This window comes from Megalobrama amblycephala, linkage group LG11, assembly GCF_018812025.1.
Source record: "Megalobrama amblycephala isolate DHTTF-2021 linkage group LG11, ASM1881202v1, whole genome shotgun sequence".
Taxonomy (NCBI): domain Eukaryota; kingdom Metazoa; phylum Chordata; class Actinopteri; order Cypriniformes; family Xenocyprididae; genus Megalobrama; species Megalobrama amblycephala.
In genome coordinates, this window is record NC_063054.1 from 10043383 (window position 1) to 10115471 (window position 72089).

At 36.8% G+C, this 72089-nt stretch overlaps 1 long non-coding RNA gene across 1 annotated transcript; it reads left to right on the top strand.

Annotated features, from left to right (window-relative positions):
* The first annotated feature begins 2309 nt into the window (after positions 1 to 2309).
* On the top strand, positions 2310 to 41682 carry LOC125279106. The gene is made up of 5 exons (XR_007187315.1): positions 2310 to 2687; positions 35774 to 35849; positions 36236 to 36747; positions 37974 to 38072; positions 41112 to 41682. It is a non-coding gene; the product is annotated as an uncharacterized LOC125279106 (long non-coding RNA).
* Positions 41683 to 72089: the final 30407 nt, after the last annotated feature.

Here is a 72089-nt window from a genome sequence, read left to right on the forward strand (position 1 = left end):
CTGGATATTACTGCCAATGGCATAACAATGACGTTAGTTCTCCTCCAATAAATGTAAACTGTGTTCAATTAGTTGCAGTTGTTGTGCGTTCATGTCTCCCATGGTTCTGCGCAGGAGGCTCATGCTCTATGAGGAGTGCAGGCTTTGAAGCTTCTCTGCAAAAGCGGGTTTTCCTGCTCTGTCTGATCTGTTTGGGTCTGGGGTTTATCTGATCATCAGATGGACACAGCATGCTGAAAGACGGTCACAGATACCTGAGGACTGAAACTGTAGAAACCTCTTTGCTGAAGTCCTTCTGTGTTTGATTAAAGCCAGAAAAGTGGAAGCAGGCAGAAATTATAGATCAAAATGGAAGAGAATGTTTTAAATGTCAGTCTGTTTGTCACACAAAGGTTATTTGCCTTCAGAGAACTTGGAATATAGTGCATGAATTGTATGGGCCACTCCATGTTCTTTTTGAAGCTTTGACAGTTCTTATTCACTTTCAACCATCTGAGGGTGGAGTCATCCATCCTGCCAGTGCTGAGAAAAGCCAGACACAGGTTGCCACAAATATAGTGATCAGAAAAGTCTTCAAAAAATGATTTGCTACTTTATACCTTAGAAAAGGGCTAGCCAACCCTGCTCCTGAAGTTCGATCGTTCTGCAGAGCTCCAACCCTAATCGAACACACCCTAAGAGTTAATCAAGGGTTGTGTCTGAAATCTTAGGCAGCTAACTTGTTGCCTTGCTGCAGGCAGCATTTACGCACAAAGGTACCTCTGGGACTCCTGAGGCTTAGTTTATAACCGAAGGCCGGAACACACCAAGCCGACGCCGACGAACTGGTGGCGACGAAAGCAGACTGCGGGGTTGGCTCACGTCAGCAGCGTCTGGGTCCAAAGTTGCCCTGACACACCAAACCGTCGCTCGACAGCCGACGGCCAAGTAGCACGTCAGTTCTGCGTCTGCGCGAGATGAAATGCCTTTCCGAACCAGCAGGTGACAGTATCTGAACAGCCAATCAGAATGATCAGATGGCCCGAAAGGCCGACGAGCTCCGACGCGATTCAACATGTCGAATCGGCCGAAAAAGGGCGACGAGGACCAACTTCAGCTGACGGTGTGGAACACACTGAGAAAACGTAGTCGGCCGACGAACAAAAACTGCCCGACGGGTGACCGTCGGCTTGGTGTGTTCCTGCCTTCAGGGGCCATTTACAACACCGTTTTCAACAAAAAATGTAAAACTTTTTAATGCGTTTTGGCCGTTCATTTACACAACAACAGCATTTTGGGGGCCTGAAAATGCAAACTTTTGAAAACGAGTTTCAAAATGCAAGATTAGAAAAAAACTACCTCACGAATTTGTGAAAAGAGGCGTCATGAACATGCGTATTATGTGTTCAGTCTATAGTGTTTCTTTACAAAGTGGCATCGCCATCTACTGGCCTGGCAGCAGAATACAGCATTTTTAGTCGTTTTTTGCGGATCAGTGTGAATCGTCTTGATATCGGCGTCAACGGTGCCTTTAAATTGAGACGTCCTTTGACGGAGCTTGATGATGTGGCAGCCGTGATATTCAGCCTTACTAGGACGCAGTCTTCGGATTGAGAAGCACCTATGCTGCCTTTAAAAACTGATTAAATGAAGGTATCTTAGTAGACAAGATGTGTCACGAGCATTGCATTTGGTGTTATGTTGCCTTCCAACCTCCACATCCTGCCTGCGGAGGCAGCATTTTTAAACTTTTGGATGCAGCCAAGTTGTTTCAGGTTAGTTGAAAATTATAGGCAAGTATGTTGAAGCAGGCTGACTTTATATCCATAACTGTGACTTTATATCTCCAAATTGCAACTTTATTTTTAATAATTGTGACTTTATTGGTCATAGTAGCAACTTTATTCTTTATTCGTAATTTCAATATTATAGCTCATAAATACATTTTTCACAACTGCAACTTTATATTTTATAATTGCTTTATTTCTACTTTTTTTTTTTACAGTATTTTATTTCTCTTAATTATGAATTTATATCTAAAATTGCTACTTTATTTTTCACAATTTTGATTTTATTTCTCATCATGTTATTTTTTTTCAAAACTGCGACTGTTTCATACTTGCTACCTTTTCTCATAATTGTGAAATTTTCATAATTGTAACTTTATTTTTCATAATTTAATTATTGTAGCTCACAATTGTCTGTATATGTAAAATATGGTGACATTATTTTTTTATAATTGTGACTTTTTTCACAATTTTAATTTTATTTTTTCTTAATTGCGACTTAATATCTCAAAATTGCATTTTTTTTTTTTTTTTGGGGGTCATAACTACATCTTTATTTTCCATAATTTTCACTATATTCCTCCCAGTTGCAACTTTATCATGATTGAGTTGTGGTTTTGTGCTATACAATGTAACTTGATATGTCACAGTGTGGTTCTTACCATACAATGCGACAGTTTTAACGTTTATTTCACAATAAACATACTGTAACTAAAAATAAATAAATAAAATAAAAACTTTCTTTGGGAGGTGAACTATCCCTTTAAATCTTCTAAGCTCTGAAAGAGCAACCTGTTAGCACTAACATTTTCCTTTAGGCCTAACTCTAGTCCCAAACTAAGCCTAAAGTCTGGGTCGAAGATGGGAATGTCTTTATCAAGGATGTTAGTCCAGGAGCAAACGCTACATGGCAAAATCAAGGTAGGCATCAGGATTTTATACTATGAAACATTCTAAGCTCAACAAGACAACAACAATTCTGGATGTTGCTAATGCTAACAGTCAGTAAATCCGTATGGAGGGCTCCTCGGCAAATGTAAGATGTAATGATACTCATTGCCAACTTGAAATAAGCTAATGTCTCATTACTGGACAGTTTATTATAGCTGTAAACTACTTTGAACCATTAGTAAAAATGAAGTCAAACACATATGGTTTGTTTTAGCCAGGAGCTTTAAAAAAATCATTTTTTAAATATTCAGCTTCAGCTGCTTTGTTTGTTGCAAAATGTCAGTCAGGAGATGTTGCTTCCTTGTGAGGAATGAAATGGCCTTTATCCAGCTGGTCAGAGTCCTCATTCATGCTGCATTAGTGATAATTGTGTGGAGGTCCAAATCCATCTCTGTACTGTCTGTTACTCTCAGGGACAGAACATGTCCCACTTTCCAGTAATGAGATGAAGCATGTTTGGAATCTGTGAGTAATGATGGTGTAAGGATGAGTCTTTGCTTAATGTGCACAACCTAACATACTACTCACTGGTGGACACCTGTGTCCTGTCTCCTGTCTCATGTAGTCAGAATTGGACAGAAATGATCTGGAACACATCAACGGCAGACGATTAGGGAGGTTTTCTCTTCCCTTCTCGGTCTTTTGCGTTTTCCCCAAAACAACATATTTTATTGTCAACCGAGACAAATGGTCTGCCTATATCTAGCTGTCACTAGTAAAATTACATCGAGGTGAAGTCATACATTTTGTGTGCCAGATATCTAAACTATAAATTATTATGTTCTTGTTATGTGGGGTGCAAACATCTAAGACCTCTATTTGGCATTTTTCTAATTTAACTTTTTTTTAAACATTTTTTTATTACAGATTAAAGTTTTGGATATGAACCAATTTGTACCTTGTATAGGAGCAAATCTGCAAAAATAATAAATAAATGAGTAAATGTGAATGATTGATAAAATAAATAATTATGTGTACTTCATAAAAAAAAAAAAAAATGCATAAATAATCCAATGGGGTAACTGTTTTACATTTCCATAAAAAATATAGTTATTTAGTCATAAATTTAATTTATTAATTTACTACATGTCTTTATAAAACTTTTTATTGATTTGTATTCTTATTGATATTTCCTTCTACCATTTAAATGAACAAATTAGTAAACTAATAAATACATTTATGAATACATTTTTAAGTACAGTTTCCCTATTAGATCATGTATTTGTTTGTGTATTTATCACTTTCTCTTGGATCATTTATTTATTTATGAATTTATTACTTTCTTGTGTTCCATCCATCCATCCATCCATCCACTTTATTTAAATTACATGTCATTTAAATGTACTTTTAAAAATATTTATTTAATTGCATTTAATTTAATTGTAATTATTTAAATTATTTATTTAGTGAATATATTATTAATGTCAGATTTTCATTGAGGGCTTTTGGACTCCACAGCATGAGCATGTTAGAAAGAGACATATGAGTACATATACTTGTGATTACATTGGTGAGTAACTGTCTTTCGATGGAAACTGTCGTCTATGCTAACGCAGAGATTTTCCACACAGCAGAGTTAGTAAGTGATATGAACACATGTTGATGGTATTACTAGGTCAGATGGCATCAGGGGAGCTGGACTCCTCCACACTGTCACTCACATTCACACTCTTCCCTCCTTCCTCATCTGCTGTTATTCTCTGTCACTCCCTGTTTGCTCTGAGACCTGCAGCATTGCTCTTCTGGCCTCTCTTGCACATTATCTCTTGTAAACTCACTCCCCTGATTTATATGTCAGTCACCTTTTTCATCATCATGCTGTCTTTCACTGTAAAAAAATGAACAACAAATCAAGGCAGAATTGAGATTTGAGTTAGCACTTTGTTTAGCCAATTTAAATTTCATTGTTCATTAAAAAATATCAAACTATTTTGTTCAGCCAATAACAAATCCCAGCATGCACTGCTTCGGCAAGAACGAATGAGGTTCATTCTCGTGTTATGCAGCACATTTGATCTTCCGCAAGAACCAATGAGGTTCATTTTCATGTGTTATGGAGCACATTTGATCTTCCGCAGGGACCAATGAGGTTCATTCTCGTGTGTTACGCAGCATGTTTGAGTTTCGGCAAGAACCAATGAGGGTCATTCTCGTGTTACGCAGCACATTTGATCTTCCGCAAGAACCAATGAGGTTCATTCTCGTGTTATGCAGCACGTTTGAGTTTCGGCAAGAACCAATGAGGGTCATTCTCGTGTTACGCAGCACATTTGATCTTCCGCAAGAACCAATGAGGTTCATTCTCGTGTTATGCAGCACGTTTGATCTTCCGCAAGAACCAATGAGGTTCATTCTCGTGTTACGCAGCACATTTGATCTTCCGCAAGAACCAATGAGGTTCATTCTCGTGTTATGCAGCACGTTTGATCTTCCGCAAGAACCAATGAGGTTCATTCTCGTGTTACGCAGCACATTTGATCTTCAGCAAGAACCAATGAGGTTCATTCTCGTGTTATGCAGCACGTTTGATCTTCCGCAGGAACCAATGAGGTTCATTCTCGTGTTACGCAGCACGTTTGATCTTCACAAGAACCAATGAGGTTCATTCTCGTGTGTTACGCAGCACGTTTGATCTTCAGCAAGAACCAATGAGGTTCATTCTCGTGTTACGCAGCACATTTGATCTTCTGCAAGAACCAATGAGGTTCATTCTCGTGTGATACGCAGCACATTTGATCTTCCGCAAGAACCAATGAGGTTCATTTTCATGTGTTATGGAGCACATTTGATCTTCCGCAGGGACCAATGAGGTTCATTCTCGTGTGTTACGCAGCATGTTTGAGTTTCGGCAAGAACCAATGAGGTTCATTCTCGTGTTACGCAGCACATTTGATCTTCCGCAAGAACCAATGAGGTTCATTCTCGTGTTATGCAGCACGTTTGATCTTCCGCAGGAACCAATGAGGTTCATTCTCGTGTTACGCAGCACGTTTGATCTTCACAAGAACCAATGAGGTTCATTCTCGTGTTACGCAGCACATTTGATCTTCCGCAAGAACCAATGAGGTTCATTCTCGTGTTACGCAGCACATTTGATCTTCCGCAAGAACCAATGAGGTTCATTCTCGTGTTACGCAGCACGTTTGATCTTCAGCAAGAACCAATGAGGTTCATTCTCGTGTTACGCAGCACATTTGATCTTCCGCAAAAACCAATGAGGTTCATTCTCGTGTTACGCAGCACATTTGATCTTCCGCAAGAACCAATGAGGTTCATTCTCGTGTTACGCAGCACATTTGATCTTCCGCAAGAACCAATGAGGTTCATTCTCGTGTTACGCAGCACGTTTGATCTTCCGCAAAAACCAATGAGGTTCATTCTCGTGTTACGCAGCACGTTTGATCTTCACAAGAACCAATGAGGTTCATTCTCGTGTGATACGCAGCACGTTTGATCTTCAGCAAGAACCAATGAGGTTCATTCTCGTGTTACGCAGCACATTTGATCTTCCGCAAAAACCAATGAGGTTCATTCTCGTGTTACGCAGCACATTTGATCTTCCGCAAGAACCAATGAGGTTCATTCTCGTGTGTTACGCAGCACGTTTGATCTTCAGCAAGAACCAATGAGGTTCATTCTCGTGTTACGCAGCACATTTGATCTTCCGCAAAAACCAATGATGTTCATTCTCGTGTTACGCAGCACGTTTGATCTTCTGCAAGAACCAATGAGGTTCATTCTCGTGTTACGCAGCACGTTTGATCTTCTGCAAGAACCAATGAGGTTCATTCTCGTGTTACGCAGCACGTTTGATCTTCAGCAAGAACCAATGAGGTTCATTCTCGTGTTACGCAGCACATTTGATCTTCCGCAAAAACCAATGAGGTTCATTCTCGTGTTACGCAGCACATTTGATCTTCCGCAAGAACCAATGAGGTTCATTCTCGTGTGTTACGCAGCACGTTTGATCTTCAGCAAGAACCAATGAGGTTCATTCTCGTGTGTTACGCAGCACATTTGATCTTCCGCAAGAACCAATGAGGTTCATTCTCGTGTGTTACGCAGCACATTTGATCTTCCGCAAGAACCAATGAGGTTCATTCTCATGTTACGCAGCACGTTTGATCTTCACAAGAACCAATGAGGTTCATTCTCGTGTTACGCAGCACGTTTGAGCTTCACAAGAACCAATGAGGTTCATTCTCATGTTACGCAGCACATTTGATCTTCACAAGAACCAATGAGGTTCATTCTCATGTTACGCAGCACATTTGATCTTCACAAGAACCAATTAGGTTCATTCTCGTGTTACGCAGCACATCTGAGCTTCAGCAAGAGCCAGTGAGGTTTGTTCTCACGCGTCACGCAGGTTTGACTGAGTTTATGTTTATGTTCGCTGATCAAATTATTATGATGCTGCAAGAAAACGCTTTTATTCAGAAAGAAGCTTGCATGGAATATTTGGAAATGTACCACGTTAATGTATTTTAGATTTTCTATCTAATGTTAAGATGAAATGTTTAATATAATGTAAATTTTTTTGGATGATACTGAACTTTTTTGCCATGTAAATAGCCATGATGCTAACATGGCATAAAAACTTAATAAACAAACAAACAAATGTTTGCTAATCAATGCTTTGATGTAAATAAAAGCCTAAATTAAATCTGTTCATCATATGAAGCGATCATGTCTCTTTAGAAAATTTGGATTAAACTGCTTAATTCATATAGGTTCTTTTTACAATCTCTTTATGAACTTTTTAAAGCGTCAAAGTGTCAGTTGTGTAGCTGTCAATGGAGGGACAGAAATCACTCAGTTTCATTAAAAATGTCTTCATTTGTGTTCCGGAGGTGAATAAAACTCTTACAGGTTTGGAACGAGCTGAGTCCCGGACTAAAATGTATGTTTGAACTGTTTTAACTAAAAAGCAACTTGCACTGTAATATCTTAAAATATGTCAGTGCCTCTTAAGATGCACACCAGTATTTTTTTTTTTTTTATACCTTTATAAAAGCTACTTAAATGCCTTAATTGAACTAAGGCCTAATCCTGGTTTAATCTAAAGCCTGTCTGTGAAACCAGGCCCTTGAGTGCCGGTAATGTATGGTGTGTCATACATTCAGTAGAGCCTCTCCGCGTATAGACCATATTCATTAAACCCAGTGTTTATGTTTCTCTATGGATGTTGCCACACAGATTTATGACTGTTTAAACTCTGAATCGGTAATGTGCTGTGCACTTTTTTATCTGTAGGTAATTTCTTAGATGTAGCTAAAACCAGTGATTTACTATTAAACAAGCTTATTCTCCCACATTGGCATCAGATTTTGTTTCTCACTGTATCTGACCCCCCTTTCCTTCAGAAAATGAACAAGGAAATATTTAAGATATCAGGATTTTAGCATGTTAGGATTGTTCTGTCACTCACTGTGGTTGTGGCTAGTTAAGGGAAAAATGATTTGAGAGCTTTAACCACTCATCACTTTATCTTGTGATGTCTAGTTATGACACTGTCAGAACCGGTGCATGTTTTGTTTCATGTGTATCTCAGTTGCTTTACAACATTATCCAGCTGATGTAATGGTTTAGTGAGAAGCCATCAATCTGAAGTTTTACTGATGTTTATTCTCTATTTCTCTCTCTCAAGCTGGCCAAAGTTGATCTCATTGTTCTGGCTGGATTCAGACACGTATAAATCAAACACATGCCATTTTAAATGAAAAGAGCTGTAGAACAGCTAAATATTCTGTTGAAACATTTTCAGCAAGGAAGATTTGCTGGATACAATAGTTTTGATTCTGGTGTTAATTTCATTTAAATAAGACACTGGATGAAACTGATCAGTTACGGCAGATCCATTTCCAGGAACTGTAGTCCCACTTGACCAAAACCATCCCACCATTCCCGATGATTATTTAAAAGCTTGCGTGTGTGTTCCTTTGTAGTGCAGGTCCATTACAGAGTACTGCAAATGCTATTTTCTATGGCCACAAAGTCATGAAAATTGCTGAGTCATCTGGCGTTGTTCAATATTCACCACTGAAGTATGTCAGCCAGATGTGCACAAATGTGCAAGTCGAATCCCAATTCAATATTTATCCATCCTAAATACTGTGTAAGAGTGGTACATCTTAGAAATTGTGCATCACAAATAATAGAGGCACTAGAAAACAGCCATTCAAAAAGAAAAAATTATACTTTCTCAGCTGATATTTTTCATTTATATTTGTGTATGCATTTGAGATATTACTCTCAAGCCCTTGCACTACTGAGGATGAAGATTGTGACACTTTACTTTTCAAAATGGCAATAAGTGCAAGTCAGAACAGTTTTTAAATGTCTAAAAGTTTGTCAGTTAGCTTAGCTAAGTGCTAACATTCAGTATGTCATTAAAGGGGTCTGTCTTGTACTTCCCTATCAACAATATAATACATTTTTCAATTGTAGTCTTTTAAAAAGGCATCTGAAATAATAAACTAAGTGCAATGTAGTGTTGTCAAAGATATCGAGCGCTTCCAATACTCATTTTCCTCAGAATAGAGACACAATACCAGCTGCTCTTTCTCTCTCTCTCATCTCTCCAACAGTGAGTCGACACACAAACCCTCCTCCCCTCACTCACTCGTTTCATTTGCTCTGGATGAATATTGTTGGTGTTACAGGGCTGGAATTTCGCCATGGGATTGCGCGCATAATTTGACTAAATACTAAGTAATTTTTACTAATTACTAAGTACTAAATTGTTCTTTCAGTTCTTTTTCTCTGCTTATTGTGCTTAAACAGTCAAATACACACAATATAATGTCAAAATGCCAGTTTTGGCGAGTATTCACTTAAACACAGTCAGTTATGTTTTAAGTGAACATAAACGGTTGAGAAAGAAAACGCATGTGTAACAGTATAATGGATCCGTGCGTCAGGTCTTAAAGTGACAGCAGCCTAATATACCTGCTGCTGAGTTATGAGATAATATTAAAAATATCTATATGGCAGTTTTTCCCCATGGTATCAATGTCAAAATTGTGACCAGTGAGCAAAAAAGTTGATGTTAAAGGGTTAGTTCACCCAAAAATGAAAATTCTGTCATTTATTACTTACCCTCATGCCGTTCCACACCCGTAAAACCTTCATTCATTTTCGGAACACAAATTGAGATATTTTAGTTGAAATCCGATGGCTCTGCGAGGCCTCCATAGGGAGCAATGACATTTCCTCTTTCAAGATCCATAAAGGTAATAAAACATATTTAAATCGGTTCATGTGAGTATAGTGGTTCAATATTAATTTTATAAAGCGACGAGAATATTTTTGGTGCGCCAAAAAAACCCCCAAAATAACGACTTATTTAGTGATGGCCGATTTCAAAACACTGCTTCAGGAAGCTTTGGAGCGTTATGAATCGGTGTATCGAATCATGATTCGGATCGTGTGTCAAACTGCCAAAGGCTGAAATCATGTGACTTTGGCACTCCAAACTGCGGATTTGATACACTGATTCAATATTGAACCACTGTACTCACATGAACTGATTTAAATATGTTTTTAGTACATTAATGGATCTTGAGAGAGGAAATGTCATTGCTCCCTATGCAGGCCTCACGGAGCCTTCGGATTTCAACTAAAATATCTTAATTTGTGTTCTGAAGATTAACAAAGGTCTTACAGGTGTGGAACGGCATGAGGGTGAGTAATAAATGACAGAATTTTCATTTTTGGGTGAACTATCCCTTTAATTTGGATAATTTTATACACTGCCATCTGGAATACTTGATACTAATTGGTCATTTGCAGCATTCAGCGGCTGAATATTTCTAAAAAATTACCTTCTTTGTATTTCACTTCAGTTTTTTTTGTAATTATTATTATTATTTTTTATTAACTATTAGTTAATAATAACAACACTGTTTCCTATGGAAGCCCGTTTCCGCCACTAAAAAAAATAAAATAAAGTTATCAGTTATCGCAACTATTTTTTTTCTCAGAATTCTGACTTTTTTTCCTCACAATTGCAAGTTATAAAGTAACAATTCTGAGATATAAACTTGCAATTGCGTGATATAAACTTGAAAGTCAGAAAAAAAGTCAAAATTTGCGAGTTTTTATCTCAGAATTCTGACCTTTTTTCCGCAATTGTGAATATATCTTGCAGTTTTGACTTACTCGCCGGCACCATACGCAAGCAAAGTAAGAACTGCGAGAAATAAAGTTTCACACAATTGTGAGAATTGCAAAAAAAAAAAAAAAAAAAGTCAGAATTGCAAAAAAAAAAAGAAGTCAGAATTCAGACTTTACATCACGCAATTGCGAGTTTATATCACACAATTCTGAATGTATAACTTGTAATTGTAAGAAAAACTGTCCAAATTCTGAGGGAAAAAAAGTTGCAATTTTTTTATTTAGTGGCGGAAATGGGCTTCCATAGTTTCCAATTTGCTACGTCAGTTTAAAAAAAACAAAAAAACATTCACAATTCAATTCTGATTGCCTTAACGCTGGTGCTATTGTATTTGGATTTGAACTTTGTGATATTTTATTCAAAAGGAACTCACTCAATTGAACTGAAGGTTTCTCCCCAATTTGGTGGTAAATAATGCTATTAAATACCCTTAAAACTTATCAATAATGTTCAGTAGCTTCTCAAACATTAGTAGTTAGTTAATAGAAGTCAAACTCCTATGCCAGATTTCAGTTAAAATCATGTTTGTTGTATACTTGCTGAATATTTACTTGATATTGTGGTAGTGTCATCAGGTCTCTCTATGTGTTTGCATACTGAGTGAGTCATGGTGGATACTTTTCACAGTGAATTTCACGGCTGATTTCGGGGTGGCCCAGAACAAAACACATTTTCTGCTTACGAAATTTCCCAGCAGTCCCCCTGCTTCAGAGGCGAAAAGCCACCCTGCTTTGCCAAGCCCCATTCTCTTGTCTTCCCACACACAATCTCACACACAGTGGGCCTCGGATCTCTTTTAAATAAGCACAATTACCATTAAAAGAGGAAATGATATGACATGTCAGTTGATTCCTTTTTGAGATGCAGTTTGGTTAACAGAGATGGAGGATGTTCTCATGAACTCAGAAACTCTCTGTGGCTGCTCTCACTCTCGGGTTGGACTCAAAACCAAATTTTTAGATTTCATGAAGGCAGTTTATCATAAAGTATGATAATGATCGCAAAAGCTTAAGACCACACAAGTGGTCAGAATATCTGCTTGAGGGTTTAGAAGCATTGTAGCCTCTGATCTTGAAAGTACAAGAGCAGCATCATCTCCAGTAAATTCATTAAACTTACGTTGTAAACCTGACCTTAAGTGCATTTGTCAATGTTAGCAGCTGCACTCATCAGAGGCAGGGAAGTCATCCAAGGTTGACAAAATGTACAGTTCACTAGTAGATTAGCACCAAACCAGCATCAACCAGACTGGGTCAGTATTGAAATTCATTGCAGAAAAACGGCTCCCTGATAACCTGATCTGTTTCTTTTTGTGAGACTATTATGGACTGGGATGTTTCCCAGTTCTTGCATCACACACTGGGAGCTGTGGAGAAGAGATGCACATCTAGGACAGCTTTATGATGTTGTCTGCAGGGCCTCCTGTGTATCAGAGTGTGATTGGAAAGTCTGGTCTCATATGGACGTCATGTTTCTCCAGCTCGCGTCTACAAACATCTGCTTCTCATCTCATTGTCATCTTGCTCACGCAAACACAAGAGTCCAGTCCTTCTCCTAACCTCACTGCGCTCTTATCCAGCAGAATGTTTGTTCATCTCATTCCTCATGATTCATAAGACAGACATTCCCCATTAGCAGTGCTTGTATTAATCATAGTTTTTGACAGAAATGTCCTTTATGTTTGGACAGTATTCATTAAATCCAATAAAATGCAATATTTTAGTTGATCAAAATAACATTCCCCATGTCGTTTTTAGATTTAATGCAGATTTAAGTTGTAATGTCACGTTTATTTTGTGGATATAGCTCAAATTCTTTCAGTTCTTTCAGCACAGGCTGCTCAATCCCCAGCATGCTATGCTAAAAACATTGTTAGCGCATTGCTAATATCTTGCATTGTTGCATCATATTTTTGTCAAAAGGTTGTTGTAATCACCTAGAGATTTAAGTTTTGTTCCAAAACCGCATGGGTTTCTATCCTCCATAGAACACAAATTTGGACAGAAAACAGAATTTGGACGGGAGCTTCAAAAATGATGCATATGAACCAGCTTTGTGTGAAGGACGGAGCAAATTGTAATTTATTATTCACTATAGTCTTCCACTCCAGTTGTCTGTGATCACCGAGTTGAACCGAGAATCAGAACGGTTTGATTTATGAACTAATCATTCAGACTGAGTTTGTGAACCAATTCACTGAAAAGACCTGACGGATGCTCTTGAATCACTTCAGAAGATGTACATGTACATGCATTTATGATACTTTTATGATCTGTTTGCATTTTTACACTTGAAAACATCCAGTGTCCAGCACATTTTTCAGAATTTGTCCCTTTCTGTTTCATGCTGGGGAAAAATAAGCACTTTAATTAGTAATTTCATTGTCGCATTACTCCAGTTTCTCCCTCTAGCTTTCTTTCTCTTTTCTCTCTCATTTACTCACTCTGAGACCTACTGCACTTCTGCCAGACGCTGCACATGGCAGGCTTCGGAGTTTAGACACGGTTGTGGGATGCCAAAAGTCATGGGTCAGGGCGGAGGTCGAAAGTCCCCAGGTTACAGGGGGATATGGAGGATGAAAGACAGACAGTGCTTTACTGTCGTCTCCACGGCTGTCATATATCTATGTGCAAAAAGAATGCTCTCTCGCTCTTCATCTCTTCTTTTGTTTTTCTGCAAAGGAGCAAGTGGTGTCCATATGTTCGTCGGTAGCTCTGTGTTTGGAAATTGTAAGAAATGTGTTAACTTAATAGTGTATTTAGGTTCTGAATCATCTCAGAACGCCACCGTTCCCATTGAGATCCTACTTTACAAATGATATCATCTGTTTCTGATGATCTCAGTCTGATGTCACTTCCAACTTTAATTCTATGGAGTGTTGTGCAATGATGCATGATTTCACCGCCTGAGGGAACATGCAGTACATGTGCTTTGCCCTGCAGCCGTAGCAACATCTGCAGTTTCACATTTTTGTGGACATATGGCTCTAGGACACACGCTACTTCCAGATGTGAAAACTTCACTCTTAACTGTGTTGTTTACCAAAAATTGCGACACAATTCTTCTGTTATACAAGCTCTTCAGTAATTTCCGGACCGTTTTCGTGCTTAAAATGAATGCAGTCACTCCCATCAAACCTACTGAGCAATAAAGCTTCAAACAGTTTTCAAACCTTCGGTCACATGTGCTGTATTTCCATGTCTCGACTGGGCTCCACTGCATGTAAACAGTAAATCGAGCCTGGGTCCTGCCTAACTGAGGTTTATTGTGTATGGTATTGTTCTGATACCATACCCTGGCTTTAGGTGCGTCCCATTACTTGACAAGGACCCACAGTCACTTCATGTGCCTGGCACTCACTCAACCCTACTAAGGCTTTTGAGTTGGAGCCAATGGGGCAGTTATTGTCCTTCAGGACTGTCCTAAGAGGAGTGATTTAGTGTGAAGGTTTAGGAGATGGGTCACAGGGAGCATGAGGGAGATGTGCATCATGGGAGTTTGAAGGGTGGATAGAAAAGGTTGAGATTAGGGTTAGTATTTTAGGGTTGAAGTTCTGTATTGTAAATGTGTCATGGCAGAGAAGAAAGAGAAGATTTTTCTAGAAATATCTGAACCTCATTCCCATTCTCATTTGATCTCATTGGCGCCAAGCAAGGTTTGGCTTTGTTAGTTCTTGGATGGGGGGTGACATGGTGGCTCCCAGCTAGTGGCTCACAGCAAGAAGGTCCCAGTCCCTGGTTCGACTTTGGATTGAAGTTTCCTACACAATCCAAAGACTTCTTTAGTTTCAAACCCAAACTCGACCCAAACCTGAAGCTATTCATGAAACATTAACTCCCTGAGGTCTGAAAACGCGCCGGCGTGTTTTGCAGGGTTTTTTTTCACATTGCAGCAAAACAGACTTAAAATACTCCGTCATTTTTTGCCATAGAGACATAAGTAATATATCAATTGAAACTATAGAATATCTTCGTTTATTTGTATACACTCAGAGTAAAAACAAAATGTTGTGCTTTTTGCAAAATAAAGAAAACTAAAATAGTTCTCAGAAAATGAACTATAACTTAGTGAATACTAATCACAAAAAAATTAGACTTGTGTCTAAAGACACGTTGAAATGTCAGGTTTTAAATCATGTAAGTCATATCGAAAACAAAAATTGTGTGTTTATGTAATCTGTATGAAAAGAGAGCCATGTCAGAAGTCCGTGATTCAGCTCATTATCCGCTAATGCGGCCACGCCCACGGAGCGAGCGCTATTCAGAGGCAAATTCTGAGTCAATACAGGCATACATCATCTCAATCATGTATTTATTGTGTTGAAAAGTGTTTATCTGTATGTAAAAGCCTGTATGTTAGCGACCTCTGGAAGACATGCTGATATGTCCTCTTCTTCTTTAGAATAATTTGTGGACTAAAGGTGTACAGAGCGCCCTCCGACTGCAAGTATGAATTGAAAACACCAGCGCTCATAGTTATGACAATGAATATAGAATAAATATAACTCCTCTGTATAGAAAATTGACATAAACATATGAGAATCCATCAATATTTCTCCAAATGTGCATGCTTTTAAACTAAAAACCTATATTCAGACTCTTTGCATCACAGAAATACATTATATTTTAAAGAATACAATAGAATACCATTATTTTAAATTGAGCTGAGACATGATTACAGAGGTTTTTTTCACAGCCTATCTGACTGAAAGGCCTCATTATTATGCAGCACCATTAGAGGTTCTTTATGCGATTCTTTTGTCTTCTCAGGTGTAAATGACCCATTATTCATGATGATTCACGCCTCCACGCATACTGTGTTTCTTGACAAAAAGTGTCTTACAAAAACTAAATCAATATATTGTTTTATATGAACAAGTAGGCATTATAATTTTTACATAATTTTGAAGCAAAAACTCTAGTCTACAACCTCCAATACCCAGAAGTCTTGTAAACACAGATTTAATATATATTTTTGGCCTTATTTCAGTGACTTAATTTTTTTGTTTTTTCAATAACCACGCATAAACGTTATTCCTTCAAAAACACAAACATGTGCATACATGTTCCTCACATATTATGGTAGTCTAGTTTGTGCTGAATACAGTGTAATGACACCTTTGTCATTAATATGTTTATGAACAACTGAAAAAAGCACAAATGTCAGGGCATGTTAAAACTTCTCCAGGCCCCAAATAAGCCTCAGATTTCAGAGGGTTAAACAAAATTTGACCTGAACCCAAAGCTATTCATGAAACATTAATCCAAACCCGACCCGGAATCCATGAGTTTTTCAGGACTCATCAGGCTCGGGTTGGGTAGCAGACCTCTAGTGTGTCATCCCTGTGGAGGTCTGGCCATTCATCCAGAGTGTTTCCCTGCCTATGGCCCAAGACTCTGGAATAGACTCCAGCTTTCCTTGCTGTTCTATTCAGAGAAGCGGTTTGGAAAATGGATGGATGGATCTGAGCCTGTCCTACCCTTACAAAAATGTACATGATACAATGATGGTATCGGATGCTAAACTCATGATACATTGATACACAGTGGGCCTAAAATCCATTTGCACAATTTTAAGCTCTTGAGTCAAATTTGTCTTTACTGTCCAATGAAAGTAAAGGAGAGGAGGTATCATGTTCATGAATGCTGGAGAAAAGTACTTGACATTGCATTTGTTGTAACATTGTTATGTCAGAGATTAAGTTTTTGTAAATAAAGTGGTAAATTATTATTATTATTATTATTATTATTATTATTATTATTTTGCTCAAACAAAGTACTCACTTCGCTTCATAAAACTGAGGTTAAACCACTGTAGTCGCATGGATTACTTAAATGATGTCTTTACTTCCTTTCTGGGTCTTGAAAGTGGTAGTTGTGTAGGCTGTCAATGGAGGGACAGAAAGCTCTCAAATTTCATTAAAACAGTCTTCATTTGTGTTCTGAAGATGAACGGAAATCTTACGGGATTGGAATGACATGAGGGTAAGTAATTATTGACAATTTTTATATCGTTTGGATTTGTTCATTCTTGGATGTGGGGGGTTGGCATGATGGCTCAGTGGGTAGTACTAGTGTTCGCAGCAAGAAGGTCCCAGTCCCTGGTTTGACTTTGGATTGAAGTTTCCCACACAATCCAAATACATCTTTAGTTCCAAACCAGAATTCGACCCAAACCTGAAGCTATTCATGAATCATTAACCCGAATTTGACCCAGACCCAAAGCTATTTATGAAACATTAACCCAAACCCAACCCAAAATCCATGAGTTTTTCGGGACTCCTCTTGCTCTGGTTGGGTAGCAGACCCCTGATGTGTCATCCCTGTGGAGCATTGGCCATCCATCCAGAATGTTTCCCTGCCTATGGCCCGAGATTCTGGGATAGACTCCAGCTTTCCTTGCGATTCTATGCAGTTTGGAAAATGGATGGATGGATCTGAGCCTGTCCTACACTTACAAAAAGATACATGAAATGATGGTATCAATTGTTAAACTCGTACATTGATACACAGTTGGCCCTGAAACCCATTTGCACAACGCTGGGCACTTTAGTCAAATTTGTCTTTACTGTTTCCAGTGAAAGTATATGAGAGGAGGTGTCATGTTCACGAATGCCAGAGAAATGTACTTGACATTGTATTTGCTGAAACATTGTAATGTGTGTTGGAGTTTTTTTTTTTTTTTTTTTTTGCACAAACAAAGCACTCATGGCGCTTCATCAAATTGAGGTTAAACCACTGGAGTCACATGGATTACTTTAATGATGTCTTTACTTCCTTTCTGGGACTTTAAAGTGGTTGTTGTGTAGGCTGTCAGTGGAAGCACAGAAAGCTCGCAGATTTCATTAAATCAATCTTCATTTGTGTTCTGAAGATGAATGAAAGTCTTACGGTTTGGAACAAGATGAGGGTGAGTAGTTAACTGAAAGAATTTTTATTTCTGGGTGAACTAGCCCTTTTAAGTGTTACGTAAGTCTCAGTGAACCATATAGTGTCTAAAAACACAACATAAAATAACACAAAAACATGCCCAGAAATATCATAGTAATGCAATGGCAGTTATATTTATCTTCTTTTTCTGTAACTTGTTTGACATGAATATTGATGATTCTTCATTGCTGATGTTTCTATAAAGCATGTGAGATTATGTTCAGTTCCAGCTGGTAATGGATATGAGCAGGTTCCTAATGTTAGCGTGACTGTATGGGCTGCAGTTTCACATTCTGGAGTGCTTCTATAGACATGTTTCCAAAGCTTTGTCATTTGGATTTAGTCCAGATGTTCGACTACACTCTTGCACTGAGTGATGTTTTTCCACATTGAGTATGCTCACTGGACACCTCTACCTCCCATTGGGGCTGAAGTGGGGTAATTTTCTCCTTCAGCATGCGTGAAAGTCCCATCACTACTGTACCTCAAGCAGAGCTAAAGATAGAGCCAGCTTTAGTCCTGGAATCAGCAGTGTGTGTGTGTGTGTGTGTGTGTGCGTGCATTAGGGTATATAATGTGTCTTCCTGTCTGTGTATGCGAGGAAGAATGAATGACTTAGAATGAGAGACATACAGGCTTTGTGCTTGTTGATCAGAAACTCAAATGTCTGGTAAAGAGACGTTATTTTTCTTTTGCTCCCTGATAACTTTTCCCCAGGATAATAAGAGTTCAGTACATGGAAAAGACATACATTGAGTTTCAAACTCCATTGCTTTCTCTTTCTTATGTAAATCTCATTTGTTTAAAAGACATCCGGAAAACACGCGGATCTCAACATAACACCGACTGGTGTACGCCCCAATATTTGCATATGCCAGCCCATGTTCCCAAAATTATGAAAGGCATTAGACAAGGGCAGCCAGTAACGTCTGGATCTGCACAGGTGAATCAACAGACTAGGTAAGCAAGAACAACAGCGAAAATGGCAGATGGAGCAATAATAACTGACATGATCCATGATAGCATGATATTTTTAGTGATATTTGTAAATTGTCTATCTAAATGTTTCGTTAGCATGTTGCTAATGTACTGTTAAATGAAGTTAAAGTTACTTTTCTTACTATATTCACTGAGTCGTCTGTATAATTCATAAACACAACTTCATTCCTTATAAATCTCTCCAACAGTGTAGCATTAGCCGTTAGCCACGGAGCACAGCCTCAAACTCATAGAGAATCAAATATAAACATCAAAATAAATACTTTACTCACATAATTCAAAGCATGCATACAGCATGCATGACGAACATCTTGTAAAGATCCATTTGAGGATTATATTAGCTGTGTGAACTTTGTAAATGTGCTGTAATATAATCGAGAGCTCGTGTGGCAGGGAGCACGCGAATTAAATGGGCGGCGCGCTGAAAAAATCAGTGCATAGTTAATGATGCCCCAAAATAGGCAGTTAAAAAATTAATTTAAAAAAATCTATGGGGCATTTTGAGCTGAAACTTCACAGACACATTCAGGGGACACCTTAGACTTATATTACATCTTGTGAAAAAGCATTCTTGGGCACCTTTAATATTTTTCTAATTCAATACAGTCATTTCAAATGACTGTCAGCATAAAGATTGAGTGAAAAGTTTATTTTCAGGTTTAGATTTTGAATTTTAAATAAATATTTATAAAATGTGTTTGTATGTGTGTGTGTGTGTGTGTGTGTGTGTATTTTTAAACTTACAAAGAAGGCCTATAGTCAAACTTCCTGTATTCTAAATAACCATTGCTAACTCAGAAGCCTGTGGTTCTAGATCAGGGGTCATCAACTATATTTGTCCAAGGGCCAGAATTTTTCTCTGCAGACACTGTAAGGGCCAGATACTCGTAATATAAAATAAAATTCGAATTGTATCCTAATATGTTATTATTTGATATACTAATTCTAATTCCAAATTTATTTTATTTTTTACATATTACCTCTACTGCAGCAAGCCACCAGGGGGCGATAGCGATATTTTAGGCTTCATATTTGTGAGGCTGTCAAGCTGTCCATCACTGTCACGCAATTGTGCGCTAATCCCAGGCAAGGAAAATTTTGACATTTGTGAAAAAATGAGCACGTGAAACAATAAAAGATGTTCAATGAGAGCAACGCGTTTATCGTCATTCTTGACTGAAGGCAGGCTATGGCACAAGCTACTTTTCAGAAGGGTTTTTTTTTTTTTTTCGTTAGATTTAAAAATAAATAAATATGGAACGGACCCGAATATTCAAATATTCGTTCGGTGGGTTTGTTTTCGATTTGAAAATTTGACATTCGAATATTGTTTTTTTTTTTTTTTTTTTTTTTTTTTTTTGCACACCTGGGATCCCCCGCGAAACGATTCTCATTCCCCCTTGAATAAGGCCGGCGACACACTGGCTGCGTGAGCGTCTCAGCTGCGTGGCGTGTCCGTTTTTATTTCGGCTCCCATATTTAACAGGTTGGAGTTTGCACACTGAGACACGCGTCTCAGGCGCGCTCCAGCCACGCGGAAAACGCGTGCATGCTAGAAATAGAACCAACGCGTGTTCCAGCAACGGGAGTGTTCTCTGGCTAGAGCGCAGAACAGCGGAGTTTGTATGGACCGAAGTGCATATCTGAGCTTGTGTTTTGTTGCTTTGACATTGTGGAAAATAGAATAATAGAAACAAAATGTATTAGCATTTTTACCCGTTATTATCAATCTAAATTAATCTCGTTTTTAATTTAACTTAATTTCGTTTTTCTTTATTTAAATTTCGTTTTTTCTTTATTTAAATTTCGTTTTTGTTTATATAAATTTCGTTTTTTCTTTATTTAAATTTCGTTTTTCTTTATTTAAATCTACCCTTACTGTGCCAATTTGTTAGTCAGAAAAATATTAGACTACCTTAAAAGTATTGCTTAATTTAACAGACCTGTGTGTGTGCGTTTTATATCACTAGTGCAGTGTCCGTTCTCGGAGCATAAGCCCTGCCCGCATGAGGTGCGCCGCTTCCCGCTCGCGCTGTTCTGACTGTAGTTTACTAAAAGTTTATTAATTCTGAATGTGTCGCGTCTCGCGTGTCCATCTATATTGCACCAAATGCGACACTGCACTGCCTTGTGAAGTCGATTGGATGAACGGTTCTCGAAATAATAAAAATGCAAACGGACATACAGACACAGATTCCTGCCTTTATTAGAGAGAAAAATATGTTCAGCCCCTCTCTCCGAAGAGTCGATGTTCATTACTACCGAAGCTTCGAAGCTCAAAAAATGGTATTCGGACCAGCCCTAAACTTTTTCCTCTTACAAGGCTATTCCTGAATTCAGTATTATTCTGGGGGCCGGATGGAAATCTCTGGCGGGCCGGATTTGGCCCGCGGGCCGCCAGTTGACGTTGCATGTTCTAGATGGTTGTGTAAGGATTTTACATAGGTATTTCTTTATGTAATGTCACTTTTAACATCGACACAATTCTTGTTTGCCGTCTTCGCCGTAATTGCGGTTCAACCCCTCTGAATATCTGTTTTGCTTGAAAGACAAACCACTGTTTACAGTCAGAATACTTTAGCCTCCATAAACAATGATGTTGAAATGTTCAGTTGAACTTTAGTTGGTTGGTTTTAGTAATTCATGTGAGAGAGTGTGGCTAACATTCATGTGAAAATAAATTCTGTTGTTGTTGTTGTGTAAGTGTGTCTGTGTGTGTGAATATTGTGAGGTTGAATGTTCTCAAGGCCAAGTGGTTTTACAGCACACACAATTTTTTCTAAATGAGTCCATTTCCTTCAGCTCTTACTGAGACACTGTAACCTCCAACTACATAGATCTCCACCACATTACTTCTATTGGCTCTCGGGCTCTTAAACCACATCCACGCTGGAGCCAGAAGAATGTTAATTGCCTAGTCTGTCTTTTTTAAGAGTTAGTCTAACCTACAGTATAGTAGGTGTATTAGCCCCCCTCAGGTGAACCGTAATAAGCCAATTATAGATTTGAGGAAATTTTAGATAAAATATAAAACAGTGGTTCTCAACTGGGGGCCAGGGCTGTATGACGACTTAAAAGTTTTTAAATGTATAAATTATCATTCATCCGTCCCGTCATCCTAGTGCTTATCCTCTATAGGGTCGCAGGTATAAATTAATATTTATATACTGAAATAAACTCTGGCTTAAAGTTCTAAAAACACAAAATCAACATTTAAACTGCAATCATATTTCTTTACTTATATTTCTTTATATGGGTCATTGACGAATAAGGTTTTTAAAAGTGTATCATTGTTTTATTAAGTGTTAACAATGAGATTATGTGGTTTTTATAATCAATTAACACTGCTTTTGTCAAAGTTTGACACCAAAAAAGTCATTCGGTTTTGGTTTTACCAAATGAGGATATTTTCAAACAATGCTAACAGGCTGATATCTAGCTAGCTGGCAAAAAGACAATCAAACATTTTATATTTAGTACAAGTTTTTAAAATATTACAACATTTTTCATGTTTTATAGCGGTTGTACTGTTTCGGGACATGTGTATGAGCAAGTGAAAACATGAATTTTTCACATAGTTAAATTAGAATTAGTTACTTTGCTTCACGACCATGTGGTCCTGTGCAGTTGTCTGAATGATGTCACATCCTGTAACATATTGACCGTATGACTTGATCCAAAATGTTCCCTTTATGTTGGTTACTCCGAATGACATCAATGAAATCCATTTATCCAGACATTCTTTCTCATAACAAAGCAACAACTTCTACACATAATTTTAATACCATGTTGCACTATGTTGATGTGTCATGTGACACTTAATGCGTCGCCATGGAAACAGGAATGCGCGTATATACCTCGTCTCTATGACAGATTTCGAATGAAGTTTGAATAATGTATCATCAAAGTATGTTGAAAGAATATATTAGAACATAAAATAATATTGGCCTACAAGAAAACACTTTTTTTCATCCCATCCCTCAGTCTTTTAAATCCAACTCATTTTCAGGAACATAATAATATACATAAAAACACACCAACATAAAGTCCAGGCCTGGTCCTCTCTCATCCTTCACTGTCATCACTCCTCCTTTTAAGCTTCCGGAGTTCCTCCGTGGGACTCGAGACCGGTGTGGCGCACAGGTGACGCTCATTAGCACTCGCACAACCGGCCTGCTTGCCACAAATGAGCTTTACCTTTGGCTGACTCCATCCTGAATCTTTGTTAATCTTTGTTGTAATTTTTTGTGGTATTATAAGTATTTACAGTAGGTTGATTGTGAGGTTGGTGCTACTAGGGCATGTGACTTGCTTAGGGCCAGGTTTTAGTGATCTGTTGCCTTGTCAATGATCCTCTCTACTGCTACCATTTATGCATGTGAATGTCCACTTGAGTTTAAAGTGGATTTATAGAGGCTACTTTAATTCCCCCAGCTCATCAGTCAATAATATCCCTGCACATAATCATAAGAGCTCTTCAGAAGTCAACAGGGATCAGTGTCATTCAGTAGCTATTAAGGAAAATTGCTATGAAGAGGGAGTAGAGATTCTAAAAGGAATATATGGACTTGGTGATGGAGAGATATTAAAAATGTCAGTGGGTGAGAATTGGGAAAATGGAGAAGAAGAGGGAGAGCTGAGAGAGGGAATAGGTCTCAGGTTCAACCTCCTGTCTGTTTTAATTTGCTTCTCTGCTTAGTGCCTAGCAGGACCTAGTCGCTGGGTAAACCACAGCTCTGGCATTCTCCCATTCCTCCAGAATCCCTCTTCTGTCAATCTCCTGTCATTTGTTTTCTCATCGGGATATTAATGACAGGAACAAGATCTCAGAGTAAGTTTATACACATGCTGGTTTGCTTCATGTGGGCTATTTCTAAATAAACACGCTGTAATAAAAACTAGGGCTGTTAATCTGTGTTAATTTAGTATGATTAATATGCAGTGCTCAGCGTAAATGAGTACACCCCCTTTGAAAAGTAACATTTTAAACAATATCTCAATGAACACACAAAAAAACCAACTAAGTTTTATATAACATCTGTTTAACTTATAACATGAAAGTAAGGTTAATAATATAACTTAGAGAACAACCTTTTCAGTTTTACTCAAATTAGGGTGATGCAAAAATGAGTACACCCCACTGAAAGTCTCTGGAGCAAAGCTAAATTTTAGACTACAAATATCTAATTTAACAAGAATTCAACCACAGGTGAATCTAATTATTCATTACACAGGTGTCCAGCAGACAGTTGACTATAAAAGGGTGTTAAAACCCCTTCCCATTTCATGCTGTCAGCAATGGCACCACATGGAAGAGAAATGTCATAAGACCTGAGAAAGAAAATCATTTCTTTACACCAGAAAGGTGAAGGCTACAAGAAGAATACTGTAGCAAAAGTGGTACAAAAATTTTAAAAAGATGGAAATGCAACCATCTCACAGAGATGTCCAGGTCATCCACGGAAGTTAACATCTCGACAGGAGCGTCTTCTGATGAAGAAAATCGGCATGCAAGTTCACTGCATTTATCTAAACAAGTAGAAAGCCAAACTGGGGTGACTATTTCCCATGACACAATACAGCACACTGCAGAGGAATGGCATGCATGGGTGCCGTCCACGAAAGAAGCCTTTCCTAAAGTCCAGGCACAAAAAAGCCCGTCTAGAGTTTGCCAGGGCCCATGCTGACAAAGAACACCTATGGGGAATTCTGAAGAGACGAGTTGAGCATCACTCTCCATCCAGCATCCAGTCTCTAAAAGAGGTAATTCTTGAAGAATGGAAAAAGATAGATGTTACAAAATGCCAACTTGTTTAATCCATGCCTAGAAGACTTGGTGCTGTCATTAAAAATCATGGAGGCCATACAAAGAACTAGAAGAAGTAGTTTTTGTTGTGGGGTGTACTCATTTTTGCATCACCCTAATTTGAGTAAAACTGAAAAATGTGTAATCTAAGTTATATTATTAACCTTACTTTCATGTTCTTTGAGATATTGTTTAAAATGTTACTTTTCAAATATATATATATATATATATATATATATATATATATATATATATATAATATCCATGAATAATTAACTCAAGAAAAGGGCACAAGTTTCCATGTTTGTTTAGCTGCACTGTACTCATGCTATAATTGGGCAATTGAACAATTTAGCTGATTCAGGGTTTTAAAGGCACCATATTACAGTTTAACAAGTGTGAGCGATGTTTCTAGATCCTTAAAATGTTTCCTGCTGAGGTACATTCAAATTAAATGCCAGAACTGTAGCTCTGTAGCAAAATTGTGAGGAAAGTTAAATGAGTTTTCACCAGTTAACACTATAGTTACTTGAGCTGTATGTAGTATAGAAACCACCAGAGATCTGCATCTATAGACATGGCGAATGTTGTATTATTTTTACACAGTAGTGGTACTTTAATACAAGCTTGCATTTAAATAAGTGCAATAAAATAGCTTTCCTGTAAGAATCTGGCTTATTTCCCAGTAGTTTGTACAGATCACCATTCAGTATACTGAACTTTGTGACGGTGCTCGCACTAAAGGTGTGACCTTAACGCTGCATTGATATTTTCGTAGATAGAAACTTTTGTCCCCCACTTCAATATCCCCCTCATGTTTTTCACACTCTTACACATGCAAAGTAACTTTGGTTCGCTTCACTCCTGACTGGTGGCCCCTCAGTTTTCCAGGTGTTCGTGCGCTTTCGCATGTCACGTTAGTTGTTCACCACAGCTTTGTATTTGAGGTCACGTCTGAGAATGTAGCGTGTGTGAGAACAGCAAGCATTCGTGCCGACTGTGGTTGAGCAGTAGATTCCATTAGAGATGTGAAGACCACACTTGCTTTTATACAGTACCAAATACAGTTTGTATAAATGTCAGCTTTAGCCTTTGCGTCACTACATACTGGCCTGAAAGCGTGAAGCCTCACATCTGCACATTGCAGGTATACAGGTGTAAATGTTCCACTTGTGCCGCTGTGGTTTCTCATGAAATTTTATCATTTGAAAGTATGAATGTGAGCATGTACACGTTTGTTCAGATTGATGTAGGGGTTATTCTAAAATGCAATTTCATCATTATAAATGTGTAATTTCAAATATATTTAAAAATACATCATAAAAGTTTCAATACGCTATAAAACCCGACAATTTAGGGTAAATCAAACCATTTGAGGAAACTGATTGGCGTAAAACATTTAAGTTTTAAAACCAATAAGTATGAGTACTGTAAACTCATATACACTGAGTTAAATTCACTTATATTTTAGTGTTGGTTTAGTCAATGATTAGAGTAAACTCAAGTTAAAGATTTTAAGTTTCATTCAATTTGAATTCAGGTAACAAATCTAACTAAGTCTCAACAACTAAATGACATTTGAAGTACATTTTAGCTGATCTTAAATGCTTATCAGTATATTTGGCAGTACCATTTTTCAAACAGAATAGAAGTAATTATGAAATTACATATAAAGGTGTACTTAAAGGGTTAGTTTACCCAAAAAGGAAAATTCTGTCATTAATTGAATAAAATTCATGTCATTCCACACTTTATTCAACAATATCTAGTGATGGGCGATTTCAGAACACTGCTTCATGAAGCTTCGAAGCTTTATGAATATTTTGTTTCAAATCAGTGGTTCGGAGCGTGTATCAAACTGCCAAAGTCACGTAATTTCAGTAAACAAAGCTTCGTTACGTCATAAGTGTTTCGAAATTTCAATGGTTCACCACTGGGGGTGTGACTCTGGCAGTTTGATACGCGCTCCGAACCACTGATTCGAAACAAAAGCTTCGAAGCTTCATGAAGCAGTGTTTTGAAATCGTCCATCACTAGATATTGTTGAATGAAGTCGTTATTTTGTTTTTTTGGCACACAAAAAGTATTCTCATCGCTTCATAACATTAAGGTTGAACCACTGTAGTCACATGGACTGTTTAAAATATGTCTTTAGTAGCTTTCTGGGCATTGAAAGTGTTAATTGTCTTGCTGGCAATGCAGGCCTCACTGAGCATCAGATTTCATCAAAAATATCTTAATTTGTGTTCTGAAGATGAACTAGGGTCTTACAGGTGTGGAACAACATGAGGGTGAATAATTAATGACAGAATTTTCATTTTTGGGTGAACTAACCCTTTAAGTGAGTAAAAAAACACTCTATGCTCAGCTAATTGCTTTTAATAAAAATGTCAAATATGTCTTAATTTACTTGCAATTAACATGCAGTTAAGTGTTGGAAAACATTACATTTAGTTTGCTGTTAAGTATATTCTTTTAAAGTATATAATAAATGCCCTTTTTAATAGTATGCTAAAGTGTTTTAAAGTAAAGGTAAAGTGTCACAAGGGTATGTTAGCAGCATTTGGTTTTGGAACCCAGAGCTAATAGTGACACATTCCATTTTTGGACATGTGCCTTTTCGAATGAGCTCTAGTACCCTAAAATGCTGTCTAGATAAGCATATCACTAGGATTTGAGATCACAAGTTTGTTTTTTTCCCACCAGTACACATAATGCATTGCAATATGCTTATTACAAAAAATATATCAATTCAGATGCTGCCTATGTAGGCAGGAGGCGACTTTGAACAGAGCCTACTGTAGGTGTTGTCTCTCAGACATTAAAGGAAGAAGTGTACAGGCCTGAAACCCACATGGAAGACCATAGTCACTTTCGCTGTCGCTCAGTCACGCCTCTCACTTTCATCCTCTCTTTCATCCTCCTTTCGTTTCCATTCTCATTGTTATGCACATTACCTTACATTCTTTTTCCCCTGTTGTATGGTTTTCCTTCTGTACTCCTCTCACACTCCCTCTGACTGAGTGACCCTCCGATGGCCAGTAATTATAGTCTTCAGTGAAGGAAGTGGTTAAATGCTGCTTACACTGTTACCACAGTCGTAACTCACTGCAGTCTTCAGGCTTAATGGGGGGTCAAATTCAGCTAAATGTTGAGGACATTGAAAAGAGACACTTCTCTACTATAATACTTCTCTACTATATAGTATGTGAAAAACAGTACTCCAAAACAGTAGCATGTCCGAATACCGAATAGTACCTACTCACAGGCCCTGTTTACACCTGGTATTAAGATTTGTTTTGGTCGATCAGATCACAGGTAGATGAGGGAGACACATTGCTGTTTGCACGTGGTGTTTTAATCCATCTCTTTTATCCACTTTCAACCATTTCTGTCCTGATTTCTTAGAGGGGAGGGTTTTTTCAGACCTTTCGATGTAATGGACAAAATAAGCTTGCACAATTTACACATGAATGCGATCGGAGACGATGGAAAACCATACAGAGAGAAGCAGCTTTGGTTTCTGCTCTGACAGCCGCATGACAGACCAAACGCTATGAGGAATGGTGAGAGAACATTGTGCTTGGTACATTTTTCATCTTTAATCCAAACTTGGGTCTTCAAAAGTTTAAATCCCGTCTGGCTGTTTGAACACATTCCACTTGTGATCTGATCAACCAAAACACATCTTAATACACACCGAGCTTCTCTCTGAAATTTGGGGTCATGGCAAAGCTGAATTTTCAGCACCATTACTCCAATCTTCAGTGTCACATGATCCTTCAGAAATCATTCTAATATATGCTGATTTGCTGCTCAAAAAACATGTCTTATTATTAATGTTGAAAACAGCTGCTTAATATTTTTGTGAAAACCATGATACTTTTTTCAGGATTTTTTCAATGAATGAAAAGTTGCAAAGAACAACATATATATTTAATAGAAATCTTTTGTTACATTGTAAATGTCTTTACTGTCATTTCATGCACCTTGCAGGATAAAGTTATTACTTTCTTAAAGAAAAAAAAAATCAACTTTTGAATGGTAGAGGCTTTTTCGCTAGTGGCGTCAGAGTTTCGGGTCCCATGTAGAGCAAAACAAAAACAAAACGCATAAAAAAAGTAACCCTTAGGATGTACAGACACAGAGTTCCAGGAAAAAAAGGGAGGAGTTTAAATTGACTGGAAAGTGACCCAAGTCTCTGTGTGCCAGGGCTGCGGTGTGTCTGTGTGTTTGTGTTCACACCGCTGAACCCTGTAATTTGCAGAGGGAGACAGACTGCTGCGAGACAAGCTTACATTCAAAAACTGCACTCTCCGTGATGCTGCTCCTCACATTATGTTTGGACTTTCCCTCACTGCCAGAACACACATGCACACACACACACACACACACACACACACACACACACACACACACACACACACACACACACACACACACACACACACACACACACACACACACACACACACTTTAGACCTTTACATACAATATCAACAAGATTAAATAATACATAAAATTCATTGTGTAACTTCCTTTTTCTTAGCAGCAAACAAACAAACAAACATAAACAAACATAATGTTCATGGTTAAAACTCCCCTTTTAACACCCCTTCATCATCTACAATATTCAAAACCTAAAAGATGTGCACATTATATTTTACTGATATAATAATCTATTACAATATAATTCTAAGTGGAAAGCAACAGAAACTTGTCAAATAATTTCTTACAAAGGAAATACATAATTAATCTAGTAACTTGATCTACATGATCCAAACATGATTTTTGATACAGAAAAAGTAACTTTATAAATGTCCTTAATAAACAATTTTTAGAATGGCTCCTGCTTTAAAGCTATATTACACTCTAAAAAATGCTGGATTAAAAACAACCCAAGTTGGGTTGAAAATGGACAAACCCAGCAATTGGGTTGTTTTAACCCAGCGGTAGGGTTAAATGTTTGCCCAACCTGCTGGGTAGTTTTATTTAACTCAACTATTGTTTAAAAATTACTGTATTGCTTAATTAAAATTAACCTAAAGTATGTTGGAAATGAACATTTATTAATGTTCAATGAATAATTATTAAACAATAAACGTTTATTGAATTGCTTATTAATACATTTATATTAATAAACTATTAAACTATTAAATTTATATTAATAAAATATTAAAGCTTATTAATAAACATTCACCTTTTGTCTATTATTGTTGCCTCTAATTGCAACTGGTTTTTAATTTCCCAACTATTTTGGGTTCATTTTAAGCTAGCCATATAGCAATTTTTAAACAATAGTTGGTTTAAATAAAACTACCCAGCATGTTGGGCAAACATTTAACTCAACCGCTGGGTTAAAACGACCCAATCGCTGGGTTTGTCCATTTTCAACCCAACTTGGGTTGTTTTTAACCCAGCATTTTTTAGAGTGTAAGTATTTTATAGGATTAGTTCACTTCAGAATTAAAATTTCCTGATAATTTACTCACCCTTATGTCATCCAATATGTTTATGTCATTCTTTCTTCAGTTGAAAAGAAATTAAGGTTTTTGAGGAAAACAATCCAGGATTTTTCTCCATATAGTGGACTTCACTGGGGTTCAACAGGTTGAAGGTCCGAATATAAGTTTCAGTGCAGCTTCAAGAGCTCTACACGATCCCCGACGAGGAATAAGAGTCTTATCTAGCGAAACGATTGGTCATTTTCTAAAAAAAAAAATGTATATGTATTTCAACCACAAATGCTCATCTTGCACTCCTCTGCGATGTGCCATGCATTACGTAATCACATTGGAAAGGTCACACTTGACATAGGCGGAAGTACCGCGGTAAAGCAAAAAACTGCATCTCATTTTCTCCTCCAAGTTCAAAATTGTCCGACATTGTTGTTTTACCTACAGTACAGTTCAAAAGTTTGGAACCACTAAGATTTTTAATGTTTTTAAAAGAAGTTTCGTCTGCTCACCAAGGCTACATTTATTTAATTAAAAATACAGTAAAAACAGTAATATTGTGAAATATTATTACACTTTAAAATAACTGTTTTCTATTTGAATATATTTCACAAAGTAATTTATTCCTGTGATGGCAAAGCTGAATTTTCAGCATCGTTACTCCAGTCTTCAGTGTCACATGATCCTTCAGAAATCATTCTAATATGCTGATCTGCTGCTCAAGAAACATTTAATGTGTACAATTGTACAAAATATTTGTGTACAATATTTTTTTTCAGGATTATTTGATGAATAGAAAGTTCAAAAGAACAGTGTTTATCTGAAATCTAATCTTTTGTAACATTATAAATGTCTTTACTGCCACTTTTGATTGATTTAATGCATCCTTGCTGAATAAAAGTATTCATTTCTTTAATTTCTTTTCAAAAAAATAAAAATAAAAATTTTTACTGACCCCAAACTTTTGAACGGTAGTGTATAATGCTACAGAAGCTTTGTATTTCAGATAAATGCTGTTCTTTTGAACTTTCTATTCATCAAGGAATCCTGAAAAAAAAAAAGTACACAACTGTTTTTAACATTGAAAATAATCATAAATGTTTATTGAGCAGCAAATCAGCATATTAGAATGATTTCTGAAGGATCATGTGACACTGAAGACTGGAGTAACGATGCTGAAAATTCAGCTTTGCATCACAGGAATAAATTACTTTGTCAAATATATTTAAATAGTACACAGTTATTTTAAATTGTAATAATATTTCACAATATTACTGTTTTTTACTGTATTTTTAATTAAATAAATGTAGCCTTGGTGAGCAGACGAAACTTCTTTTAAAAACATTAAAAATCTTGGTTCCAAACTTTTGGACTGTACTGTATATTTGTAAAGTCCATTTGACTTAGTCTTTGCACGTTCGCTTTATAGACACTGGATCGGTGGTCACCGTGATTTTGCCAAGTAAGACATGTTCCTGAATATGTGAATAATGACACTGATGTAGAAGCACCTAACCCTGTTTGCAAGCCTAAACTTGACATGAATGGTAAACTTGTCCCTCAAATCTGATTGGTTGATTGGAATGTTGTTCCAGGATCAACAAAGATGTTGAACATGTCATACTTGGTGAAATCACATTCACCCTGGATCGGTACTTCCGGCTACGTCACGTGTGACATTTCCAATGTGATTACAGAATGCGTGGCGCATCACAGAGCAGTGCAAGATTTGTGGTTAAAAAATAGATTTTTTTTTTTGTTTGTTTTGGAAAATGAATCATTTCTCTAGATAAGACTCTTATTCCTCATCTGGGATCATGTAGAGCCCTTTGAAGCTGCACTGAAGCTGACATTTGGACCTTCAACCCTTTGAACCCCAGCGAAGTCCACTATATGGAGAAAAATCCTGGAATGTTCTCCTCAAAAACCTTAATTTCTTTTCAACTGAAGAAAGAAAGACATAAACATCATGGATGACATGGGGGTGAGTAAATTATCTTAATTCTGAAGTGAACTGATCCTTTAATGTATTACAGCTGTGGTTACAATTATTTGTACATACAGCAGAGAACTTATGAATATCTTTTATCATGCAGCTTTTATAATGTTTTGAAATAACATTAACAAAATGAACTTCAATTGCTTTTAAATACCTTGCTACTGTATCTCTTGGTATTTAAACTAGTTCACTATATAAGGAAGTGTTGGACTGTATAGAGTACATTAGCAATGCTAGCAACTTGATTAAAACTCCAGAAAATCTCCAGGTAGTTATTCGCTGTCTGAGCCTGTCATAAATCCTTGAGCAGGAGTAGCTAGATGCTGATTCCATCTGCTCTGTTGTGGCAGAGCTGAATGTTCATGAGTAATGTGAGATTTCTGATACCTGTCACTCGTCATCTACAGGAGTCACAGAATATTAAAGTTCTCTCTTTCATTTGTGTCTCTGTCCCAGCATCTTTCTGGATTTTGAGTGTTAGTGTAACCCCGAGTTCTCCCGTCTTGGATTTCCCTTTTAGTCGGCCATCCCGAGAATTTGAACTGAGTAAATGTGTGCTCTCTTTCCAGTGTGGGCGGGAAATATGCAGTGAGGCTGGTGTGATCCGACAGCCACTTCTGAGCCAGCTCGAGCAGTGCCGAGTTAGCAGTTTGAGGTTATTAAAATCAAGAATGGAGTAAATATCTGAGGACAGACTGTTTGAATGTAAACCTGTTTACTTGAATCTGAGCAGTTGTATAGCTATAGAGAAGACGTTCAAACTCTGCCACTGTGTCCAACTATATCAGATAACAGGTCTGTCCTCTTACTGGTCACCCCATCAGTTTACTGCTTATTTACATAAAGTTGAGCTCTTCACTCGAAAAATAAATGTTCCAAAATAGGGTTTTCACAGTGAGGGCGTTTAATGGGATTATAATGGTGCATGTATATACTTTACCTCATGTAAATGCAATACTTCGATCAAATGAATGCATTTAAGCTCTTAATCATAGTAACCATAATTGTATTAAATAGGTGGTGTAAACATAGTTGATGCCATAGAAGAACTTCAAGAGTGACTCTTGAAGGATCAGCACCACATCCTCTCGTACCACTGTTTGTTTGAAGAATTCATCTTCCAGAATCTGGCAGTAAGTCTTGGGGGTTCATTTTTAGTCCATCTCTGCAAAATGGACTTCAGGGTAGGAGATGGACTAAAAATGAACTCCCAAAACTTACTGCCAGATTCTAGAAGATGAATTCTTCAAACAGTGGTACAAGAGGATGTGGTGCTGGTCCTTCAAGAGTCACTCTCAATCTGTCTGTCTATAAAGCCTATAAAAAACATGTATTTTACAACACTCCAGCTTGTGATCCTTATTAAGTGGGGGTCATTTTTTAGGATTCTTTACCTAACCTAAATCTCTGAGATCCTGATACCTTGCACTTCTGGAGACTCCAGGTAGGTTGCAGTTCTGGAAATGGTGACGCTAGAGACTAATGGGTTTCTGATGGTTTCACACTTAATTATTTGCCTTAATTCTTAATTATTTTGCAGTTAAAGGGTTAGTTCACCCAAAAATTAAAATAATGTCATTAATTACTCACCCTCATGTCGTTCTACATCCGTAATACCTTCGTTCATCTTCAGAACACAAATTAAGTATTTTTGATTAAATCCGATGGCTCAGTGAGGCCTGCATTCACTGCAATGACACTTCCTCTCTCAAGATCCATAAAGGTTCTAAAAACATATTTAAAATAGTTCATGCGAGTTCAGTGGTTTTACCTTAATATTATAAAGCGACGAGAATACTTTTTGTGTGCCAAAATATCAACTTTTCAACAATATAGTGATGGGCGATTTCAAAACACTGCTTCGGAGCTTTACTAATCGAATTAGTGATTCGGCTCTCCTATCAAACAGCTAAACTGCTGAAATCACGTGACTTTGGCGCTCCGAGAAACTGATTCGATTCGCAAAGCTCAGAAGCAGTGTTTTGAAATAGGTCCATCACTATATTGTTGAAAAGTCGTTATTTTGTTTATTTTTGGCGCACGAAAAGTATTCTCGTTGCTTTATAATATTAAGGTAGAACCACTGTAGGAACTGTTTTAAATAAGTTTTTAGTACCTTTATGGATCTTGAGAGAGGAAGTGTCATTGCTGTGAATGCAGGCCTCACTGAGCCCTCGGATTTCAACAAAAATATCTTAATTTGTGTTCCGAAGATGAATGAAGGCCTTACGGGTGTAAAACGACATGAGGGCGAGTAATGACCCAAATGAGCATTTTGCTGTCCATTGATCATGCTTTAAATTGGCAATTTCTAGTATTGCATTAGTATTGCATCCTTCTCATGAGCATTTAATAATTGTTGACTTTTCAGTCTGAGTTAAATCTCAAAATTAATAGTTATTAAGAATGATGTGGTTAGGAATTGGTAAAATATGCCTATATAAAAAAAATGATCAGAAAATCAACTTGCCTAACAATTATGCATGCCGTGTAGATGCCAACAAAGAACCTTTATTTTTAAGTGTGTTCTCAAATTTTTCAAATCTCAAACTGTTTCTCTTGATCATATTGCTCTCAAAGGGATAGTTCACCCAAAAATGAAAATTCTGTGGAACACAAAAGATACTTTTAGAAATGTCTCAGTGTTTTCCATTCAGTGAAAGTCAATGAGCTCCAATGTTGTTTAGACATTCTTCAAAATATGTTCAGCATAAGAAAGAAAGGATTGGAGCCGATGTCCCAAAACTTGCCTTCTCTTCTGCTACACACTGAAGTATCTACTTTTTCACAAAAAAAAAAAATAAAAAAATACTTTTTATAATCTGGGCTGGGCTTGCTTGTTTGTTTTTTAATAACAAAAAAGTTATTTTATTTTTGGCAAATGTAAAGGCCCTTTCACACCATAAGTGAAATGAAGAAGCCTCAGGCTGGAGGAAATGCAAATTCACGCCTGTGCGGTAGAGGGCGCAACTCAGACAAGAAAGTTCAGCAGTCTTCAACAATAAAAAAGAAACGCATGTTATGTTTATCAAAAGTCGTTTTTGCTAATTAGTATGGTTGAATTGGATCATTGAAGATCAGCAGCAAAGACACTGGTTGATAAAGTGAGATTAAATACATAAAGTATATTTGTGTTATTTAACATTTAATTTGTGCAGGTTTGCGTAAAATTCTGAGTTTGCATGTCACTGTTTTTATTCATTTTGAGGAATACCGAATCTGTTTTAGTAAATGCCTGTTCACATTTAGTCTAGAACTACAATACCCATCATGTTCACACAGCGCACACAACACTTCTGAACTTTATTTCTCTCTACATGGGGAGAGGAGAGCTGTCAGTCATTAAATAGGAAAACAAAGTAACTTGCGTTACTTATTTGAAAAAGTAGTTACTTTACTAGTTACTTGGAAAAAGTAATCTGATAACGTAACTCGCATTACTTGTAATGTGTTACCCCCAACACTGCTGCTACTCGATGAAACGAGTAACTTGTTTTGAAACTATTCGCTATTTTGCATGCTATTGGATTCCCTAATTAAGTCAATAATTGATAGTTCAACTGGAGAGACTTCTGTCAAGGTCAATAACTTGTGTTTGTGCTTGTACTGTGCTGCCTATATATATATATAATATTTTTTTTTTTTTGGAACAGTGTGTTATGACTGACAGATATTTCTTTCTTCTTAGATCACTGAAGATGTTACTGGTCCCTTAATCCTCCACTTATATGTTTGACCTTTCACTTCAGTGCAACAAGTCAAAGGTTAGAGGTGAAAGACAATCTGCTTTTTTTCCCCTTCAAGAATGCCTCTAGGAGTGTCACATAGATGTGCAGTGAAGTGTCTGAGCAAGGAAATCATGTGACCATTAGATTTTTTTAAAACAAATCACTAAAACCACCTAATGAACATATACTGTGCTTCATTTTTATTTTACAGCTGTAAAATGACACATTGTACATGCTGCATACTGTATTTTTGCTTATGATATTTGACGATTATTGGTATTTTATAAAAAAGAAAGTCTGCTGCCCCACTGTTTACTTTCAAACACACACACACATTCCCATATGCCACTAATGTTTTAATGTATTATTATTTTTTCCATGTCCCCATGATGGCCTTGTTTGTCCTCTTCGTTGCGGTTCAGAAAAGGCTTTAAAATGTGCGAGTCAAATGAGGAGAGGACTTTTTACCACCACACACCGAAATGTTATGCAACAGTCCCTAAGCCACACTCCCATGTGTCCACATGGACCTTTGAGAAAGCAAGCGAGTGAATAAAAGGACAAGATGATCAATATTAGAAGCAGATGTTGTGGATGAGAGTCCTGCTGTGGCCGTTGTGGAGGTCACTGGAGGTTTCGGCTGTGGCTCTTAATGGAGGAGGACACTCAAAGAAATATACGGTCAAGTGGTCAGATCTGCTTTTCTTTTATGAGTAGGGTATGCTTGTGAATCTCTCTGCTGTCTATTTTGTGTCTTTCTGGAGAACTGATCCAAGAGGGAAAAGTGTGATTTAACATTCATGAATTATGTTTTTTTGTGGATCTCTGATGGGAAATTTTTCTTTAGCCCACAGGTGGTGTTTTTGATTTACTTGGATGCACTTTGAGCCAAACTTGTTGGAAATCCCCAAATTATCATTTGCTGCTAATGAATGTAGGTATATAAAATTCTCCCATCACGAGATGCATATGAATTACCATTTCAGCCTCAGAGTACAAATAAAACTAATAATTGAGAGAAAGTTTAAAATAAAATAAAAAATCGCAAATGTGAGCTACACTACCATTCAAATGTATTTTTATCAACATTGAAAACAATTGTGCTACCTATGTTTTGTGGAAATTGACATTTTTCCCATTTATTTAAAAAAAAATAATTATACATGTCTTTTACTATCACCTTTGATAAATTTATTGTATTCATGCTGAATAAAAATGTAATGTGTAAATAAAGTAAACTAAGTAATTAAGTAAATACTGACCCCCAAAATTCCCAATTATTAAAGGCTGAAACTGAAAAAAAAAATAGTTGCAATTGTGATTTATATATAATGAAGCACATTAAAGCAAAGCGCTGTAGGTCAAAATGAAGTGGTTTAGGGGAGACACTGCGTGGCATGAAAGTAATCCCAGAAGCATGTAATTGTGAGCAAACAGTGTTTCTCAGCGTACAGCTACAGCAGGGTATTTTTCCACTGACAGGCAGGTCAGACTGTAGGTTAAAGGAAACAATAAGAGATGATAGAAACCAACGGAGTGTTTTTCTAGAGGCGTGGACGCACAGTTAAATAGGTGAAATATGGTGGCCTCAGCAGGTGGGGGGGATCTAGGTTATATCTAATAGAGTGAGAGATTGAGGGAGACAGACGAGAGGGAGCGTTTTCCCCCCGCTTTCGCCTGTCTGGGTTTTTCTTTGAGCTCAGCAGGACTGGTAGAGTCCGTCTGCTAATTCACATTTCACACATACCAACAGGAGGCCTCCGACAGACGGAGAGAGGGATTGTGGGAAGGAGTGAGGAAAGGCAGGACTGTACTAAGGGAAAGTGTGAACGGAAAGACGACATAGATTAATGGAAAATTTGTTATAGTAACAGCGTGAAAGTGGTGGATGTGCTGTAGAGGTCAGATGCTGAAAATGTCGATCAGTAGAAAAGTCGGTCAGTAGGTTTGGTTTGAGTTGGCATGACTGAGCCCCTGGCGGGCAGATTCCAGGGTAACGCCAGTTAAGGTGCCAGGCTTTGCCTCTCTCCTTGATACCTTTTTCCACTGTGCTGTATCCTATTACAGCAAGAAAGAAAATGTATTTATTAATTAGTGAAGAGGGCCGTGCACTGGAGATGCCCTCGCAATTTAACAGATCTGGAACCTTTTTTTTTGCAGAGAAGAGCGGGAAAATATTCCCATGTCTAGATGTGCCAAGCTGATAGACTCCTATCCAAACAGTGTTGTAAAAAAAAATAAAAGGGTGCTTCAACTACAGTAAGTATTACCTCAGGGGTGTGCACACTTATGTAGTTTTCAACAATATATGAAACCAACAATAAAGGGATAGTTCACCCAAAAATGAAAATTCTGTCTTTAATTACTGAAACTTTGATCATAAAAAGATCTTAGAACTAATCCATATGAATTGAGCGGTTTAGTCCAACTCACATCAGTTGTGGTAAACAGAAACTCAAACATGTTTGCTTGATGTGCGAGAACCAATGAGGTTCATTCTCAAATGTTACGCAGCACGTTTGAGCATCTAAAAGAACCAATGAGGTTCATTCTCCTGTTATGCAGCACATTTGATCTTCTGCAAGAACCAGTGAGGTTCATTCTCGTGTTACGCAGCATGTTTGAGCTTCGGCAAGAACCAATGAGGTTCATTCTCGTGTTACGCAGAATGTTTGATCTTCTGCAAGAACCATTGAGGTTCATTCTCGTGTTACGCAGAATGTTTGATCTTCTGCAAGAACCATTGAGGTTCATTCTCGTGTTACGCAGAATGTTTGATCTTCTGCAAGAACCATTGAGGTTCATTCTCATGTTATGCAGAACGTTTGATCTTCTGCAAGAACCATTGAGGTTCATTCTCGTGTTACGCAGAATGTTTGATCTTCTGCAAGAACCATTGAGGTTCATTCTCGTGTTACGCAGAATGTTTGATCTTCTGCAAGAACCATTGAGGTTCATTCTCGTGTTATGCAGAATGTTTGATCTTCTGCAAGAACCAATGAGGTTCATTCTCGTGTCACGCAGAATGTTTGATCTTCTGCAAGAACCAATGAGGTTCATTCTCGTGTTACGCAGCACGTTTGATCTTCTGCAAGAACCAATGACGTCATTCTCGTGTTATGCAGAATGTTTGATCTTCTGCAAGAACCAATGAGGTTCATTCTCGTGTTACGCAGCACGTTTGATCTTCTGCAAGAACCAATGACGTCATTCTCGTGTTATGCAGAATGTTTGATCTTCTGCAAGAACCAATGAGGTTCATTCTCGTGTTATGCAGAACGTTTGATCTTCTGCAAGAACCAATGAGGTTCATTCTCGTGTTATGCAGAATGTTTGATCTTCTGCAAGAACCATTGAGGTTCATTCTCATGTTATGCAGAACGTTTGATCTTCTGCAAGAACCAATGAGGTTCATTCTCGTGTTATGCAGAATGTTTGATCTTCTGCAAGAACCAATGAGGTTCATTCTCGTGTTATGCAGAATGTTTGATCTTCTGCAAGAACCAATGAGGTTCATTCTCCTGTTATGCAGAACGTTTGATCTTCTGCAAGAACCAATGAGGTTCATTCTCCTGTTATGCAGAACGTTTGATCTTCTGCAAGAACCAATGAGGTTCATTCTCGTGTTATGCAGAATGTTTGATCTTCTGCAAGAACTAATGAGGTTCATTCTCCTGTTATGCAGAACGTTTGATCTTCTGCAAGAACCATTGAGGTTCATTCTCATGTTATGCAGAATGTTTGATCTTCTGCAAGAACCAATGAGGTTCATTCTCGTGTTACGCAGCACGTTTGATCTTCTGCAAGAACCAATGAGGTTCATTCTCGTGTTACGCTGCACGTTTGATCTTCTGCAAGAATCAATGAGGTCATTCTCAAGTGTTACGCAGCACGTTTGAGCTTCCGCAAGAACCAATGAGGTTCATTCTCGTGTTACGCAGCACGTTTGATCTTCTGCAAGAACCAATGAGGTTCATTCTCGTGTTACGCAGAACGTTTGATCTTCTGCAAGAACCAATGAGGTTCATTCTCGTGTTACGCAGAACGTTTGATCTTCTGCAAGAACCAATGAGGTTCATTCTCGTGTTACGCAGAACGTTTGATCTTCTGCAAGAACCAATGAGGTTCATTCTCGTGTTACGCAGCATGTTTGATCTTCTGCAAGAACCAATGAGGTTCATTCTCCTGTTATGCAGAATGTTTGATCTTCTGCAAGAACCAATGAGGTTCATTCTCGTGTTATGCAGAATGTTTGATCTTCTGCAAGAACCAATGAGGTTCATTCTCCTGTTATGCAGAACGTTTGATCTTCTGCAAGAACCATTGAGGTTCATTCTCATGTTATGCAGAACGTTTGATCTTCTGCAAGAACCAATGAGGTTCATTCTCGTGTTACGCAGCACGTTTGATCTTCTGCAAGAACCAATGAGGTCATTCTCCTGTTATGCAGAACGTTTGATCTTCTGCAAGAACCAATGAGGTTCATTCTCCTGTTATGCAGAACGTTTGATCTTCTGCAAGAACCAATGAGGTTCATTCTCCTGTTATGCAGAACGTTTGATCTTCTGCAAGAACCAATGAGGTTCATTCTCGTGTTATGCAGAACGTTTGATCTTCTGCAAGAACCAATGAGGTTCATTCTCGTGTTATGCAGAACGTTTGATCTTCTGCAAGAACCAATGAGGTTCATTCTCGTGTTATGCAGAATGTTTGATCTTCTGCAAGAACCAATGAGGTTCATTCTCGTGTTATGCAGAATGTTTGATCTTCTGCAAGAACCAATGAGGTTCATTCTCGTGTTATGCAGAATGTTTGATCTTCTGCAAGAACCAATGAGGTTCATTCTCGTGTTATGCAGAATGTTTGATCTTCTGCAAGAACCAATGAGGTTCATTCTCGTGTTATGCAGAATGTTTGATCTTCTGCAAGAACCAATGAGGTTCATTCTCGTGTTACGCAGCATGTTTGATCTTCAGCAAGAACCAATGAGGTTAATTCTTGTGTGTTACACATTTTTGGGCGAACTATCCCTTCAATGCAAAAAGTACAGCCCTTTTTCATCATTATGGATAGACTTATTTATCACTGACCCAAGCTCTTATATACACACACTGGAGCCCAGGCATGCACATTCACGTGTAAAGACCAGACTTGTATCATCACTTCTTGATCATGTCTTTAGATAACTGGATTTCAGGATAGAGGCTGTTTGGATTATGGAAACCTGAGTCAGAACATCTTCATATGTATTCACTTCACCTATCTGTCCATCTCTCTCTTCCTTTGGTTTGCGTCCAGACGCTTGCTGTGTTGCATCCAGACGCTCGGGCCAAGTAAGAGCTGTTTCGCTGGAGGACTGTGGCTGTGAGGGATGTTTTGTGTGCTGTCCAGAGGCTGTAAATACCAGCAGAGCAAGAGTGGTTTATTTACTTTGGCTGAGACCTCAGCAGCTCAAACCCGAGACACGGAAAGAAGCTCTGATAATCCTACTTCTCTGGAACATTTGTCTCTGTGACTGAGCTTTTGGTTTCTAGATCCAGCCCTAGAGGAACAGAGATAGAGATGAGGAGTGATAGCATGATGAATCTGGACTGTCTCTCTCTGTCTCTGCGTCCTGAGGAGACGCATGACTGACAGCAAATTCACAGCTGTGAATAGAGCCGATTTATATGGCGGGGACAGAGTTTTACAGAGACCGTTGTGTATATAATCCATCAAAGTGTCTCCCCCTTTATGAACCGGGAGTTTTTTGTTGAAGTGTGTTTAATATTAATATGCATTTAATGTTATTTATTCATTCTTTTGTCCAATTATTGAATATTATTAAAATAGGACTGTCAAAGTTAATATTAAAGCAAGATTAAATGTTTAAAGTGTTTGAATTTTATGCACTTATTACGCAAAACACAAAAAGAAGATATTTTGAATAATATGTGTATCCAGACAATTGATGACCCCATTAACTTCCATAGTAGCAGCAGGGGGAAAAAATACTATGGAAGTCAGTCAATATCTGTGTTCAGCAGAAGAAAGAAATTTGTACTGGTTTGGAACAACTTGAGGGTGAATATATGATGACAATTTTAATTTTTGGGTGAATTATCCCTTTAATGTACATTTAAGTAAAAAGACTTTGTACATTATAACTGCAAAACAGATCAGTGCCCAGACGGCTGTGGACAGACCTGCAGGAGTGATGGATGGGAACCTGCCAGCTGATTTATGTAAGAGAGGAAGGGGAGGGGTACGTCCACATTAAACGCAGGTTTGAACCCTGCCAGAGGCTCTGCCGTCCCCTGGATCTTTGAAGTCTTGAGGGTAAGTGGTCTTTAGGGACCCTGTTTGTGGAGGCAACAGTGTGCCTGGATCTTGCAAAGTGCCATTGAGGGGTGTGGGCTTTAGAAATCCTGAATAAACCGTGTTTTGGACCATGAAAACATTTGGATTTCTTTTGTGACATCATATTTGGCTTTGTGTGGGTCTTTTATTTTTACCAGTAGACTTGTCATGGATGTTTTTACAAATTTCATCTTTGTTTTTAACAACTCTATCAGAGAGTTTATGAATGTGCTGTGCTCCAGGGTTGGGTCAAGCAACCATCTTCAAGTAATCAGAAATTCATCAATCATTTTTATTTGAAGGACTGGTTGGCAACACCTCCCAACCCAACAGTGCATCATGAGATCGTTTCCATTCTTTCTCTCTCTCTCTTCTTCATCCATGGCAAATATCTATGGAAAATTACAGCCTAATTACTGTGATTTATGTAAAATGTCAACTTTTGGTCCATCTGGGAAAATATCAGGATCTGTCTGTGGAATCTAGAGTGGATTTTTCTGAAGGGAAATGTGGCAGAGAAATAGGTGGAGAACGGGGAATCACTTACACAAAAAGATCATTTTTCATCTTCAGAGACAAAGGAGTACAATGCAAAGGATATCCAGATGCCTTCTTTGTCGGCTTTGTGTCACAGTAGTTCACTGATAAGTTCATGTTTCTATTTGTATGTGAGGAGTGAAAGAAAGAGATCAAATGACTGAATACTGCTCAATTTATATAAATAGATAATATTACTATTTTCTATTTTGAAGTGTAATTTATTCCTGTGATTGCAAAGCTGAATTTCCAGCAGCCATTTCTCTATGTCAAGATGTAGAACCAAGTAAAATGTAATAACATAGTACATTAAAACGTATTTTTATTGCAAATTTATTACAAATATCATGGTATTTTTAAGAAAAAAAAAATCATACAGTTAGGGTTATATTATTAGACAACTTGAAAAAAGTAATTTTTGTAAAATATGATTTGATTTACTGTACTAGGAGTCATCCCTTTCCTGTTTTATGAAATTGGCTTCTTGCATATTGGTTACACCACAGTGAATTACATTTAGTGGATAAACTCAAATATTAACAAAAAAATGAAACTCCACTACATATTATTCTTTTTTTTTTTTTTTTTTTTTTTTCAAGAATCACATATGAGACTTTCTCAGAGCAGTTATGCCACCTAGCAGTTTTGACCCCAAAAAGAAAATGTCATGAACGTCATCTATAAAGTATCCCAGAATGCCTCATTTCCAGACAGTAAACATATCAGACACAGGCTATTTCATGCATTAATCTCATCCCAGTTCTTTGTAAGTGTGTGGGAGGATGAGCCCTCAGTCAAGTCAAAACTGAGAGCACCGGAAAAGATTTACCCAGAATATCCCACACCATTATTAGTCATTTTAATCTCGTTTCCAATCCTGCTGGTGGTGGTGCATTTTAATATTGTTAAATCATGCTTGGGTGCTGCTGACACGTATATTAATGGCTCTAAAAAGTAAGTCAATTCCTGAGAGTCTGACCTTGTTTTGGAGGGTTTTGAGGTGTTATATTTATATTTTTATGGTGATATTGCTCATGAGTTTTATTGTAAAAGGTCTGGTCTATCTAGACTTTGTCTATAATCCCTGCAGAGAGCTATCTGTTAGCGTTTTCATTCAGTCTCAATGGCAGTTGCTTATCTGACCCTGGAAACATTATTAGCAATCTGCTTGTAGCAAGATTAGCAATTCAGGGAAGAAAGAGGCAGGAACCAGATAACATTTCACAAACTTTATTAAATATAAAATAAACAAACACAAAACGAAAGTAAAAGCGGTAGTCTCTTATGGACGACTGCCACACACACATGTAGCGGGTCCCGGCTAGGTCTCCGCTGGCAGATGTATAGATAATCCTCTGATAGGAGTGCTCTGGAAATATTACAAATATCACACAGAAATCAGTGACGCAGGACAACAGTTGCTCATTCTCCATTCACTCGGATTATATTTATTTTTAACTTCATTTTTTTAACTTTGTATCTGCAATCATGAATTACTTTCTGTTATTTTTGTCTGTTTTGCATTGAAGCACAGGTTATATCCACATTTGGATAACATGAAGTCTGTTTTCACATCAATGTATCCTCACAAATCTTCCAAACATTAACTTATTAAAGTTTGCATGAAACCAAAAACAAACATTTTTCCTTTAAATCCCATTTTTGGTCTATCCTCAATGATGTCGGCATTACTTTCTTTTAACACGTATCATCTTTGTCCTCTTATCAAAAGAGTATTTTTGTAATAACTGTACATTTTATAAGTGTTTACTTTATACAACAGAATAATTCTCATTTGCAGTTAAGCTGTATTACATTTACACTATAAGAACATAAACTCCAATAATAAACATATCTGCCTCATAACATGGCGCTCAGTTCTATGAACTGAATCTGTATCAATGTAATATTAACGCGCATGCGCCCTTAAATAAGGCCGCAGCCGTAACCGGTCTTATTCACATTAACTTTTTACACTTTTAACATTGTACTACACACATAGTACACTGAAATATCCCACAAATGCCCTGGAGCCGTAAGGAACAAATAAAATAACCAATCTGCGGACGTCGGCCGCCATTCTCTCAACTGTGTACTGTTAAACTTAACTGTTTAAACATTTGACATACTTTTCGCTTACAGAGCACACATCACAGGGGATTCATATTAGCTTATAAACATCTGTAGTCACATTAAAGGTGTGTAACTAACCTGGAAATATTACAAATATCACACAGAAATCAGTGACGCAGGACAACAGTTGCTCATTCTCCATTCACTCGGATTATGAGCTCATCTTGCTCTCAGTGTTGCCAGATCTCGCGAGACAAATAAGCAACCAGGCCTGTGAAAACAAGCCCAAAACAAGCGACTTTTTCTACGGACCCCCCCCCCCCTTATTGTTTATTAAAACTAATTTTGATGTCACCGTATAGTATTCTGTTTGAACCGTATTGTTTTAATCATCGCAGTTTCAGTGTTCATTTACCTAAAAATGTCACTATATATATAAGAAATATGATTTATAGAATTGTCATTTAATTCAGTGATAGTGTGTAACCTATTGTATTTTCTACATTTGTAGGAAACAACACACATAAACACGCTTCTCAAACAGCATCCCAAGATTGTTTTAGCCTATATCAACTGGATTAAAGTTTTTTTGTTTTGTTTTTTGGAAATCTGGAGTATTGCACCTCTTTTTAATGGAAGATAGGAGGAAGACAGTTTAACGCACATCACAGCCTATCCTACGTGATGAATAAAAATAACAAACACATTATGTAATATATATATATTTTTAAATGAGTACGGAAAATAAAGTTGGTTTAATCTAAAAGTCTTTAGAATTATAGAATAATCTGGCATCGTTCTAAAGGCAGCTGCCTGCGCTTGAGATGCTCTGTTGAATATTATGTTAATTACACAAACAATACGTTAAGCGTACATTTATTGAACAATGATTGATTAGCCTATATGTATTTATTTATTGTAAACTTTATTATTAAGTGAATTAAACATTTAGCTGGCAAGATATATGAGCGCATGATGTTTTATCCGCCGATCAGATGCGCGTCAAAGTTGTGTTCGTTACTATAGCAACAGTAGAATCCGGGTACAGTCAGTGTGTTTCAGAATCAATCATTGTAAAAAGAAATTTTATGTCGTGATCACGAGAAAAAACTCTGCTGTCTCCTGTGTGTATGGGGAAAGGGGAGGGACAGAGAGAACCGGCTAGACAAACTCCTACATTTAAATAACATATAGAAAATATCTGCTTGACAACTTATTATGGAGGTGGGGGGATCAAGCCCAAATAAGCAACTACACTTTAGAAACAAGCCCAAAAAAACGCGACCCGCGACTACCGATATTTATAAGCGACTTTACAGAAAAACAAGCCCAAAGTCGCTTATAATAAGCGGACTTGGCAACACTGCTTGCTCTGCGCAACGCTAAATGCCCCAGTGTGACGCTACTTGCAGCTACTGCCACCCTGTGTCCATTTTATGAACTACCTGTCATTATGTGCTTTTCCCATGATCTCTCATTAGTGTTCAATTATATAAATCAGAATGAAATAAAATACTATTGCAACAAAAGGAAAAGAAACAAAAAGTAATAATCTCAACAAAACTTATTTTGTGAGTGTCACACACACATAAACAAAACATAAATAGTTGAGGCCTGGTCCTCTCTTGTCGTTCCCTGCCATCGCTCCTCCTCCGTGAGAAACTCGAAACCGGTGCAAAAAACATTGCACGCTTTTGTGCAGGCAGTGCGGCACTTAGGTTTTGCGTTTCACAGTACTGGGAGTAATTCTTGTGAACCGGCAGCTCACACTGCAAGGACTCTCATCTGTTCTTTTCGAAGATGATAAACTGAAACTGAAACCGTTGATTCACTCGCTTTCTCATTCACATGGGTCTTTCTCATGCGCATAGTTTATATATTTAGTAGTGCTGTCAATAGATTAAAATTTTTAATGGCACCCTTTTTTGTGCAATTAATCGCACACTTATGGTGAAATTAAAGGTGTAATATTTTCTGTCCACTAGAGATCGCTATCCCACGGTAAAAATCGTGTTCTGGGGGTAAAATCTGTATTTTTGGCAGGGCTCCCCGGTAAAATTCACATTTAAGGGCTAATGCCGCGTTCCAGGCAACCCGTGTTTTTTCCAACCTTCTACCCATGAAAGTGCACTGGAACGGCAGTCAAACCCATGACTTCCCACCCGTGAACTCGTACTAGATCGATGTACTCACAGTTCCGCGCACTAACGTCACATAGCTCGCGAAACAACAATGACAGCCCCAGCAGATGCGGTGTTTATGCAAGTGCATAGTAAAATAACGTAAAATAAAAGGTATAACAGCTTCTGTTGCTTTATGCGCCATTTTTTCCCCCCTCCATTTCCCTCAAATAAGCAAGGAGTAAGCAACTTTGGCGATAGAAATAATTGTAGATGAGCATAAGCCCCGTATGGTCCGCCATGCTGGTTTGTTTAAACTCAGTTAGTTTGGCGTGACTTGAATGCTACAAAGTCGTGAGTCGTGGTTTGAAGTCGTGACTTACGGGCTCAAAAACCTGCCTGGAACGCAGCATAAATATCATGTTATTTGGGGTCGATTCAACCCGCGGACATGAAAATCAACCCGCGGAAACAGTGTAAAAGTAGCCCGATTCCGCGGGAAAACCGCGGACTTAGCAACACTGAAATGTGTACGAGGAAATAAGATGCTATCGCAGATTTTTTTCTGACCTGAGGGAGGGGTTCTAGCAGACCAATCACAGCCGCGTAGAATTGACACGTTGTTACATTTTTTTGAAAGGTGCACATCAGGCTACGCCAAGACAAGCAAGTTTCTAGGGTTGGAGTTGAACCGAACTTTCCGGCTTGGGACCCCCTTTTCTGCAGTGGAAATGCACGGAATATTTCAAGAACGGACACAGGCTGGGAGCACGGCATCTCAAACAAGAAAAATGTAGGTCAGGATTTGTTTTTGTCCATCAGGAATTGATTGGATGGTTGTGATTTGCTATTGGTCGATCTCATGTGATTGACAGATTGTCCCGCCCTCATGTCAGTAAACGTCATCAGAGATATGTTGCTGAAAGAGGTAGGTAACACTTAAAGCCTTAATGTATAAAATGCATTATATTAACTTTAATTTATATTATTTTAACTTTGGTTCCAATTATTTATGAAAAGATATAATGCATTATAACGTATAACGAATACCCACAATGCAGTGTTATCGTTATTTAAAGATTATTAGGGCATGTGAATTTAAAAAAAATGATGTGCACGGATAAATCATTTATAATAAATAATGCAATATTGCATAAAAAAAATATAAGAATTGGTTATTTTGATTTCATGGTGACTTTATCATCAGATGCTTAGTTACTTTCCCCAAATGTTTCGAGAGTCCCTCATAAAAAAATAAAATAAAAATATTACATTTACTTCTATCTAACAAACTAAACTTAAAAAAAAAAAAAAAACTTGAAATATTCTTTTCTTTTGTACTTTGACAAGATGTCCAGCCTGTGCAAATGAAAAACAGCCCCGCAATATTACCATGAACAGACGTCACCACCATAGGTGAGGGGCTTTTGAGGTGTGCCTCATTTAGTCTACATTTTCACAGCTGACCTTCGGGGAAGGAGAATAATAATTCCTGGAAAATCTGGAAGTTATTTTAATGATTCACAGATAGAGGTCAACTGTAAAGGAACAGTCGGTGTTCTCATTAGAGTAGTTGTTTTTTCAGTGGAAAAAACCAGAGCTTCCTCAACACAGTGTGTGAGAGTATATTTTCTTTTATGTAAAATGCATTTATGAGCGTACATGTTTGGGTCAAATATGGGTTTGTCAATATTTGACCCAAACAACAACCCAGCATTTTTTGACTGTAAGTGCTTAGACATAAATATAACAGAGAACTACACTTGACTGATCTGAATGAATTGTGTAGTGGAAAATGGGCAGAATATGTTTCCCAGCAGTGCAATAAGTGGTGAGTGAGTACGGTGCCCACATCAGCTGTTGTTGAGTCATCCAGAGAGAGAAGAAGCGAATACCTGTGTTATCTAAATGCAATGATTAATTTACTCACTTATGCATGGTCACACTTCTAAACATGTTTTGGCTAACCTCACTTGGTTTTTCCCCTAAACTCATCTTTTTGTTTTTTTGAGAATAACACTAGTAGTCATGAATAAAAAGAAGCAGCAACCCTGATCTAATTTTGTGACCATGTGAGGTATCACCATGTCTGGGTATTTTGATTTCCCTATCGCATGCACATTTGTCCTTGTGTTTCCTCTTTACCAACTTCCTGTCTCTGCAGTTTAGCAGAGACACTGTATGTTTATAAAACAATGATGTGAACTTATGATCAAATTATATATAAAGTGCCTTCTCAGTTAATATGAGGTCATAAACTGCATGAGAAATAATTACACCCCCAGTTTCACAGACAAAGCTAGTCCAAGACTAAATGCATGTTTGAGTTGTTTTAACTGGAAGTAACTTGTACTGACATATTTTAAAGGGATAGTTCACCCAAAAATGAAAATTTGATGTTTATCTGCTTACCCCCAGCGCATCTCTTATAGTAGAAGTTCCCATCCACTAGCATTATTTGACTGACAGACGGCAACGGTCGGAGTTAAAAATCATCATTTGTGTTCTACTGAAGAAACAAAGACACCTACATCTTGGATGCGCTGGGGGTAAGCAGATAAACGTCAAATTTTCATTTTGAACTATCCCTTTAAAATATGTCAGTGCCATTGTTTTGTCTCAAGATGCACACCAGTAATGTTGTTTTCTAGTGAACATTTTTAAAAGCTACTTAAATGCCCTAATTGAACTAAGGCCTAATCCTGGCTTAGGCTAAGCCCTGTCTGTGAAACCGGGCCATAGAACTTTTAGCTCTGTTCCAAAACTTTGTGGGTCACACTTTATTTTGATAATGCACTTTAGACATTTTACTAACTATAAATAACATGTCAACTCTTACTGGAATTTAGTAGATTGTAGTTTTTTTTTTTTTTTTTGGTCTTTTTTTAAGTTATCCCTGGATGCAGCTCTGTATAGAGTTAGTCCAGGAAGATTTGTCTGTAAGGGTAATGTTTAAACGCACAGCTGCCTGACAAATATAAACAGTTATCCCTCTGCGTGAGGAAGATCCATTAATTACCTTTCTTACATAAAAATGATCTACTCTGTTTCTGGTGGTGTTAGAACATAGTTATTTTATATTATTATTTTAATTTTACAAACTTTTACAATTTTAAAATTGAAATTTTTAAACAAACATATTTCCTTGCTTGGAAAAAATCTAAGATTGTTTTAAAGTTATATTTTTGACTTAACAGCCCAATTATTTTGTTTTATGCTTGAACATTTTGTGAAGTGACTATTGTTTTTCAAGAAAACCCTCTTGTTCTGTCATCATTTTGTGCCAATGTTAAGTTTTGCTTAGTCTTATGTAACTTTATTACTTTGAGTTTGATTAACAAACCATTTACCGTAATCGGTTTCCTCAAACCATTTAAGTAACGATATAGTTGTTAAGACTTAGTTCGATTTGTTAGCTGAATTCAAACTGAATGAGTGGAATAAACTTAAAATCTTTAAGTTGACTTTACTCTTATGATTGACTAAACCAACTTTAAAATTTAAGTGAATTTAACTCAATGCATATGAGTTTAGAGTACTTATACATATTAGTTTTAAAACTTAAGTTGCAGTAACTCAAACTATTTATCGGGTTTTACAGTGTTTAGATCCACTCTGACGGACAACAAAAAACTCCCTGAAACTTCCTAACTCTTCTATCCAGATAGCGAAATTCTCTGTTTTTACTGTTATTTCTATTTCTTATGTGTTCCATTATTATTATTATGTATTTGGTTCTTCTTTATGTAAAGCACTTTGAATTACCATTGTGTATGAAATGTGCTATACAAATAAAATTGCCTTGCCTTGCCTAGAAGACTCTTAGGTTAAGGTTAGGTGTTAGGGTTTGGATTAGTAGATTAAGTTGACATGTAGTTGCAAAGTCCCTTTAAGACAAGTCATTTCACTCGGCGGCCATCTTTGAAACGCCTCTCAGGCTATGCAAGTGCAGCTCCTATCTCTTTGAATGGGGAAATATCAAATTCTCCAAAGCTGTTTGCCAAGCTTTTGATTAAATTTCATATTTGAAATCACCAATGAAATCTGACAACTGTCTCAACAACAATAAATTGTTTCTAAATGCTCGAATCATGACAAAAAAAAACAAAACTGTATTTTTCAGGCTGGATCAAGCTAATGCGCATGTGCAGTCCTATAAGTGTCGTATTTTGGAGGCGCACGTCTGACGGTTCACCACTCACGAATGGCTCTTATTTAGAAGGCGGGACTTATTCCGCCATTTTGTGTGTTGCGCTTTCTCCAATTCAAAACAATACAAGTGACGCATTTTGTGTTATTCTGTAGTCTTTGCTAATAGTCAGTAGAACGTCTGTTGGGGAGCATCAAAACTCTACTCTAATGGAAGATGTATAGAGCTAATAGTTAGTAGAATATCTCAAATGGACCATCGGAATAAAGTGTTACCCTTTCTGAAAATGTTACTTTATTCCATCTGATTCATTCTGCAATGAGGAATACACACTTTTCATTGGCAGGCAATTTGCATTCTCTGGCTCTGAGACTCCCAGCACATGTCACAGTTGACTTAGAGAGTCAGAGGTAGAGAAGTTCATATCTCAGAGTGTTGCTAAACACCGACTTATTCTCACTGTCGGTTAATTTGTCTATCCACTGTTTTTCCGCTGCTCATTTAAAGACACGTGCACACTGATCACAGTATGGATCGGATTACATCTGTGCAGACAGTTTGTCCAAAGACCAGAGGCAGACACACCTGTGCCGCATGAAGACGGCAGACAAACTCAGTAGAACCTTTCTGGAACACGTCTAATACAAGTGAGCACATACGCATGTACAGATGCAGTAATTTCCTCTATTACTCAAGATTACGCATGGAGGGCTTCATTATGAGTGAATCACCAGTGAAAGTTGCTTTCCCTCCTACTTTTAAACAGTGCCTTGGGTTCAATTACAAAGGTGATTTATAAAAGGCAAAGTTCACCCAAAAATGAATATGTGATCATTTGATCACCTTCATTCTGTTCCAAACCTGTTTCAGACTTTCCAGTTTTTTATTTTGTATGCAGATACATTTCAGGACCATAAAAGTAAATAAAGTAGATAAAGCTATCAGAACAAGCCAAAATTTAAGTTGTTGCCGAGTCTTGTGAGCTGTTATCTGTAGTGACCAGATTATTGAATAAGTGAATTTGAAAACAGGATCACTCTGATTTAAGAATGAATCATTTGTGAATCAAACAGTTCACTGAAAAGATCTGACTCGAAATAATATATTTATGAATCAAGTGTCACTACTATACTTCTGAGAGGCCTAAAATATAGCATATGAATTATATGGACCACTTTTATGATATGTTGATGATGGCCATTCTCTATATGCTTTGATTGTATGGAAAAGAGCAGCATGAGCATTCTGCTAAACGTCTACTTTTGTGCTCCAAGTTTGGAACAAGATAAAGTGATTGCAATTTTCAGTTTTGGGTGAAAAGTCTAGTTTCATTACGCAAATTGCATTGATCTTAGATGCATACAGTGTTTGAGGGTGTTTTCAGTCACAAAATTGGATTTCTTTGTGGTTTACTGTTATATGAAGGCTTTGGTAAGAAGCTTGTGAGCTTCCCATAGTGTCATAGACGGATGAAGTGCAGAAAACAAATACACACATACAGTACGTGTAACCAGATTCACATGCTGCATATGTTCCACATTTGCGTCTTTGGCATCAGTCATTTAATCTCCTCGGTATTACTTTAGAAGCATCATTGTTCAAAGACAACCTACTGGAACTCTTAAGTGAAGATTTTAAAACGAATTAAGGCTTGTATTTTTCTTTTTCTCTACTGGGCACGCTGAGAAACAAAACAAAAACAGTTTCTCAGACAAAACAGCTTCGGGTCCGATTACAGCTTCTCATAAACATGAGTTTCTCTGCTGTGTTTTCTGCTGCATACAAAGAAAGCAAATATTTGGATCTCTCATTGTGCTTATATCATTCTCTCTTTTTTTGTCAGTTTACTGTTAAATGACATAACTATTTTAAGGGACAGAAGATTAAAGGCAGTGGAAGAGAAAAAGCAAGACCTGTGTTTGTGTGAGAATGTTTTTAATGTGCTGCTCCGCCATGTGGCTGCTATTGGTATTGCATTGGGCACGTATGTACTATAATGTGTACAATATGATATTCATTACTCTTGGCTCTGAGATATTATGTTTGTCAGCCATGAGGGGAAGAGTTTAAAAATGTTTGACCAGAAATCTTCGTATTCTTTCCAGTTTTTCTGATTCATCATCGGGTGGCACTGATTACTGGCCCACTACTATGTATGGGAAACTCATTTGTCTCATTTCCAGTGAATTTTTGACATTGTAGATTTATCTTTGAAAATCTTGTCTATATAAGATGAAAACAAATGCAGTTTATTGAACACATATAATAGTGTCAAGTTGTCCCTCTATATGGAGCAGGTGATTACAAATATCATATTACTGGGTTTTCTAGATTTTTTTTTTTTTTAAAGTTGTAAATAAAACAGATTATTGCAGTATATGTTTTACAATAAAATACTTCAATCTTTCCGTTTCAAAATTGTAGGTTTAATTCAATGTGTTACTTGCTGTTTCTTCTGTAATTAATTGTGAAATTTACTAGCAATTCATAAAACACCAAAAATGTAAAAGGTAAGGTACAGCTAGATGCAAAATAGATGTTATATCTGAAACTTTATCTGCTCGGATTGCTGTCGGACAGTTATTTGGACAGTATTTTGAGTATTTGTATGTTTTATATTGTTTTGTTTGGGTGTAATGCATTAGTAAGTAATGAATTCCTTTACTCTTTCAAGGAAAAAAAAAAAGTTATTCAGTTAAAGTTGGGGATTACTCTTAATTTTTCTGTAATTTAATTACAGTTACTGAACAATTCCATAAAACAACAAGTGGATAAAACATCAACATTGAATGTCTAATGATAAAACTTTGTTTTTAATGTAACCTTCTCCCTTTGGTCAGTTCAAGAATAATTTATGCAATTTTGATATTTATTTGAAAGACTGTCTATCCTTGTATTATTCATCTAGTCAAGGTTGATATGGGATTTAGAGAGTAATTCGTAATAAGTAATGCAATACTTTTTTTGAGAGAGTAATTAGTACAGTAAACTAATTGCACTGTTGAATAACTTTCCCAAATCCATCCATCCATCCATCCTTTTTGTTTTTTGTTTTTTTTGATTACTGTCAATTGTTTTCTTCTTGTGTGTGTGTGTGTGTGTAAGGCAGTACTGCTTGCTTTCTCGGAGGATACACAGGAGACACATCTTTCTCCTCTCATGCCATGTGATCCACAGACTCTGATGGTATCAGTGGAAATGCGTCTCAGATCCACTTCCACTTCAGAGTGTGTACTCTCCCCAGCGTCTATCTCACTGTAAGCACAGGAACAAAACACTCACCCACACTGTTAAAAATAATAGTGCAATGTGTTACTGTTTTTGTTTATACAGGAAATTAAACTAAGAATCATTGTCATATGTCGCTGGTTACATGAATGGAAGAGACTGGATGTCCAGCATCCTCCTCCGCTTCCTCAGACACGCCTTGCCTTGACGTCTCACGGGTCCGCATTGCGTTCTGAAATGTGAAGTGTTTACTTTTTCCAATCTTGGCAAGGAATAGGACTGTTCATATGAATTAAGCACTAGTGCACAATTAGATTATATTGGTGAAATACAGATCTGTTTACATTCCCTTTAATTCATTTGTCAGACACTTTAATTCAAAATGATGTGCAGTATGTTTTTACGACGAGGAGTGACTTTGTGTAAAGAACCTTGCTGGGAACTCATCAATTACCTCTTCTGGGGTTCGAACCTTCAACCTATCAGGCTTAATCTGTGGCTTAACCACTAAGCCAATGTTGCCTCACTATTCAAACCATCTCTGAGCAAAGTTTGGCAGCACACTTCTACACACACTCCGTTGACATGTTTGTGTATGTGTTAGAAAGCACTACGATTTCAACTCATATTTCTTTAACAAATTTAACACTTCATCTTCCATTTTGCTCAAAATTTTGTGGTTTCTTTACAAGCTAGAGAGCTGTGCCAGAGACTACATCATCATTTGTACTCTCTTCTTATGGAAAAACACTTTGTTTTTGTATACTGTATGCTTATTTGTGTGTTTGTGTCATTGGGAAAGACAAAAAGGGTGGGACGCAGAGAGAAAGACTGTACAAGCCAATCCCTGAGAATTTCGTAAATACTGTGACTTTTACAATGACAGTGTTGTAATGGAAAAGAGTGCATGTAACATTCCAAGGGGTATTGATAAGTGCAGGAAATATCCCACGCCCTGGATGTATCTGAGCAAGATGCAGTAAAAGAAAGAGGTAAAAGAAAAACAAAGAGCTTATTCACTAAACTGTTGCATCACTTTTGCACACAATATTTCAGCTCAAAAACCTGCATCTTGTATTTGTATGTTAAAGGGATAGTTCATTCAAAAAATGAAAATTATCCCATGATTTACTCACCTATAGGTGTATATGACTATCTTCTTTCAGACGAACACAATCAGAGACATATTTAAAAGTATCTTTAGTCCTCTGCCGGAAGCTAGTTATTTGAATTTATAAAGTTTTAAATATGGATATTTGTCTTACAAAAATGTATCCCTTCACTTCAGAAGGTCTTTATTATCCCCCTAGAGCCGTGTGAATTCATTTGATTAAGGATTGATGCATTTTTTGTTTGTTTGTTTGTTTTAAAACTCATTCTCAACCATTATAAACCTTAGAGGACTAAGGATATTTTTAAATATATCTCTGATTGTGTTCGTCTGAAAGAAGATAGTCAGATAAATAACGTGTTTTTTGAGACTGTACAAAAAAAAAGTTCGTTTTTCAACCACCTTATTACGACCTATATTTACGTTTTAAAGTCATGCGCCCTCTAGTTGGCATAAAAATAATGACATTGTCGTGTTACGTCTGTCGTCATGAAATGACGTATGACTGTCGTTACCAATCAAAATGCGTGTTCATTTAAATGCAATGTGTGGACTTTTTACATCACTTGTCCTATTTCCATTTAGCAAAAATCATTTTTTTATTAACGACTACACCCACCCCTAAACCTACCCTTAGTGATTTATAGTGCATTTACATTTTATGAGCACATGCATTCCCTGGGATCGAACCCACGATCGCCTGATCACTTGATTGCATATTGTTATACATTGCAATGCTCTGCCAATTGAGCTACGCAAAACCCGAAATATGACGCAGATAAAAGGGAACAATGCATTAAAAAGAAAGTGTCTTGCTGTCGATAGGGGCACAACTTTAGTAAATGCTCCTATGGGTCGTATTTCAGGGAGGTGACAAACAACCTATATAGGCGTATTGGTTGGAGAACATGTTGTGTTTTTTGGGTGAACTATCCCTTTAAGCCTATTCGTCTGACACAATTAATGCAGTGCTATAAGGAATTTTTACTAAAAAAGATGCTTGTTCACATTTTTCTATTGATCATGGAATCAGCAAATATTAATTAAATAATGGAGATAAGCATTATAACTGGCCATATATCGAGATTTGCAGTATAGAAGCTCATTTTTAGCATTTTAAAGAGATGATTTATGTGTCTTGATCAAATAAAGCATGGCAGATAGTCGTGGTCTGTTGTATCTTCCACAGTCTTGCACTCAGAATCGACCCACAAGATCTGGAATTGCAGCCAAACACTATTGAAGACCATTTCTTCAAGGCTATATAAGACAAACAAACAAACAAACAAATAAAATATGCTTTGGTAAATCATGAACATCACATAAAAAGTCATAATTATGAAATAAAAAGTAAAAATGATGAGATACGAAATAATTTTTAGAGAAGAATTTGAAATTGACGCAAAGTCTAAATTATAAGATAATGTAAAGTTATGAGAAGTCAAATTTAAAATATTATGTATTATGCCATGACTCATGTCATAATGACTTCTCATGATTTTGACTTGTCATAATGACTGTTTCTCAATTTCAACTGTATCTTATAATCATTGTTAGGGATAACAAATTGTGTTGGATTAACTTCATTTACTTGAACAAGCATCGAATGATATTTTTGGCCTAATTAATTGAAATGTTCTTTTGAAATGAAAATATTGAGTTGAGCCAAACGCAACTGTTTCAAGTCAGTTTAACACAAGGCAATTATCTGAATGAGAAACCAAATACAATGGTGTTAACCCTCTGGAGTCTGAGGCTGATTTGGGGCCTGGAGAAGTTTTGACATGCCCTGACATTTGTGCTTTTTTCAGTTGTTCATAAACATATTAATGGAGGCATGAATCACCACTGAATAATGGGCCATTCTCACCTGAGAAGACAAAAGAATTGCATAGTAATGAGCTGAAATGACTTGCATATTAATGAGGCATTTCAGTCAGGTAGGCTGTGAAAAAAACCTTCTGTGATGTCTCAAGCTCATCATGATATATGAAACATACAGAAAAATATTATTACAATATAAAGTAATGGTTTTATATTATACTTTAAAATATAATGTATTTCTGTGATGCAAAGAGTCTGAATATAGGCTTTTAGTTTAAAAGCATGCACATTTGGAGAAATATTGGATTCTCATATGCTTATGTCAATTTTCTATACAGAGGAGTTATATTTATTTAATATTCATTGTCATTACTATGAGCGCTGGTGTTTTCAATACATACTTGAAGTCGGAGGGCGCTCTCTGTGCATTTTTAGTCCACAAATTCATCTAAAAGAAGAAGAGGCTATTCCATGAATGGAGTTTCCAATTCATACTGCAGCCAGAGGGCGCTAAAGAAACAAAAACTCATCTAAAATTCATCTATAGAAGAAAAGAAAACAGGAACTAACTGCATGTCTTCTAGAGCTCGCTAACCATGACTTTTACATCCAGATAAACACTTTTCAAGACAATAAATACACGATTGAGTATATTGAGACATGTATTGCCTCTGAATTCGTTTTCAGACCTCAGAGAGTTAAATGAAAATGATTTTTTTTAAAGCTGCAGTCTGTAAATTTAGCCTCTTTGTCGCCATCTCTGTTTGAAATCTGCAATTGCAGTTATTTGCGGAATTATCATCTTTACGTGGGTTGTACATCGGCAAGGCTCCTCGGACAGAATGAATCTAATGTTTGCTGTCAGTCACTGCACCGGTGGATACTGTACTTTTGGTAGTATGACCAAAATACTTATACTTTGTTCTCAAATTGTTAATGTTAATAACATTAGCATTGTACATGCATTTAGTGTGTATTAGCGTTACCTGAAGCGTTACCTGTCATAATGACTTTTTATCACAATTTCAACTGTATCTTATAATCAGTCTTAGGGGTAAGTTATGTAATCAGATTACATTTTTCAAGTAGCTAGTAAAGTAACACATTATTTTTTAAATTTACAAAATATCTGAGATACTTTTTAAAATAAGTTACATTTTCCCATTATTTGCAGTGAAATCTAAACTCAGAATATAACATATGATTAATAACATGTATACTTTATGTCTTTAATCTTACTTTATTAACCATACAGATGTGAATTTGCTCTTCCTTCAGTAATGTAAAAAGTAACATAATGCATTACTTTTTTAGTGAGTAACACAATATTCACTTTTAAAAGTAACTTTCCCCAACACTGCTCATAATTTACGGTATATTATACTTTTTACTTTGTGTAATAATCATAATTTACCAAAACATTTGTATTTTTTATATTTGGTGGAAATGGGCTTCCATACATAGCATATTTGCGGCATTACCTGGTATATTATCTGTAGAGAACCACACACTAAAGCAACACAAACAGCATGTGGAAATAAGCAGAGAGAATAGAAGAGAGGATCAGCCAAAATGTCTCACTCATTCTGTATTCATTGTTTTGTGATCCATTTCAGTTACAGCATTATTGTAGAACAGAGGTTCTCAATAAAAACCATAAAAGTGTCAGTCTCAGAGTAACATAAAGTGGTTTTACGGGTTATTGGACGCGGAGACGGATTTAAGTTTGCTCTCTAGAGTCAGTATGTGTGTGAGAGAGAGAAAAAATAAGCCGTAGCAAGAATTTCTGCTCCATTGTTGTACATCTGGAAACTCTCCATGAGAATGATATGAGCTTAACTCACTCCTGAGATCCTGCAGTGCCGAACGGACCATGCCTCTTCCTGCAGGATTACACAGTGCACATCTAGTTTAGTGTGGCACACTTACTGTCTGTGTCAAAAAGAGATTAGCTGACAAAATCAGTCTGTGACACAATGCCCCTGAGACAGGCGTGATGTCCTCCTGTCTAGACTGCCTGACTTTAACTCTGCCATGATCTCTGCAGTAACAAACACACACTGAAAAAAGAGATAGGATGTTGCGGATGTCACATATTTTCAGATTCAGCTTTTAACCTAGTTTTAGAGACTGAGAATTTGAAGTATAGTTCACCCAGTTCATCATTGATTGACCCTCATGTCATTTCAAACCTGTATGTCTTATCTGAGGAGGATGAATGGATGTATGAAAGGATAAAAAGTGTGATATGAAATCTGGATCGATGGAAGCGCCAGATTTGATGTGTCATGACAGTTGACATTTTGTTATTGCAGACCAAAGGAATGTTGCAAGATTACCTAAATAGAGAGGTTGCCGTAAGCCACGGGTGTTTTGGAGAGTCTATCTGGAGGATAGCCATCCGAGCATTTCCTCTCAGTCCATGTGGCTCACATCGCAATGTGAAGAGTCCATTAGCAGAGCTCACAGCAAACTGACACGGTCAATATTAGCATAGAACACACACATGAGGTGGCCCAGTGTGTCTTATTGATGAAGTGTAAATACAGAGAATGTAAATGTTAATTCAGTGCAGTTTTCATTAGTCCTTCATTCTGTAATTATGCCAGTGAGTCTGGCCAACAACCAAAGCTTTTGATTAATGATAATGTTTCAATGAACTAATAGCAATCTAACAGAAAAGGAAGGTTGTTGTCTTTTTGTGGAAAAGATTGATTTTGACTTGACCCTCATTTTCTGGGTTACACCATTTCAATGATAATGAATGGGGCTGTTCCATAAATCATAAAATAGTTAATTATTTCAATAGTAGAGCCGCAAGGCAAAACATACTGTATGCATGTGATTTATCACAAAACTCACTTACATTCAGTCCATCCATCCATCCATCCATCCATCTGCAACTAACAGTTGTCCATCCATCCATCCATCCACCCACAACTCAGTTTGTCCATCCATCCATCCATCCATTCATCCAGAACTCAGTTGTCCATCCATCCATCCATCCATCCATCCATCCATCCATCCATCCGCAACTCAGTTGTACATCCATCCATCCATCCATTCATCCAGAACTCAGTTGTCCATCCATCCATCCATCCATCCATCCGCAACTCAGTTGTACATCGTCCATCCATCCATCCATCCACAATTCACAGCTGTCTGTCCATCCATCCATCCATCCATCCATCCATCCATCCATCCATCCATCCATCCATCCAGAACTCAGTTGTCCGTCCATCCATCCAGAACTCAGTTGCCCATCCATCCATCCAGAACTCAGTTGTCCGTCCATCCATCCAGAACTCAGTTGCCCATCCATCCATCCATCCATCCATCCATCCATCCATCCATCCATCCATCCATCCATCCATCCATCCATCCATCCATCCATCCATCCATCCATCCAGAACTCAGTTTTCCATCCATCCATGTGTCAGTGTTTTTGTATCAGAGCATTTGTGCATAATCTACTCCCCCAAATGCAAGGCCCACAGAGGTTCAAGGCCAAACCACAGCATCACCACGGTATCTATGATTTAGCACCAGCCAACGGGGAGGCTCCCTAAGGATTACATCACTAGGGCTTTAATCGCTGTGGTTACTGTAGCCAAACTGGCAGAGCTCCAGTGAAGAAAGAAAAAACCCTATCAGCTCTAATGACTAGTGTTTGCTGGCACAAACTAGAAAAACAATTTCATAGCCTATTTTTTCAACACCACACTTTATAGAACGGAGTAATGGGCCTTTAACACACACACACAGACAATCACTAGGTCACACGAAATGTGAAAGGAATTTTTGGACTAAATGATGTTATAGAACGTTAGATCATGAAAGACAGAATGATCATAAACACTGCAGTGATTGGCTCAGTCATGCATTCCATAGATTGAGATGTTCGTAGATCAGTAGAACTGCAGAACCCATTTGAAGATAGGAAATTTAAATGAGAAAATCAAGCAGAAAACAGACCATATAAGTCTACTATACTCTTCATTATATAATGACAGACTAGGGGCAGGTTGTACCAGTTGTGCATAAGTTACAAGGTAGCCTAGTTACGACCTAGTTACAACATACACACTACTAAATATTTTTAGATAATATTTTTAGATATAATATGGCACCATTAACCTTGAAATGTAACTCTATATATAAATTAAATCCTTATTTCATATATATCGAAATTTCATAATCTACATAATCAGCATATGTGACTAATATATTGAGATATTATCTGCTGTGGACTGTGCAGGCTGGGATCCTCCTGGCTGTTTGTTTCTGAGTCCGTCACGGGAAATGCCCAATAAAGCTCTGTTGTAAAACCACAGTAATGAACATCCTTTCTGCGTATAGCTTCATTACACATTTTTAAGTATTTCAGTTTAATATGTTTAACAATAAATGCTTTCTCACCACTGTGGTCGGCTGTGGTATGTAATCCACTCTGTTCATTCCACAAGATTTTATGCTGCTGGAAATCTTGGCTGCATTTTATGAGATGTCCATGTTTGGCTTTTTTCTCAACCAATGACCTTTTGATTTGAGGAAAATTTATGATGTTTACAAAGAAAAACCATCCAAACACTTGAGGGCCATAAACATGAAGAGTGTGGAGAGGCTTTTAATGTGGTCTACCTTGTGTTTGTGTTAGACTCTCACACGTGTTTAAAGGACATCAGAGACTTTGAGCTGGGGTGGGTGGAGTGCTGAAGCACCATAGAGACGCAGAAAGATGAAGTCATTCATTCATTCATTTTGCTGTTCATTTAATTGTTTATTTTTCTGTTCATTCATTCATTCATTCATTCATTCATTTTGCTCTTCATGTACTTTATTTTTCTGTTCATTCATTCATTCTTTTTGCTGTTCATTTAATTGTTTATTTTTCTATTCATTAATTAATTAATTCATTCATTCATTCATTTTGCTGTTAATTTAATTGTTTATTTTTCTATTAATTCACTCACTCATTCATTTTGCTGTTCATTTAATTGTTTATTTTTTCAATTAATTAATTAATTAATTAATTCATTCATTCATTCATTCATTCATTCATTTTGCTCTTAATTTAACTGTTTATTTTTCCATTCATTCATTCATTCATTCATTCATTCATTCATTCATTCATTCATTCATTCATTCATTCATTTTGGTATTCATTTAATTGTTTATTTTTCCATTCATTCATTCATTCAGTCATTCTTTTTGCTGTTCATTTAACTGTTTATTTTTCTATTCACTCACTCACTCACTCACTCATTCATTTTGCTGTTCATTTAATTGTTTATTTTTCTATTAATTCACTCATTCATTTTGCTGTTCATTTAATTGTTTATTTTTTTCTATTCATTCATTCATTCATTCATTCATTCATTCATTTTGCTCTTAATTTAACTGTTTATTTTTCCATTCATTCATTCATTCATTCATTCATTCATTCATTTTGCTCTTAATTTAACTGTTTATTTTTCCATTCATTCATTCATTCATTCATTCATTCATTCATTCATTCATTTTGGTCTTCATTTAATTGTTTATTTTTCCATTCATTCATTCATTCATTCATTCATTCATTCATTCATTCATTCATTCATTCATTCATTCAGTCATTCTTTTTGCTGTTCATTTAACTGTTTATTTTTCTATTCACTCACTCACTCATTCATTTTGCTGTTCATTTAATTGTTTATTTTTTCAATTAATTAATTAATTAATTAATTCATTCATTCATTCATTTTGCTGTTAATTTAATTGTTTATTTTTCTATTAATTCACTCTCACTCACTCTTTCATTCATTTTGCTCTTAATTTAACTGTTTATTTTTCCATTCATTCATTCATTCATTCATTCTAGTCTTCATTTAATTGTTTATTTTTTCTATTCATTCATTCATTCATTCATTTTGCTGTTCATGTAATTTATTTTTTTGTTCATTTGTTTATTCATTCATTCATTCATTCATTCATTCATTCATTCATTCATTCATTCATTCATTCATTCATTCTTTTTGCTGTTCATTTAACTGTTTACATTTCTATTCACTCACTCACTCATTCATTTTGCTGTTCATTCATTCATTTTTCTATGCATTTATTTATTTTTCTATTCATTCATTTTTTATTTTCTATTCATTCAATTATTTATCTTTTATTAATTTAATTATTTGTTTTTCCAGTAATTTAATTACTTTTCTATTCTTTTTTTTTTTTTTTTTTTCCTATTCTTTTAACTGTACAGTTTACATTTTTATTTATTTATTTATTTATTTATTATTACATTTACTGTACAGAGAGATAAAATGAAAGTTTTCTTTATGGGCTAGGATTATGGTTTGAGTTACTCTGTGGTAAATAAAAATAGTATATAGACTTTAATTCGATGGGCCATTTTAGACTTTAAAACTATAAGTAACTTTGCAACTACATGTCATCTAACTCTCATTAGAGAATTAGTAGACTGTTAAGTTAGGGTTCAGGTTAATGTCTGTTGGGGGACCATCAAAAGTGTTTAAGCAGACAGTCTAATACTCTAATGACTGGTATTTGACATGTAGTTGCAAGATTATTTATAATAATACCCTGTCTAAAGTGGATTATCAAAATAAAGTGACAGCAGTAAAACTGTTTAGTAAATTACACACACACACACACACACACACACACACACACACACACACACACACACACATATATATATATATATATATATATATATATATATATATATATATATATATATATATATATATATATATATATATATATATATATATATGAAGATTTAAATCAAGTTGATATTCAAGTACTTGTGCTTGTTGTGTAGCATTTATACATCATTCTTGTATCAAAGTCATATTTAGTTTTGCAACCACAAAGACTTTGACAGAAACAATGCAAATAAGTTATGCTCATAATGACTTTCAGCTGTTCAAAACAAAAGGATTTTATTATTTCAGTGCAATGCATTAGCATGGCTGCTTTGTTCTATTGATCGTTTATATTTTTGATTGTCAGATATTTATTTTTTCAGTGAACTTCCCACTATAATATACATGTTTAGGGTTACAGCAGATCAAGAAACATATGTATAACATTATGCAGGCTCCACAATTTTAGATTTTTACTGCAACAGGAACAAATTCAGTAGTTTTACTGACCATCTGGATCACATTTTTATATTCCTTTATTCTTGTTACTGTGTATTTAAAGTAATTAGGCTAATTGACACTCACGTGTTACCTTGACTTGTATTATTATTAGTTTACTGTGTTAATATAGTATTAAGATGTGACATGCAGAAAGCTGTGTGCATGTTGTGTGTGAAACTGACCTGCCCAACATCAGCATTTGCACTATAAATGATGAACATATAGTGTATATCTGGAGGCTCTGAAGCATATGTTGTAGTTTAAGTGATATTGCTCCCAACTGTACCGTACACCAGCCTGCCATTACAGCAGTAGAGTGACAGACCATGATGGATGGGAGGAATTATCTACACCATTACATTATGCCATCCACTCCATTTGCCCCACTGGGTCCATCATGTACAATTTCGCAATTGTTCTCCAGACATGCTGTCTCATAAAACTACCCATCATGCACAGGGAATTCACGCTTCATGTCCACACATTTCTTTCTCATGCTCTCTCTGCTCTTTGCTTTCTCACACTCTTAATTGCACCATCATTATTCCATTAGATACTTGTTTACAAAAAGATGTCCCCGCCAAATGTGTGGAGTGAATGAAGAAATGGAAAAATGAAAAACACAAATCATCTGTTATCAAATAAGCACACTTAACAGAATAAGGTGCCGTTTACACATCATTTCCAAATAAAAATGGAAAACTTTTTATGCGTTTTGGCCGTTCATTTACACAACAACATCGTTTTGGTGGCCTGAAAATGCAAGCGTTTAAAAATAGGATTTCAAAGTGCAAGTTTTTGAATACAATACCATTATCGTCTCTGTGTAAAATACAAAAAAAATTTTTTGGTGAAAACAGTGACGTCATGTGCAGGCATATTACATGTTCAGTCTATACACAGCAAAATCCCCAGAGTTAAATTAACTCTGCTCCAAGTACATATGGTCCCTCTCTATATAGTGTTAAAGTAACACTGAAGCAGAGTTAAAGTTAATGAGATAATTAAGTTATGATTGAGCATTAGTGATGAACACCTGCTGTTAACAAGCAGAATCACTGAAGAGAAACACAAGAACTACAACTGACAGTCTTAGATTGAATCAACTGAAGATAAAAGACATTAAATCTCTCAGGATCTGATTAAACAACTCCACAAACAGCATATTATCTTATTAACTTTAACTCTGCTTCAGTGTTACTTTAACACTATATAGAGAGGGACCATATGTTCTCTGAGCAGAGTTGATTTAACTCTGGAGATTTTGCTGTGTAGGAGTGTAGTTTTTCTTTACAAAGTGACATCGCCAACTACTGGCCTGGCATGCATAACACTGCCTTGTGGATGGGAATCATTTTGACGATGTTGTCGTCTGTATGCAGAAAAAAAAGCAAAGAAAAAACTATTCCAATTTTAATACATCTTTGTTGTACATACCCTAAGAAAAGTCATTTCGCTGCGTGAATTTTCCCTTAGATAACCTCTTATGAAAGCTTGTTTCTGCCAGGTAATAAACAAATTAGAGGTATATCTCACAATTCTGAGAAGAAAAAAAAAATCAGAATTGTGAGATTTAAGCTCGCAACTGTGTGAGGAAAAAAAGTCAGAGTTTATAACTCACAGTTCTGCCTTTTTTCCACTCAGAATTGCGAGTTTATATTTCACAACTCTGACTTTATAACTCGCAATTGTTTATAACGAGAAATAAACTTGCAACAGTTAAAAGTCAGAATTGTGAGTTTACATTTTGCAATTCTATGTCTTGCAATTATCTTTTTTTCTTTTTATTCCATGGCGGAAGCATATCAAAGTAAGATTTTACTGTTAATATGAAGGGTTTTGAGCATGTTGGGGGACACAATGTTTGAAGGGGAAGAGAAATTAAAACTAACTTGTCTTGATCAGATTGTGTAATATGCTGATTATGGTTAGCGTGTCGTGTTTATGTATATAATGGCACGAATATAGTATACACATGGTTGTGTGTTAATTTTGAATGTAGGTTAATGTGTGTAGGCAAAAAAAAAAAAAAAAAAAAAACTGTTTACAATAATGATCTTTACAATCTTGTGTGCCAGAGCCAACTAGAATTTTATGCTCCGTGATTATTATTCTTGGTCTCTATCTATAGATCCATATTTCTGGGCGTACAGCTGTGGAGGTCGTTTAATCCACACTCAAGATCGGCCAAATAAACTGTAAACAGTGGTCCAATTATTCACTAAGCCAGTTGGAGAGAAACGGTGATTAGGCGAAACGTTCCCCGTGTGTACGCCTGCTTCTTTTTATGGGAACTATGCTGCCTTTGATTACAGCAAACACATCCACAGAAAGTGGAAACTCATTTCCCTGTGTAAAGTCATTTTCACTCAACAGAGCGACTCAGTTAACCCGTGCTGCAGTCAGAGAGTCAGTGCTTGACTTGTGCTGTGATTTTGCGGTGGGCATTTTTACTTGTTCATCACTGGGCAATCAACCACAACGTTCCATGTAATGAGTTTTCCCTGTATGTGATGATGTAATGGCAGGGGATTTTCTGTCATAGTGTTCAAAAGGTCTGATTCAATCCTGTGTTGATTGGACCCCAGTCGTCAGTGTCACATGATCCTTCAGAAATCATTCTAATATGATGATTTGCTGCTCAAGAAACATTTCTGATGATCAATGTTGCGCTGTTTAAAATTTTTGCGAAAATATGTGTTCTGTGTTCTGAAGACTGGACAAAAAATAATGGGGTTCATCACAAATTAATTTATTCTATTGACACATAAGATGTGATGATTTATTAGAAATTAAATATAAATATTTTCCAGATAATATTTTGCACATATTATATTATTTTTATTTTTCACAGTATAAATTTGTCTGTATTTTACGGAAGAGGATTAGGGCCAAGCAATAATAAAAAATAAAACCATCTCGAGATTAAAGTTGTTAAATTACGAGAAAAAACTCGTTAAATTACGAGAAAAAAGTCGAGATAAAATGTTGAGAATAAACTCGTTAAATTACGAGAAAAAAGTCGTTAAATTATGAGATCAAACTCGTTAAATTTCGAGAAAAAAGTCGAGATAAAATATTGAGAATAAAGTCATTAAATTACAAGAATAAAGTCATTAAATTACGAGAATAAAGTCATTAAATTACGAGAATAAAGTCATTAAATTACGAGAACAAACTCGTTAAATTTTGAGAACAAACTCGTTAAATTTCGAGAAAAAAGTCGAGATAAAATGTTGAGAATAAAGTCATTAAATTACGAGAATAAAGTCAGTAAATTACGAGAATAAAGTCATTAAATTACGAGAATAAAGTCAGTAAATTACGAGAATAAAGTCATTAAATTACGAGAATAAAGTCATTAAATTACGAGAACAATCTCGTTAAATTTCGAGAACAAACTTGTTAAATTTCGAGAAAAAAGTCGAGATAAAATGTTGAGAATAAAGTCATTAAATTACGAGAATAAAGTCAGTAAATTACGAGAATAAACTCATTAAATTACGAGAATAAACTCATTAAATTATGAGAAAAAAGTCATTAAATTACGAGAATAAATTCGTTAATTTAATGACTTTATTCTCAACATTTTATCTCGACATTTTTCTCGAAATTTAACGACATTTTTCTCATAATTTAACGACTTTTTTATCGTAATTTAATGACTTTATTCTCAACATTTCATCTCGACTTTTTTCTCGAAATTTAACAAGTTTTTTCTCGTATTTTAATGATTTTATTCTCAACATTTTATCTCGACTTTTTTCTCGAAATTTAACAACTTTAATCTCGAGATGGTTTTATTTTTTTTATTATTGTTTGGCCCTAATCCTCTTCCGTAGTATTTTAGGAAGGGCTCCGTGGCATCAACAAGTTTTAACATTTCTCAGTTCCTCAACAAATATCAATGTTATCATGTGTTTGAATGATACAAAACACAGAAGTACTTCAAACGTAATATAGTGCTTTTATACATACACTAGAACAGGGATGGACAACTCCGGTCCTGGAGGGCCAGTGTCCTGCAGAGTTTATCTCCATCCCTGATAAAAACTCACTTGCCTATAACTTTCTACTAATCCTAAAGACCTTGATTAGCTGGTTCAGGTGTGTTTGATTAGGGTTGGAGCTAAACTCTGCTGGATACTGGCCCTCCAGGACCGGAGTTGTCCATCCCTGCACTAGAATAATACAATTACACTGATATTTTGATATTTAGATATTTTGTTTCCCTTTTTTTCCATGCAGGACTTGAACCGCATGAGGATTAGTAAATGATGAAACCCTAAAAAGTTCAGTCTTGGGTAAAATAATGGAATGAATATGACACCAGAGTGACATTTTGGTTGTGAAGGCTAAAAGCCGCTTTGGTCCTTGAACTGTAAATCACATCAAATCCAGGTTCAAAATATATCATTTAATGCAAAATGCATGTTTCACTAATCTAAAAGATGACCAAATGCTAGAAATCCAATTCTTCAGTACATTTCGATTTTTCACGCTCTCCCAAAAAGGCCCCCTCTCTCCTCTCTGTGCATACTAAGGGGCATTTCAGATGCTTTTAAAATAAAAACATTAGTATGGACCTGCCCTGAAGGCACCAACATGCCAGCAGGTTCCATGGCATCCCTGTTTCTCATTTTAGATAAATACAGCCATTCTGAACACCGACATATGGTTCACGTTTGAGAAGCACATGTTTCAAGACTTGTTGAAGCAAATGCCCCACTGGAGATATTCAAAACAATAGTTTTTCAGATGGGTCTGTGTTTTTTGAATGTGCTGATGAGCAAATGATGTGTCCTGTTTTGGGTAATACTCATCTTGTGATTCAAAGCAGGGAGATTTTGAGGGATTTTAAGCTTTGGGGCGCCTGAATTTTATTTTCGAAATGAGAAGTTCTTGTCAGAGCCTCAGATGTTGTTTTTGTTTTTCTCCAATCATGGAAAATGCAGGTGCAGAGTCACGTGTTGGTTGGGCTTCTGTTCTAGACCAACATTTTACCCTTTCAAAAAATGCCAGACAATACTTGTAGTCTAAAGATCAAGAAAATGGCTTTGGTGCTTCAGATGGTTTAGATTTGAGCTTCATGAGGATTGATTTCAGTTTTTGTTTTTCTCTCAATTGATGGATACAGTAGATCCTGAAAAGATGGCATATTGGGTATAATGCTCTCCAAAGATAAACACGTTTTATTTTCAGAGTAGCCAAAGAAGCCTTGGTTTAAGACTCAGCGTTTCTGTATCATTAACAATGTGTCTCTGAAAGGATTAGCTCACATTCAAATGAAAATTACCCCAAGCTTTACTCACCTTCAAGCCATGTATATGTGTATATGACTTTCTTCTTTCTCATCAACACAATCTAAGAAATATTAATAAATATCCTGATGCATCTGAGCTTTATAATGGCAAGTAAACGTTACCAAACAAGTATGAGCTGAAGAAAGTGTCTCCATCCACATCCATCCATCATAAACATACTTCACACAGTTCTAGGGGGTTAATAAAGGCCTTCTGAAGCGAAGCAATTTGTTAGTGTAAAAAAATAAATAAATTATGAACAACATGTTATGAAATAAAATATCTAGCTTCCGCCAGACCACCTTCCATATTCTACTCATGAAGAAAGTGTAAAACTCTAGCAGTTCAAAAACCTTACGCTACGTCCTACGTTTTTTCCGTAGTTTGAAGACGGAAGGCGGTCTGGCGGAAGCTAGATTTTTTTTTGTTCATAACTTGTGAAATATGGATATTTTTTTGAAAACAAAAGCATTGCTTCACTTCAGAAGGTCTTTATCAACCCCCTGGAGCCGTGTGGAGTATGTTTATGATGGATGGATGTGGATGGATGCGTCAGGATATTTATTAATATTTCTCCGATAATGTTCATCAGAAAGAAGAAAGTCATATACACCTAGGATGGCTTGAGGGTGAGTAAAGCTTGGGCTAATTTTCATTTGAAAGTGAACTGATCCTTTAATCCAGACATTTGACTATCGTTATAATGTCTGGTGCATATTGTTGAATTTTTTTGGTCACGAAGTTCAGTAGCAGAACACACGAGATCCAGTGGGTGGAGATGGGTTGGTTAAGGGATATGTAAAGTGGGAGGAGTTGGATCTAGATCCAGGGGGTGGAAAACCCATGCAGACACAAGGAGAATATTCAAACACCACACAGAAAGGCCTCCAGACTCTGCCGGGACTCAAACTGGTGACCTCCTTGCAGTGCTACCACTGAGCCACTGCGCTGCTAGTCTCACGTAGCTAGACCTTCAGACTGACAGCAGAAGGTCTGGACTCTATCGCAGCTTTCATTGGCCAAGGACTGCCCATAGGCCGTCTGACTGACATGTAAAGCAACCAATCACAGTTTGTTTTGTTCAGCATCATGTTTAGGGGTGTGGAAATGTAATGTCGATAACCCAACAATAACAGACCGGTGTGTACTCTGGGATGTATTTTAGTCTCTGCTGCAAACTTTACACACTTCACATACTTTTGAAAATCCTTGATAAGCGATCATTGTCACAGTTGTAAACACAACAGTTTGCTTCTTCCATGAGGGGGTTTGGCATCGCAACGACTTTGTTTCCAGGCAGAACGTGACACACATGTCTCAGAAATCCTGTAGAATTCAGATTATGTCTTTGAAACTGCTGAAGTGTTTCCAATTTTGTGTGCTATATGCATCAGACGTTCAGCCAATGGTCCGTAGGCGTGACGACTGAGGCTGAGACTACTGTGCCACCCTCATGACTTATAGGGGAGAGTAAATAAAATGAATGTTACTGTAACAATACACTAAACCATTCAAATTTTTGGGGTCAGCAAGATGTTTTTAACGCCAAAAAAGTCTCACTTCAACTGTAAAGATCTAATTCCATGAACACCAACAAAAGAAGATAGTCTTCAAACTGGAGCTGTTTCAGTATTCGCACAATCCCCACCACATCCCCTTCTCATAATTCACAACGCAAGTTAAGAGTAGCTGGACCAAAACATGTGCCTGAGGGCTGTTCTGGCCCCTCAGACTCCAGGGGTGCAGAGAAATTGGATGACCAGCGAGGAGGTCTTTTCTTGTTAGCGAGATTTATTGTTTTTTTCCGCTGAGTAAATGAATCAACAAACATGGCATCTCCCCCTGCGAGCAGTGGACTAAGATGAACCCTGTAGAATGTTGGTTTAAATTTCGTTCGCTGCTTGGGTCATCAGCTTAGGAAGATATTGGGACTTTCATTTGTCTTTCAGTTTCATTAAAGTGGATCAGGTCTTCATGTTTCCTCTAAATCTAAATATTGATAACTCATGGTTTGGCATAGCGTTTAAAAGTTCTAGTACTTTATCAATTTAATTTCAACAAGAAATAAAACTTTCAAATTTGAGATTTGACAGGTATACAGGTTTGGAAATGATGAGGAAATGTATTGTAAAGTAGGAAGTGTACAGTGCGTCTATAACCAGGAAAAATAACTGTATTGTTATCAGGGGTGTTTCAGAGGAGGCAATTGAGGCAGTGCATCCCTAAAAAAAAAAAAAAAAAAAAAAAGCATCTCTCGTGCCTCCCCTGAACCCATTGATTTTTAACAGACCCCCTAAAGCATGTTGGGGATTTGGTGGGTATTATTGAGAATAAATGGGGAAAGTCACATGAGAGGAGACATTGCCTCCATCGCGCTATGTGTGCTTCTCAAATGGAAGGGTGTGTCCTATTAAGTCTGCATATCTCAGCTGCCACA